Genomic DNA, 69,366 nt, shown 5'->3' on the forward strand with positions numbered 1-69,366 from the left:
TTCAATCTGTGGATAACATCGATACGGGATCCGAATGATTGAATCTGATCTTCCTGTGGCCTATCCATGGTTTCGATTGTTCCAAGCTCCTGTGGCCTTCTCTATAAATGGAATGTTTCAGGTCAGGTCAGGTCAGGTACCACCATACCTATCCCAGCATCTCCTCACTGACACTAGTAAACCCAAAAATGAGTTCGAGCCATTTCTGTTCAGTCACCTTCCCTGCCATCTTGATCCTGGAGCTGGTGATCGCGAGCTTCGCTTCCTGTAGCGCTCCAGGGAACGAGACCGATAAAATTGCTCTGCAAGAATTCAGGTCCCTCTTAACAGATGATTCTGCAGGAACCTTGGCCTCCTGGAATGATTCCCTCCATTTCTGCCGATGGACTGGAGTCACTTGTGGTATCAGACACCAACGAGTCACTGCCTTGAACCTAGATGGACGAGGTCTGGCCGGGACCATGTTATATCGGAAACCTTTCGTTCCTCCGATACCTGAACCTCGCAAACAACTCTTTCCATGGTTTCATTCCTCCTGAAATCGGGCGCTTGTTTAGGCTTGTAAACCTGCTCTTGAGCCACAACGCCTTAGGAGGTGGAATTCCTAGAAATCTCTCCCTGTGTCTTAGCCTCGTGACTCTCGAGCTCGACTATAATCGTCTCCACAATCCCATTCCTTCCGAATTTGGGTCACTGTCGAAACTCCAGACGCTCTCCCTTCCGTTCAACAATCTCATAGGGCCAATCCCCGCTTCCATAGGAAACCTTTCCAACCTCGAAACGCTTGATCTATTGAGCAACAACCTGACAGGAGGAGTTCCCATTTCTATAAGCCAAACGAGGCTTAAATTTTTTCAGGCAGGTCAAAACCAGCTGACAGGTGGCTTCCCCTCTGCCCTTTACAACTTGTCATCCCTCAATACCATAAGTTTGACCCTAGGCCTGTTCTCTGGTAGTATCAGGAGAGACATAGGCCTTCTGCTTCCAAATCTGCAAATGCTGCTTCTGGGAGCTAATCAGTTCACAGGTCCCATTCCCGATTCACTCTCCAACGTCACCAACTTAGCAAAAATTGATATCCCCTCTAATAACTTCACCGGATATGTCCCGGCCAGCTTCGGAGGGCTTCGAAACTTGAGCTGGCTTGGCCTTGGGTCTAATTTTCTCGGAAGCGGCGCAACCGACGGTCTAAGTTTCCTTGCTGATTTGGCCAACTGCAGCAACCTTAAAATGCTGGATTTACAACATAACCAGTTCGAAGGCGAGCTGCCTGTTTCTGTCAGTAACTTCTCAACCCAGCTGGAGTGGCTACAAATGCCGACAAACAGAATTCGTGGGAGAATTCCTGAAGCAATTGCAAACCTCGTTAGTCTACAGGTATTATTTATGGACGATAACATGCTAACAGGCAACATTCCAATGTCTATTGGGAGGCTATCAAACTTGAAATCTCTGAATTTGGCCCAAAACAAGTTGACTGGACACACACCTTCGACCATAGGTAACATCACCGGTCTGATACGTCTGTATTTGTACAACAACAGCTTAGAAGGAAGCATACCTTTGAGCCTCGGCGACTGCAAGTCCCTGCTAGATCTGCGCCTCTGTCATAACAAATTTACTGGGACCATTCCTAGCCACATGATCAGACCGTCCTCCCTCATAATACTTTTGAATGTATCTCACAACTCTTTGTCTGGGCCCCTGCCACCCGATGTTGGAAACTTAAAGAACCTCATTTCTCTTGACGTTTCATACAATCAAATTTCAGGTGAGATTCCTACAACTTTGGGCAACTGTTTGGGACTTGAAGAGCTGTATATGCAGTCGAACCATTTTCAAGGACCCATTCCTCAGTTCAAGGGGTTAAAAGGCATCCGTTTTCTCGACCTTTCCAATAACAACCTGTCAGGGCAAATCCCAGAGTTTTTAGCTAACTTGTCGTCATCGCTGCAATTCTTGAATCTGTCTTTCAACGATCTCGAAGGCGAAGTACCTGTACGTGGGATATTTGGAAACACTAGTGCCTTCGAAGTTGATGGCAACCCAGAGCTATGTGGGGGCATACCTGAACTGCGTTTGCCTTCATGTCCAGCAAAATCGTTCCCGAGATCGATAAAGCATAGACCTTCGAGGTGGGTGGTGGACATAATCATTTGCGCTTCTTGTGCAGTGGCATTACTGTCCTTAATATCTCTTTTCTGGTTGAGAAACTCGAAGAAGGAACATCTGCCTACCCACTCCTTCGGCCATTTTCACAAGAGAATTTCCTATGATGCTCTATTCAAAGCTACCGACGGATTCTGTTCAAGCAAATTGATTGGTTCAGGTAATTTTTATATGTAGATGAACATTTAACTACAACAAATGAGTGAACACACTTCATAGTTCGTACAGTAGTACCACGTCGCATGACTGCAATAATTTTTAACTCTTGTTCAGGTAGTTTTGGCAATGTGTACAGAGGAACTCTTGGTCCCGATGGAAAAATCGTGGCCATCAAAGTTTTGAATCTCCAGCAGAAAGGAGCTTTCAAGGGCTTCTTGGCCGAATGCAAAGCACTCAGCAGCATTTGGCATCGTAACCTTGTTAAGATCTTGACTGCTTGTTCGAGCATTGACTCCCATTGTAATGACTTCAAAGCCTTGGTATACGAGTTCATGGTAAACGGCAACTTGGACATTTGGTTGCACCCAAACGACGAACACATGCAATTCAAACCTTTGAGCTTCCTGCAAAGATTGAACATCACGATCGATGTGGCCTCTGCTTTGGATTATCTTCACCACCAGTGCCGAACTCCAATCATCCACTGTGATCTGAAGCCAAGCAACATTCTTCTCGACGATGATTTCACGGCTCACATCAGTGATTTTGGATTGTCGAGGCTCATTTTCAATTCTAACAAAGACATCTTTTCGGGTCATCCTAGCTCCTCTGCTTTTCAGGGAACCATGGGTTACATTGCTCCAGGTACGGCTCTAAAGATCACAATTACATTTACATCCACACAATCAAAAGATTTTCAATGACCTTGTAGAGTAATCGAGCTAACAGGAACTTTTTCTGGACTGGCAGAATATGGAATGGGCGTTCGTCCATCAACAAGTGGGGATGTGTACAGTTTCGGAATTCTCTTGTTAGAGATGTTCACGGGAAGACGACCAACAGACAACATATTTAAAGAGAATTTTAACCTTCAGAAGTTCGTCAAGTCAGTGTTGTCAAAGCGAACAATGGGGATTTTGGATCAGTCGATTTTCTGTGGGGAAGTAGGCGAAAGCATGGACAAGGAGGGGATATGGAGAGACTGTGGAATTGACCAAGCCGAATGTCTGATATTGGTTTTTGAGATCGGATTAATTTGCTCAGCAGAATCACCGAAAGACAGGAAGGACATGAATGGAGTTGCACGGGACTTGCTCTCAATCAGAGACAAGTTTCTCAAAACCGGCATCCATGAGGATAGAATACAGAGCCCTGCACCGAGTAAAGCACCTTTTTAAGTCGCCATATGCTTGTAATTTTGTATCCTTAGCATGCTCCGCTGTTCCACAATATCTTTGGGTTTAGTAAATCGGCTCATATGATAACAAGTATCGGGACAATTGCTGAGAGCCTGATCGATATATCCTCCTTTCTCTTTTCATATTTTGCAGGGGACAGGTGCGAGGTGGCGGCCTGTTCCACCTCCGGTTTTTGAGTGGGACGGGGGGAAACTGTAAATAGAGGCGGGCACGACATAGCTTGTTAGAGCCAGGCGGCTCTTTCCATGTCAATGGCGGGCTAGCTTGGGCATCCGCGAAGTCCTTCGTCCATAACTGAGCTACCAGGGAGGGCCTTGGACTTTGAGGGGTTTCAGCTTGATAGCTGGTGAGCCTCGGAACCAGCAGCTTCTGGTTGGTCAGCAAGCAAAACCAGCACGCTCTGCATAATAAATAAAACATGGACTTGGACTATTCCTATGGTTATTTTCCTGTTATGAGACATCTATATGTACTTGGGTCCGGTCACGCTGTTGTGAGATCCTATGAAACCATCCGTCGAGAACGAGAGCCTTCCGAGAGTCCTTGAGGCTGTGATGGAAGGGTCTCCATGCACTCCTGTAGTGTATGGATGGATTTCCTTCTTATGTCCTTCAGCCAACTTGTCTGTCTTCTTTTCTGGGAAAGTAGAGACAGCAACGTCGATACTGATACTGTCCAATCGGTTCCGCAACGGCTCAGTTTTCTGCTTATTCCATGATCTGTCTTGAGAATCCAGGAATGGAATCCTAGTTCCATAATTGAGAACAGCTTTTACTTCTATCCTTTCCAATTTAGTGGGTCAATTCCTTTTAAGGGGTTAGTCTATGGAAGTTTATGAGCAAATTTGGGTAGTAAATAATTGCCGGTTATTCTTTTCGATCTATAGAAAAGGATTAGAGATTGCATGCCTCGTGTCACCAGTTAAACGAGTTTATTCAAAAAAAGAAAATTTTACTAATAGGGATTGCGGCAAAGTATTTGAATTTTTATTTTTTAAAATGATATATTCGACAACACCGGACATATTCGATAATGAACATATAAATGTAATCAATTTGACCAAAATATGTGAATAGGAGATATGAATAGAATATCAATATAGCCAGAATTATTGATTGGAAAAGAAAAATAAATATTATGTTGGAACATGATAGATACTCTCATACTCATCCATTCACATTTTGAAATTAGAGGTGATAATTTTTAACAAGACAGGTAAACACGACTCAAACATCGAGATAACTCGTTTGGGTTTGCAATTAACCAATTCTTTATGACACAGAGTCTATCCCTCGTAATCAAGAACACAAAGAAAGACCAGAGCAAAGTTTTTGTACCCCCTAAACTAGTGCAAATTTAGCTCTCCAAATTATTCAAAATTGCACCAATTAATCCTAATCTGCTATTGATCCGGGAGCTTTGATTTCCCAATTTTAGACTTGGGAGCTTTTCTCTCCAATCTAATTCTAGATTTATGAGTATTTATGTATAAGTACTTTGTATCAAGTTTCAATGCAAATACTCACAGGTGTCAAATCTGAGTTTGTTCAATGTTTCTATAATGACTAATTGTAGTAATCCCTCGGAACTCTCTTGAAAGCGAAGTCTGCGACGCCATTGCTCACGAGAATTGCCAAGAGGTAAGATTCGGTGCTAGTATCGGTAGCTACGATGCCGAGCGACGATGAGGGCCATCCGGCAGCTGCCTGCAACGGGAGGCGGAGAGATGGAGAAGGGGGAGGAAGAGAAGGCCCTGGAGAGGAGAGAGAGCTCGAGGTCATCCCCCGCCTCCATTGTTCTCTGGTACTCGCCCATCTGCTTGACTTGAGAGCTCGCTTCCACCGTGTTTTTTTTTTCGGTTAACGAGGGGCTTTTCCAAAAATAGTTTATTCTTGAAGGACCTAAACTAAATTCGAAAGGAGCTACATTTTCCTTTTTTTTTAATAAAAAAAACATGTTAAGTGAAAATCTTAAAACTTATCACGAAATTATAATTAAGTACTAAAACATACAAAAATTATTTTAAAAAATCCTAAAATTTATCAAATTGGTGCAATCGAAACTCCACCTAACTTGACTAACATAAATTGAAGCCCTCGCTGCCTGGCTATTCTTCTTCTTGTCTTTAAAAAAAAAAAAAAAAAATTCTTTTTGTTAATTTTAAATTAATTCTCATTTAATTTAAACAAAAAATTTATTAAAATCAGATTTTGGAATAGTGCTGTTTTAGCCACATCATCATCAAGTATGTGAGGGAAAATATTTAAAATGTCGCATTAGTATTTTTCTTTAGCCAAGTTGAACAATATTAATAGGATGACTCGATTGCATTAATAATAATGAACAAGGTGGGGAGAGACTATCAATACCGGTAGTTCTCTTTGGGCCCCATCATAATGATTCTACATGCACTAAAAGACATTTGGTTTGGGCCATAATTACTATCCTGATCCGAAGATTGAAAATTAGCGAGCTCGTGGATGTAGCCCGATCAACATGATATAATCAAGAAGTCCTTCTACACCAGATATGCAGCAGTTAGGTATCGTAGCATGAGCCGTTCAAAGGCTCACTCGTGTCGTAAATCAAAGATCTCTTAAGAGATATGTGATCCTTTCACCAATAGACTAATTACCCAAATATAGAAGAAGTTTATTAAATTAACCACATTGGATTGCATTTTTTTAAAAATATAAATGCAAGACATGTAAATTAGAGGTGTGTAAAAGAATTGGAAACTACCCAAAACTAAACCATATCTACCTGAATCGGCGAACAGATGTGAAATTGCCCACCCAAAACCATACGGGTACATATATATATAACATTAAAAAAAATTATATAGACCATCTATGTGCTATATTAGAGCCTAGAGATGACTAAAGTGAGTTCAATTTCAGTTTTTGAGAGCTCTTTTTAGTGAGTTGGATTCTGTGGGCTAGATGAAAAATAGGGGAACCTCCAAAGGGTGTGTCCCATGACCGAGCAAATAACTTGGGTGCTAGAGGCGTCTTTGGTCTAACATTCTACAACTCCGAAAGGAGATGATGGGCCAGGGAATTGTTTACCATAGGTGTTGAGGAGGATTGGCTTGTGGTCCAAAGCAATTCCAGTGAGGTGAGTCACAATGGCTTTCAAAAGCTAATGATGCCAATTTGGATTGAAGTTGCACTTGTCAACTATTCAAAACACCTGGGAATGAATTTGTTAAGGACATTTCGACTGGTTCTATGGATCAATTCGGAAATCGGATAGGTCTTGTTCCCGGGTGAGTCCATGAAACTAATAGACGATTCCCAATTTCAATTTTTTTGGAATAGTCCTTAGTGGCAATTTCCGATTACCGATCATTTCCCATGTAAATGTATGGTTTCGTGTTATATTCATTCATCCGCTAGGGGAAGGTATAAGCACCAAGGCAAGAACGCCTATCTGGATTGGCTTTTTAATTTTCATTTAATACAAAACAAATGGTTCAAGCACTTCATTTTTTTTTTTAAAGTTTTCACAATATTTAAATGTTGATACATGAATTCACATATAAATTTCTCATAATTTTCTAAAATAGAACGACATTCTAAACTCTAAGAAAAATTTCATATAAGGGCTCGAAGTCAAATCATTTTCTTATAAAATGACTAAACGTGGCTTTTGTTTCAAATAAGGTCTTTAAGTGATCAAGTTAATCTTAAATAAGGGTCTATAGTCACCGGCAAACATTTTTCCGATGATTAGTACTGGGGCAATTTTATCGGAAATTTAAGATTAGGTAAAAAAATGAAGAAAATCACCAAATTGAATTGGCATATGGTTCTTCCTTCAATTTTTCACGTTTTCTTTCTTCTCCGCTGCTCAAGCAAATGGCTTTCACCCTCTCCTCGCCCGGTCCTAGCCGCTACTCGCCTGTTCCTCGCAAGCTTCAGTCTGTCATCATGTCTTCTTTCTTAGTTCCCATCATCCACAAGCTTCAAGTCCATCGCACGCGAGCTTCGAGTCCGTTGTCCGCAAGCTTCCGAGTCCTTCAGCGTCTCTTTCGCTCTAGTGCATATTTTTCTTCTTTCAGTGCCGGACAACTGGAGAAAATTTGGTGGTTGGTTTCATTAACTCCATCAGTGATGGGAGGCATGGGCCCTGAGCTCGAGCTCTGGTCAGAGCAAACTGATGAAGAGCAGGCACGAGTGACGAGAACTCGAGCTTTAGCTTCATATGGTAATAGCTGTATAAAGGTCTGCTTTCTTGCAATTGTCTGAATATTTTAAAGCCTAGTCTAGTTATGGTGATTAGAGTAAGTACTGATTAATGTTGTTTACTCTCTAAATCGTCTGTAGGCTCTTGTAAAGAACAAGATCAATCGAAGCCGACATTTTAACAGAGTAGAAAGAGCGAAGATTCTATCGAATGTTTTAATTATGCTTTTTTCAATCATGCACTCGAAAGATCAACATCCTCTGCCTTATGGGAATCATCTTCACGTATGAATCATCTTTCATTCATTGCCTCGTGACCAGAGGTCGGTTGAAAGTGAGTGAAGCTGGCGGACGACAGATTAAGGGGAAAAGGACACCACAGATATTATAACTTCACAATAAGTGAATATAACGCAATCCAAGATCAAAATTTCACCAAGAATCGACCCAATCCAAGATTAGTATCTCCCCAAAAACTAAACCGATAGAAATCGACTTAACTTTAGCAACAACCAGTTGATACAATTGTGCAATAAGTAAATGTAATGCTGAATTATAAATGAGACAAAACCAACAATAACACCGAGTTTTATGTGGAAAACCTAAAGAGGGAAAAACCATGGCCGGCCCACAAACTTTCACTAATTATCAAGAATAGTAGGATACATAAAGTTCTTCTCTAGATACACACTAGAGACACAACATCAACAGCACAACGGTGTTTCCATCACTACAAAGGTGAATTAATACCAATGGAGGATGAAGACAGTTCTCAAAGGACGAAACTGATCAACTCATGGGCCCTCTGTCTCACAAACAACATACTCAAATTTGGGTCAATTCCAATAACATTCAGCCTTCGAATTCGGGACTACCAAGTTGCAACCCTTTTTTCCTTTCCTTCTCCCCTGTTCGCTCGGTCTCACACCCTCTCTCTGTTTTTTTTCATCTCCTCTCAGGCTCCACGCTCGAAGCAGTAGTTCAACACTTTCATGATTGCTTCTTAAGATTCACGCACTCCGACACTTTCTATACTCTAAACATTCAGGTCAAGTCAAGTGCCAGTAGATGTCTCAGCGTGTCCTCCCCGAAATGATTCAATCTGTGGATAACATCGGCAAGGGATCCGATTGATTGAATCTGATCTTCCTGCGGCCTATTCAAGGTTTCGATGGTTCCAAGCTCCTGTGGCCTTCTCTATAAAGGAATGTTTCAGATCAAGTCAGGTACCACCATACTTATCCCAGCATCTCCTCACCGACACTAGTAAACCCAAAAATGAGTTTGAGCCATTTCTGTTCAGTCACCTTCCCTGCCATCTTGATCCTGGAGCTGGTGATCGCAAGCTTCGCTTCCTGTAGCGCTCCAGGGAACGAGACCGATAAAATTGCTCTGCAGGAATTCAGGTCCCTCTTGACAACGTTGGCCTCCTGGAATGATTCCTTCCATTTCTGCCAATGGACTGGAGTCACTTGTGGTATCAGACACCAACGTGTCACCGCCTTGAACCTAGATGGACGATACTTGGCGGGGACCATGTCCCCGTATGTCGGAAACCTTTCGTTCCTCTGATACCCGAACCTCGCAAACAACTCTTTTTTTCAGTCGTGCACTCGAAAGAACAACATCCTCTTGCCTATATGGGAATCATCTTTAAGTATGAATATCTTTTATTCACAGCCTCATGATCGGAGGTCGATTGAATATGAGTGAAACTTGCAGATGACGGACTTGAGAGAAAATGACATTACAAATATCATAACTTCACAATAAGTAAATATAACGCAATCCCAAATCAACATTTCACCAAGAACCAACCCAATCTAAGATCAATATCTCTCTCAAAACTAAACTGATCGAAATTGACTTAACCCTGACAATGACCGGCTGATACAATCTCGCAATAAGTAAATATAATGCCGAATTGTAAAGGAGACAAAAAGTCAACAACATCACCAATATTTTACGTGGAAAATCAAAAATGGGAAAAATGAGAAATGGCCCAAAAAATTCCACCGATCACCAAGAATGGTAGGATACACAAAGTTCTTCTCTAGTCACACATTAAAGACACAACATCAAGAACACAACGGTATTTCCATCACTACGAAGGTGAATTTAATACATGTCGCGACCAAATTTCGGGTGCACATAGGTTTGGCTTATGGATTACTAAGCCTAAACTTAGCTCGGGCTCTTTCAAGCCCATACCAATTCGCGACTTAAATTCAAGCTCTTAATATGCAATTGATTTTTAATTAGGAGTAACCACTAATCTATTTTTAGTGGGTCGATTAGAATCCGAAGTTAGTACTGCGAGCCAGAGTTTAGAGACTTGATTACGCTAGCTTTCACTAACGCTCTTTTGGTACATTTTTCTTCTTATTTAAAAAAAAAGGTTTTGCAGGCAGCTTGAATTAATTTTAATTTACTTCCCTAACATGTGACGATCATGCAGCTTCGTAAACCACCAATTTAACACCCAAGAAAGCAATGAACAAATCACGGAACTTACCTCGTAGCAACGAAAACATATGCAATGTTAGCTCAAAATTTACATCAAAAGCCCTAGATGTGATTCGCAATCACTCAATCTTTTTTAGGATTTTTTTTTTTAATGAAATCTAATTTATGTGCAATGCAATTTAATCAAATGACCTAATTCTAATGACAGGCAATTTCTAATTAAATGGACCTTGCAACAATCACTAAATGACATGCATTTCATGAACCTAGTTCTATATGACATGCGCATGATTTTTTTTTTTTTTTTTTTTTTTTTTTGGTAAAAGTAAGCAATATATTGGGGAAGCCAAACTGTACAAACGAGATGGCTACAAAACTTGCACTCATGAAGAACATGCTCTAAATGAGTGAAAGGAAGTCGCAAGAAAAGCCAAACGGCTACAACAAGAACAACAAAGAAAGGCCAGGCGGCAAGCACAGTGGGCAGCCAAAGGCAACCAAACCGGCCAAAAAACTCTAAGTCTGATCCCTAGAGAAGATTATGGGGTCAACATCCCAAGAGCGTTGCAACCTTCTATTTTTGATGAAGTCCTCCACGTTCTTGAAGGTGACCGCCTTGTCTTTAACAACTTGAAGGAGATGCTTCTTCATGGCCAGAATAGAAACCTGCTCCCCCCCTGAAGAGAATGCCGTTTTTGTTCTTCCAAATAATATGGCACATCGCACCAAAAGAATAGCGAGCAACACACTTATAAAACTCCTTGCCTGAAAGCATAGTTATGGCCCAACGTAGATTATCAAGCCAAGGTCTAATCCGCCAAGGAAGGTTACACCTAGCCGCCCAAAAGAAAGCAACACTAGCCGTAATGCGACATCCAAAAAAGAGATGATCTATAGAGTCAGGCATAACATTGCAAAAAGGGCAGGAAGTATCATCAATCCTACCACAAGTCATAAGGAAAGACTGGGTAGGAAGCCTACACTAGGTGATGAGCCAAAGGTGATATTGGTACCGTGGTAGGATATCATTATTCCAAATGAAAGAATACCAACTGACACGTGTCTTCTTCCGCCTTAAAGCCTCCCAAGCCGAGCCGACCGAGAACATGCCGGACGAACTCTCTCTTCAGCAAAAACAATCTTGGTCTCCAGACAAGAAAGGAAGCGGCAAACCCCAAGACTCCAACACTGTCTTGACAACCTGGCCATCTTCAGAGAAAAGGTCAGCCACCAAGGCCTGTCTAGAGAGACCAGAGCTGTAGATGAGCGGATCTGAGAAATATAAGTTCAAGGGGCCCCTAGGGTGCCAGTTGTCGAACTGGAGTGACACTGATAGGCCAACACCTATCATCCAAAAGAAGCTAAGCCGAAATTCTGTCCTGATTTGAAGAATCTTCTTCCAAGCCCAAGAACAAGAAGTCAGCTTTGTAGTGACCCAGGAATTCTTTCTTTTTAAGAAGGTGGAATGGATCCACTTGCACCACAATGACTCATTGTCTGAAAACAAGATCCAGATATATTTGAGCATGGCTGCCTTGTTGCACTCATGCAATCTGCGGATGCCAAGACCGCCCTCCGCCTCAGGAAGGCATACATCATCCCAAGAGACCTTAGCACCCCCTCTGCCCAACTCGGGGCCTCTCCAAAGGAATTGTCTAATAATACGCTCAATCTAGTCCAGCACTGCCACAGGAAGAATAAAGACACTTGCCCAGAAGGCCTGAATAGCATGAAGAACTGACCTGATCAGTTGAAGATGGCCGGCAAAAGACAAAAACCTATGAGTCCAAGACTTCACCCTCGAGGTGATGTGCCTAACTAGAACAACGCAATCTATCTTCCTTAGCCTCGAAGTAATAATTGGGACTCCTAGGTACCGAACTGGTAAGCTCCCTTCTGAGAATCCAAGAACCTACAAGATTTAATTCCTTAAGGAAGGCGAGCCTCCTGACAGGAACACCTCACTATTCCTTGGATTCGGTAATAGGCCACTCCAAGCAGAGAACGTTTGTAGACCTTCCTTGAGGAGTGTCACAGACGGCACATGTCCTTTACAGAAAAGGAAAACATCATCTGCAAAGAACAAGTGTGAGAGGGATGTAGACCTACATCTCCAAAGGAAACTAAAGTCCGGCTGTAGCGAACACCTCCTGAGAATCCCCGAGAGAACCTCCATAACCAGAGTGAATAAATAAGGAGATATGGGATCGCCCTGGCGCAGGCCATGCCTACTAGGGAAGAAGCCATGGAGCTCCCTTAACGCAATAGAAAATCGAGGAGTCAGCACACAAGTCTTGATGAACTGAACCAAACAATCAGGGAAACGAAAAGTAAGGAGGACACTCTCAAGGAACCGCCAATCTACAGTATCATAGGCCTTCCTAAAGTCAACTTTAACAGCACACTTCGGTGAGTAAGGCTCCAAATGGAAGTTAGAAAATAATTCTTGAGCCAAGAGGATGTTATCCCTGATCCTGCGTCCCTTAACGAAAGCACTTTGACACGAGCTCACTAGATCCTTCAGCACAGAAGCAACCCTGTTCGCCAATAATTTTGTAATTATTTTGTAAATAGTATTATAACACACAATAGGCCTAAAGTCGTCGAGAGTAGTTGCATTCGGCACCTTCAGCACCAAGACCAAAATGGTATTGTTGATTTCCTTAAGGATTCTTCCCGAGGTGAAGAAGTCCATAACGACTGTCGTGACTATCTGACCAACCGTCCCCCATTTTCCTTAAAAAACTCAACCGTGAAACCATATGGACCTGGGGCCTTACCTCGAGCAAGAGAGAACAAAGTGTCCCGAATCTCCAAGTCGGTGAACGACCAAGCAAGAAAGGTGATCTAGTCATCATTAAGCTGAGAGCTGATGATTTGCCGAATCTCCGAAACCTGAGGAGTAACGTGCTCCACCCGAGGCATAAGGAGGTCTTGGTAGTACTCCATAAAATGCTGCTGGACAAGCTGCGAGTCACTGATTTGGTTGCCGAGAGAATCTACCACAGAAAGAATTCTGTTTCTCAATTGTCTCTTACTGACATAATGGTGGAAGAACTTCGTATTCCGGTCTCCCTCCTTCAACCATATGATTCTAGCTTTTTGTCTAAAGAAAGACTCCTCCTAAGAGCGAAGTTCCAAGAAGGCTCGGCGTTGAATCCTCTCCACGTCCGCAAGCGTGATACTAGACGGATCTTGAAAGAGGCCAAGCTGAGTCTGACTTAAAACCTCCCTAGCTTCTGCAGTCCTTACGAAAATATTAGAAAATGAATCTCTATTAAGCTGTTTAAGCCGACACTTCAGGGCCTTCAGCTTGCAAACAAGCCTGTACATAGGAGTCACATCTCCTGGCGAGTCCCAAACTTGCTTCACAATTGTCTCAAAGTCTAGGTGCTTCATCCAAAAATCAAAGAATTTGAATGGCCTCGTTCTCGACCTTGACCACCATAGGAGAGTGGTCGGAAATCCCAGGAGCGAGAAAAGAAGCCTCCGAGAAGGAAAACATCTGGCTCCAACAGGGATTCATCAGGACCCTATCAATCGTCCTAGTCTTGCGAGAAGGGCCCATAAAATAGACCAAGTGTAATGGAACCCCACATACACGCACAAAATGGGGGACGTAAAAAAATCCTACAGGCGCCTGCAAGAAGATTTCCTTGCTGAAGAGCGGAGTGGTGGCCGAAAGAAAGGTCTGGAGAAGAAGATAAAAAATGGCAAAGTTCAGCTTAAATTCAGGAAAAGTTCCGGCTGCATCTTGTCACAATAAAGTTGGCAATGGACGGCCTATAAATAAGACCACAAGAAGCCGCGTCAAAGGGAAAGAAAAAAAAATTCATTCCAGAGGTCTGTGAGGGGAGGAAAAGAGAAAAATTTTCATTGTGAAAGGCTTCTCTTTCGGTCAGACGAGTAAAGGAAAGGAGCGTGTGGAGAGAACTTGCAAAAGAAAATATGAAGTCAGGGGGAGGAGATTAAAAAAGAAGGGAAAAAGCAGAGAGTGAGACGTGAGAGGGAGGAGATTAAAAAGAGCAAAAACAGAGAGAGGGACGGCGAGAGACTAAAGACAGGAAAGAGAGAGAAGGGAAAAAAAGAAAAAAAAAAAAAGCAAAGACAAGACCCCTACTGTTCATCTTCTCTAGGAGTTCTTCGCTGCTGGATTCCCACCGCCACTGCTCTCCACCGCCGCTCAATCCCTCGCAAAACCAGCAGTCGAGCCACCGCACCGCCGGCCGCCCCCGTGCGAGCACCACCCACGAGCTCGCACCGCCCCTCGTCGCCCCTGTTGTGGTCGCGACAACCGCACCAGCAACCCCCCGAAGGCTCCTGCATCGACCCAAGCTACCACAGCCCGCACCTCTGCTCACCCACGAGATCTGCAGCCGAGCTCCTGCTTCTGCCCCGCTCGCCATCTCCGAGTATCACCGCTGCTGCGATAGGACGCCGGAAGCCGCAGCACCCGCCGAAGTTCCGAGCTCCTCGCCGAGCCCCCGCTGCCGAGGTGCCTCGCTCGCCGACTCCGCCCACACCACGCGACGACCCCGACGCCGCTTCGGTCCGCTCGTTGCCCACCGACTCGGCCGCCGCGCCCGCACCAGTGGGCCGTACGCCCCGAACTCCGACGACGGTGCTCGAAGCTCGCGCCGCCCGTCGCCGATCTGCGCAGCACCGGAGTCCCGGCCGCCCCGCTCTCCTCCGCCCCAACGCCGCCCTCGCTCAGCCCGCTCGACCCGCGACGACCAGGTGCCCCGCAGCTGCTACCGCCTCGCCTTGGCCGCTCGCCAGCCCCGCGTCCACAACGCCCAGCGCCCATGCTCCGCCGCCCGCCGCCCTTGCCGGACCCCCTCATCGGTCCACCTGCCACCGGTCCTCGCCGGAGTCCCGAACGCCGGAGCTGCCCCTCCGGACTGACGACCGGCTTCCCCTTGGAGACCCACGAGCAAGCCGTGCGTGGGAAAAGAAAAGAAGAAAAAAAAAAAAAAAGACAAAAGGGGAACATTAGGTAGTTTTTTTTATATATTATTATTATCTTATCTTTATTTTTATACAGTTTATAGTTCGTTTTTATATATATATTTTTAGTGTGATTATTCATTAATGCATGATTGAAGTTCCAATGTGAAATAACCCATCAAATTAGGGATTAGGAGTCCGATTTTCGCGCCCGAAATCCGACTCATAATCTCTTGCAAAATCGACAATTCAATCTCATGCCCGAGATTTGATTCGCGATTTAATTTAAAATTGACCAACCCGATCTCATGCGCGAGATATGGTTCGTCAATTTTGGGTATTAATCTTATCCTGATTGGATTGGATATCGGGTTATTAGAATTAACTTTTGTTTTTGCAAAAAAAAAAAATTCAAAAAAATGTGAGTCAGATTAGAGCTAGGGTTAGCATATTTAGTTATTTCGTTCTAAAAAAATAAAAAAAAAATCCAAAAAAATGCATTTAGGATATTAGTTTTTAGAATTGCACGTGTCAATCTAGAATTAGACTTTTACTTCAAATTTTTAAAACAAAAATCCCCAAAAAGAATTAATTAATTTAGGATGCTAGTTTTTAGGTTGTATGTTTAATTGTGTGCAAATTTTTTAAAATTACGAATTTTTCAAAACAAAAATCATCATGCATTTTAGAATAGAATTGCATGTCTCATTTTAAGTTTAGATCAATTTGCATCTTAGGTTAGAAATTGCTAGATTAAAATAACGTCTTAGTTTAAATTAGGATTTAGCATGACTTAATCCTAAGTTTAAATTGGAGGGAATTTTAATTTAGCTAGGTAATTTTTGCATTTGTCTTAATTTCGAATATCATGAAAAATTCAAAAACTTGTCTTTAGATAAATTAGTTTCAATTTTTAGGATAAATTGCATTTTTAGGAATATAAATATCATGTGCACGTCATGTAGAATTAGGCTCATATAATTAAAAAAATTGCCCGTCATTATAATTAGGTCATTTTGATTTGCATATTTAATTATTGCATATTCATTAAGAAAACATAAAAAAATATTTTACTCACGTCATGTAGTTTAGAAAACATCGTCATGCCATTCCATGTTAGATTAATAGCATACATTGCATATTGCATGATTCCCATCAAGTAAGTAAAAACCAAAAAAAAAAGAAGGGGGAAATTGCATGTTAATTAGAAATCATATCTAGGTCTGTTGATGTGAATTCTGATCTAACAATGCAGATGCTTTCGTTGCTATGAGGTAAGTCCTGCGATTTATTCATCGCTTTCTTGGGTGTTAAATTGATGGTTTGTGCATCTGCATGATCACCTCACATGTTAGGATGATAAATTAAAAATCAATTCAAGCTGCCTGCAAAATATTTTTTCAAATAAAAAGAAATGGTACCGAAAGGGCATTAGAGAAATCTAGTGTAACCAAGTCCCCGAACTCACAATCTCTGGTTCGTAGGAGTGAAGTAATTCTCCCATTACTTTACTTGGGTTTCTAATCGACCCACCAAAAATAGATTAGTGGCGACTCCATGATAAACATCATTTGCATATTAAGAACTTGAACCTAAGTCGCGAATTGGTATGGGCTTGGGAGAGCCCGAGTTAAGTCTAGGCTTAACAATCCATTAGCCGAACCCTTAGGTGGTCCAACCCACTTCGGGGAGGTCGCGACACTGTGCAAACTCATCAAAGCACGGCAACCATAAGTCTGAACCTCCAAGCTTGTCCAAGGGGTCCTTAATAGCATTAAAGTGCCCCATAACAAGTCACAACAGTAAAACTCCTATGCACTAGATCCTCCCAAAGAGGTCTCCGGGAGGTGAAGGAGTGCTCAGCATAAACGATAGTGACACAACAGATAGCTCCCAAATCCAACCATTTGAGATTCCCATGAATCGCCCGGTCTGAAGATGAGAAGTGTTCAAAGGAGACAATGGAAGGGTTCCAGCCAACCTAGATCCTTCCCCGATGGTAGTGCTCAAGATTAGCCACCCAACACCAGTTCGACATCAAACTACCAGAAATAACTTCAAACATATTATGGGGAACTTTAGTCTCAACTAAACCGATCAAAGCCAACCGATTCGCCAAAACAAAATTCTGAACCTCTGCTTATCTGAGAGGGGTAAAAAGACCCCTAATATTCCAGTAACCTATAAACATATTTACAAACAAAAGGAAGAAAGGAGGGTTACCTCCTTTTGTAAACACTTCACCGCATGGATGGCGAAGTAACACGGATCGCCGGAGGGGGAGGGTCAGGAGCGAGAGCAAGTAGCTTGTCTTGTAAGGTCTCAGGTGTGTTGTTAGCAGCAGATGCTTTCGAAGAGGGGCCTGGAGGGAGTAGCTCCTCATCCGAAGAACAACCCACCTCAACTGATTCACCTACCACCACTCCCAGGCTGGGCAACTCAGGATAGAGAGTCTTCGAAGGGCTGCCTATCTCATCCATAGAAGCAAGGGTAGCTTTAGCCTGATTCGGACCAATTATGGGGCCTCCGGGGGCTTTGCGAGAAGTAGAAGGCAACCCTTTCTCCATTGCCACAGCCTTAAGCTTCAGAGCATGGCCCTCATCGCTTGTATTAACCTGGGAGGTCGAGCTGAAGTCCACTGGGGGAGGGGGCTTCTTCTTCTTGCTTTTGACCTGCTTCCAAGCCTGCTCATGTATCACCAGGGCATCCGAAACAGGGGTAGGGGGTTGGACAAGGTTCGAAGAAGCAAGAGCCATATTGGCCTGCACCGGTGACGTCCTCGGGCCAAAGGGATTGGGAGAGATCTCACATTGGTGGCCAAACACACCACACTTGAGGCACTCCATCGGCCTCCACTCATACTCAACATCAATCGCACGAGATACTCCATCCACATTCACGACAACCTCCGAGACCCTAGGTTGTTTTGCTTGGATATCCACGCATACTCGGGCAAAAGAAATTCTCCTCATGCCCTCCGTATGTTGATCGACATAAAGGGGCTTATCAATGGAGCTTGCTATGGCACTAATAGCTAACGTGGACCATAGATCAAGATGAAGATTCTGGAGTCTAATCCACACCGGGATCGAAGACTGCCTATCTTTTTTAAGTTCCAACAACAGCTTCCACTGTTGCAAGATAAGAGGCACTCGTGCTACAGTTAGAGGCCCTTATTTCAAATCTTCCTGCGGAACAAAGGGTCCAGAACATGAAAGAAGAAGAACCCTTGGTCATCGGCCAATACATCAACCAGCTTAGTCCCCCAGGTATTCTTCAGCGCATCCTCTACGAGTTGAAACGGGAGCCTCTTCCCTACAAAGTAACCAACCAAGTACTCGCTCCACTTGGGGTCCGCAGCCTGCAACACCTCACTGGATAAGTTCACAACAAGTTTCTCGCCCATAGAAGAAGGTGGGACAAAAGACAGCTCATAGCCCTTTGCTGCTAGTCGCGCCACATTGGCCCACGATCGAGCTTGGGGAGGCCTTGAAGAGCTAGCCAGCTTAGCCGGGGCTTGACACCGCTTAGAAGGGGCACAAGCACGACTATGGCCCCTAGAACGCCCATCACAAGGTGGCCTCGACTGCGGTCCAAGTCTAATCCCATCATCGACCGGCAAAGACTCGACACCGGGTTGAGAGGGATGATCAGATTTCTCAGCAGGCTGACCTTCTACAGCACAAGAAGGAGGGCTAAGCCCCTTACCCCTCATAGCACCACGGTGGGCCTCAACAAGGAGGCCACTTCTCTCGGCCAAGGTAGATGCCATAACAGAAACAACCCTCCAACAGCCCAGCAACTCTCCAGCACACCCTCTACGGCAAAGGAAGAGAATCCATACCAGGGAAGGAAGCAAAGGGTCGAGGAGGGATGGTGAGAACCAACAAAACCACCGCTAGTCCTTGAATGAGCCCGAAGCCCACATGAACAGCAGAATAGGGCACCGAAATAGGTGAGAGAAAGGACTTCTTCAAGTGCGACTTGGGGGGGCAAACCAGATGAAACTGTTTGGTGGAAAGATGGAAGGCAATCAGAGGAAGAAGCCCACCAAAAATCGAGCCAAACCGACGGTAGAAGCTCACGGGACGAGCATAAGAGGAGATGGTATGAATAGTGAGCAGATCGCCCAGTAGAGAGGAAAAGGAACAGTACCCGAGAAAGAAACAAATGGCCCCCTACTCATGCTATTTTTGTATTTTTTTATTATAAAAATTTGTATTAAAAATTGCTAAAAAATAAAAATCTAACTAAAGTGAGATATTATCTATTTTAAGTTAGGATCTGCATCCTATCTTAACTTAAAAATTTATCTCGACATGCAATTTAATTCAAATATATTATACCATGCATTTTAATATAATTAGAAAAGAATCTAACTATTCTATTATGCAATTCTATCTAGGAAATCAATTCTAATCTACATGATATGCAAATGCAATCTTTTTTTGTATTTTTGGGATAAATAAAACAATTAAAAGATAAGCACCACGGTCATCAAAGATATTATCCATCGTTCGAATTTGGAAACGATATATCAAACTCGATTATTTCGTGAATAAAATCGATAAATTGATCTTACGCCTTAAAAATCAAGATATCAATTTTATTCCTACGTGATTAATTATTCCATCTAAAGTTTTATAAATGGAATAAAAAAAATTAGCGTGTGGTTGCGGATCAAAATTGGGAATACACCTAATTCGAATATGCACATAAGATATTGAAAAGCATGTATTAGGCAATAAAATATCCAAATCAAATTTAGATAAGATAATTACCTAATTTCGCAAATAATCTTACCAAATTTGAACCGAATGGAATCCGCTCAATGGGTGACGGCATGGCGGAGCTTGGGTCTTTGCGACTCACGGGTGGACAGGAACGAGATCACAGCAGGGCTTGAATCAGTGGCTTCACGGATCACGGTGATGGCAGTTGAAGATCCGGAGTTGCTGATGTTCGTTGGACCAGCTAGACGTGTTGTGGGCGACCAGCAACAATGGCAGGAGGAAATCTGGAGTGGAAGGCCTGGTTCTTACGTGACGTTGAAGCTGTTCCACGTCTGGATTTCTCTTCTTCTTTTTTTGTCGTCTTTCGTTGAATTGATGAATAATATTGGAGACGTCGGGCCAAGTCTGGGCATCTCGTTGGTGAAGCGTCGGACGTGTGCATAGACCAAGGAGAGAGAAGACTTCTCTCTTCTTTTGTTGTGCTTTTTGTCTCCTCTCTGAGCACCTACTCTCTAGTCTTTTTTTCCCTTTTGCTTATGGACGCTGGTTGCTCATCTTCGTGTCTTCATCATGTAAACTTTTAGAACCTACGAGAAGAACATAAGACTTTTCTCACTATGGTAACCACCTCGTCTCTATTGCGTCTCTCTCTGCACCCCCTTAGAAAAGCAAACCCCCCTTCCTTCCTTGTTGACTTTGACCCCAAAAATAAAAGAACTCTCCCTGCTCTCTTTTACAAATCGTGCCCCTCTACCATGTGACCCCCACAGGGAGGCCGTGAGTTCTCTCTTTTTGTGACCGTGTATCTCTCTTTTTGTGACCGTGTATCTCAATTGTGTGGCCCCCTCTTAATTTGTCTCTTAGCGAGTCCTTTTTATAGGCCAAGAATCTCCTCCCGAATTGTGATAGCCTCCTCTCTTGTCCCACATCGCCTGGGGAGAGACGTCTTGGTTAGCTTATAAGGCTTGGGTCCCTCTAATTTGTGTAACGTGTTTTAAAGCCGTGAGGGAAAAAATCGTGGCTGGGATGGCGGTTCGTCCGTGCCAAGGCGGGTGACCTAAAGCAAACAATATTACACAGTGGGGCCTGCGATGTTACAAGTGGTATGAGAGTCGACTCCCGACCGCGTGTGGGACCACGGCTTGAATGTTGTTCTGACGTGGGGCCACAACGAGGACCCTCTTCTATTAAGAGGGGGAGAGTTTGAATGTTGTTCTGACGTGGGGCCACAGCGAGGACCCTCTTATGTTAAGAGGGGGAGAGTGTGACAGCCTCCTCTCTTGTCCCACATCGCTTGGGAAGAGAGGTCTTGGTTAGCTTGGGTCCCTCTAATCTGTGTAACGCGTTTTAAAGTCGTGAGGGAAAAGACCATGGCTGAGATGGCGGTTCATCCGTGCCAGGGCGGGTGACCCAAAGCGGACAATATTACACAAGGGGGCCCGGGATATTACACGAATATTCTCCACTGATTTTATCACATATTACCAAAAATTCAAAATCATAATAAGATTTTTCTCAAATTTCAAATTTTGCAAAGATGAGCTCATAATATATTGAAAAATCCACCGTCATATCACCAAAAATATCAAATCTCCACTTCTCACAAGATAATCTTCGATCGTCAAAAAACGAGCTTGGGCTAATTTGTTCTCTTCGTGGACTTAATCCAACTCTTCAAATTAAAGGTCAGAACTACCAATTCAACCTCATCTGTCATGAGTTCGATGCAAATGCAAAAAAAAAAAAAATGCTTCTAAAACTATATGGTACGCAATTTAATTCTAATTTAATTTAATTTAATTTAATTTTAAGATGTAAAATTAATCCCTAAGTTTTATGCAATAAAAAAAATGACTGGGTTGCCAAAATTTAGATGTCAACAATATAAATGAAGGATAAACCCCAATCACAATTGGAGAATTCGGAGAAAGTTCTCAACAAATGGAACCGATCAACTCTTGCACCCTTGGCCTCACGAACTACGTATTCAAATTCGAGCCAAGTTGCAGCCCTATTTAAGATTCAAGCAAGTCAAGTCAAGTGCCGCTAGATGTACTCTCAACGTTCAGGTCAAGTCAAGTGCTAGAAGAGGTCTCAGCGACGTCCCCGGAATGATTCAAGACAGAGCCTATCCAGGGTCCCAATCGTAACCGTGTAGTCGGCTAATTAATTTTCGACGCTTTCAACTTCCAAGCTCGCTTCTGTGGCCTTCTCTATAAATGGAACGTTTCAGGTCAAGCGAGGCACCATCATAGCTATCTCAGCATCTCCTCACTGACACTAGCGAACCCGAAAATGAGTTCATTTTCGAGCCATTTCTGTTCAGTCGCCTTCCCTGCTGTCTTGATCCTGGAGCTCATGATCACGAGCTTCGCTTCTTGTAGCCCTCCGGGGAATGAGACCGATAAAATTGCTCTGCAAGAGTTCAGGTCCCTCTTAACAGATGATTCTGCAGGAACCTTGGCCTCCTGGAATGATTCCCTCCATTTCTGCCGATGGACTGGAGTCACTTGTGGTCTGAGACACCAACGAGTCACCGCCTTGAACCTAGATGGACGAGCTCTGGCTGGGACCGTGTCCCCTTATATCGGAAACCTTTCGTTCCTCCGATACCTGAACCTCGCAAACAACTCTTTCCATGGTTTCATTCCTCCTGAAATCGGGCGCTTGTTCAGGCTTAAAAACCTGATCTTGAGCCACAACACCTTAGGAGGTGGAATTCCTAGAAATCTCTCCCTGTGTCTTAGCCTCGTGACTCTCGAGCTCGACTATAATCGTCTCCACAATCCCATTCCTTCCGAATTTGGGTCACTGTCGAAACTCCAGAAGCTCTCCCTTCCGAACAACAATCTCATGGGACCAATCCCCGCTTCCATCGGAAACCTTTCCAACCTCGAAGAGCTTAATCTATGGAGCAACAACCTGACAGGAGGAGTTCCCATTTCTATAAGCCAAACAAGGCTTAAAATTTTCGAGGCTGGTGAAAACCAGCTGATAGGTGGCTTCCCCTCTGCTCTTTACAACTTGTCATCCCTCAATACCGTTATTTTGACCCAAAGCCAGTTCTCTGGTAGTATCAGAAGAGACATAGGCCTTCTGCTTCCAAATCTGCAAATTTTATATCTGGGATCTAATCAGTTCACAGGTCCCATTCCCGATTCACTCTCCAACGTCACGAACTTAGCAGAAATTGATATCCTCAGCAATAACTTCACCGGACGTGTCCCGGCCAGCTTCGGAGGACTTCAAAACTTGAGCTGGCTCAACCTTGGCTTTAATTTTCTCAGAAGCAGTGCAACCGACGGTCTAAGTTTCCTTGCTGATTTGGCCAACTGCAGCAACCTCGAAATGCTGGATTTAGAATATAACCAGTTCGAAGGCGAGCTGCCTGTTTCTGTTGGTAACTTCTCATCCCAACTCAATCAGCTACTACTGTCAGGAAACAGAATTCGTGGTAGAATTCCTGAAGTAATTGCAAACCTCTTTAGTCTATATCTATTAGCTATGGACGATAACATGATAACAGGCAATATTCCAATGTCTATTGGGAGGCTATCGAACTTGCAATCTCTGAGTTTGGGCCAAAACAAGTTGACTGGACACATACCTTCGACCATGGGTAACATCACCGGTCTGGTAAGGCTATACTTGTACAACAACAGCTTAGAAGGAAGCATACCTTTGACCCTCGGCGACTGCAAGTCCCTGCAAGATCTACGCCTTTGTCATAACAAATTTACCGGGACCATTCCTAGCCACATGATCAGACCGTCCTCCCTCATAATACTTTTGAATGTATCTCACAACTCTTTGTCTGGGCCCCTGCCACCCGATGTTGGAAACTTAAAGAACCTCATTTCTCTTGACGTTTCATACAATCAAATTTCAGGTGAGATTCCTACAACTCTGGGCAATTGTTTGGGATTTGAAGAGCTGTATATGCAGTCGAACCATTTTCGAGGACCCATTCCTCAGCTCGAGGGGTTAAAAGGCATCCGTTTTCTCGACCTTTCCAATAACAACCTGTCAGGGCAAATCCCAGAGTTTTTGGTTAACTTGTCGTCGTCGCTGCAATTCTTGAATCTGTCTCTCAACAATCTTGAAGGCGAAGTACCTGTACGTGGGATATTTGGAAACACTAGTGCCTTTGAAGTTGACGGCAACCGAGAGATATGTGGGGGCATACCTGAACTGCGTTTGCCTTCATGTCCAGCAAAATCGTTCCCGAGATCGATAAAGCATAGACCTTCGAAGTGGGTGGTGGACATAATCATTTGTGCTTCTTGTGCAGTGGCATTACTGTCCTTAATATCTCTTTTCTGGTTGAGAAACGCGAAGAAGGAACATCTGACTACCTGCTCCTTCGGCCATTTTCACGAGAGAATTTCCTATGATGCTCTATTCAAAGCTACCGACGGATTCTGTTCAAGCAAATTGGTTGGTTCAGGTAATCTTTATATGTAGATGAACATTTAACCACAACAAATGAGTACAGAGAACACACTTCATAGTTCATACAGTAGTACCACGTCGCATGACCGCAATAATTTTTAACTCTTGTTCAGGTAGTTTTGGCAATGTGTACAGAGGAACTCTTGGTCCCGACGGAAAAATCGTGGCCATCAAGGTTTTGAATCTCCAGCAGAAAGGAGCTTTCAAGGGCTTCTTGGCCGAATGCAAAGCACTCAGCAGCATTCGGCATCGTAACCTTGTTAAGATCTTGACTGCTTGTTCGAGCATCGACTCCCGTCGTAATGACTTCAAAGCCTTGGTATACGAGTTCATGGTAAACGGCAACTTGGACGTTTGGTTGCACCCAAACGATGAACACATGCAGTTCAAACCTTTGAGCTTCCTGCAAAGATTGAACATCACGATTGATGTGGCCTCTGCTTTGGATTATCTTCACCACCTGTGCCGAACTCCAATCATCCACTGTGATCTGAAGCCAAGCAACATTCTTCTCGACGATGATTTCACAGCTCACATCAGTGATTTTGGATTGTCGAGGCTCATTTTCAATTCTAACAAAGACATCTTTTCGGGTCATCCTAGCTCCTCTGCTTTTCAGGGAACCATGGGTTACATTGCTCCAGGTACGGCTCTAAAGATCACAATTACATTTACATCCACAAAATCAAAAGATTTTCAATGACCTTGTAGAGTAATCGAGCTAACAGGAACTTTTTCCGGACTGGCAGAATATGGAATGGGCGTTCGTCCATCAACAAGTGGGGATGTGTACAGTTTCGGAATTCTCTTGTTAGAGATGTTCACTGGAAGACGACCGACGGACAACATATTTAAAGAGAATTTTAACCTTCAGAAGTTCGTCAAGTCAGTGTTGTCAAAGCGAGCAACGGGGATTTTGGATCAGTCAATTTTCTGCGGGGAAGTAGGCGAAAGCATGGACAAGGAGGGGATATGGAGAGACTGTGTAATCGACCAAGCTGAATGTCTGATATCGGTTTTTGAGATCGGATTAATTTGCTCAGCAGAATCACCAAAAGACAGGAAGGACATGAATGGAGTTGCAGGGGACTTGCTCTCAATCAGAGACAAGTTTCTCAAAACCGGCATCCATGAGGATAGAATACAAAGCCCTGCACCGAGTAAAGCACCTTTTTAAGTCGCTATATGCTTGTAATTTTGTATCCCTAGCATGCTCCGCTGTTCCACAATATCTTTGGATTTAGTAAATCGGCTCATATGATAACAAGTATCGGGACAATTGCTGAGAGCCTGAAAGATACATCCTCCTTTCTCTTTTCATATTTTGCAGGGGACAGGTGCGAGGAGGTGACCTGTTCCACCTCCGGTTTTTGAGTGGGACGGGGGGAAACTGTGAATAGAGGCGGGCACAACGTAGCTTGTTAGAGCCACGCGGCTCTTTCCATGTCAATGGCGGGCTAGCTTGGGCATCTGCGAAGTCCTTCGTCCATAACTGAGCTACCAGGGAGGGCCTTGGACTTTGAGGGGCTTCAGCTTGCTAGCGGGTGAGCCTCCAAACCAGCAGCTTCTGGTTGGTCAGCAAGCAAAACTAGCACGCTCTGCATAATAAATAAAACATGGACTTCGACTATTCCTATGGTTATTTTCCTGTTATGAGACATCTATATGTACTTGGGTCCGGTCACGTTGTTGTGAGATCCTATGAAACCATCCGTCGAGAACGAGAGCCTTCCGAGAGTCCTTGAGGCGGTGATGGAAGGTCTCCATGCACTCCTGTAGTGTATGGATGGATTTCCTTCTTATGTCCTCCAGCCAACTTGTCTTTCTTCTTTTCTGGGAAAGTAGAGACAGCAACGTTGATACTGATACTGTCCAATCGGTTCCGCAACGGCTCAGTTTTCTGCTTATTCCATGATCTGTCTTGAGAATCCAGCAATGGATTCCTAGTTCCATAATTAAGAACAGCTTTTACTTCTATCCTTTCCAATTTAGTGGGTCAATTCCTTTTAAGGGATTAGTCAATGGAAGTTTATGAGCAAATTTGGGCAGTAAATAATCGCCGGTTTTTCTTTTCGATCTATAGAAAAGGATTAGAGATTGCATGCCTCGTGTCACCGGTTAAACGAGTTTATTCAAAAAAAGAAAATTTTACTAACATGGATTGCGGCAAAGTATTTGAATTTTTATTTTTTAGAAGGATATATTCGACAACACCTGACATATTTGATAATGAACATATAAATGTAATCAATTTGACCAAAATAAGTGAATAGGAGATATGAATAGAATATCAATAGCCAGAATTATTGATTGGAAAAGATTATGTTGGAACATGATAGATACTCTCATACTTATCCATTCACATTTTGAAATTATAGGTGATAATTTTTAACAAGACGGGTAAACACGACTCGAACATCGAGATAACTCGTTTTGGTTTGCAATTAACCAATTCTTTATGTGTTACCTCTGTGTCAACTGAGTCAATCCCTCGTAATCAAGAACACAAAGAAAGACCAGAGCAAAGTTTTTGTACCCCTAAACTAGTGCAAATTTAGCTCTCCAAATTATTCAAAATTGCACCAATTAATCCTAATCTGCTATTGATCTGGGAGCTTTGCTCTCCCAATTTTAGACTTGGGAGCTTTTCTCTCCAATCTAATTTTAGATTTATGAGTATTAATGTATAAGTACTTCGTCTCAAGTTTCAATGCGAATACTCATACGTGTCAAATCTGAGTTTGTTCAATATTTCTATTACAACTGATTGTAGTAATCCCTTGGAACTCTCTTGAAAGCGAAGTCCGCGACGCCATTGCTCATGAGAATCACCAAGGGGTGAGATTCGGTGCCAGTATCAGTAGCTACGATGCCGAGCGACGATGAGGGCTATCCGGAGAGGGCCAAGGTGCTGCCGCCGCTGCCTGCGACGGGAGGTGGAGAGATGGAGAAGGGGGAGGAAGAGAAGGCCCTGGAGAGGAGAGAGAGCTCGAGGTCATCCCGTGCCTCCATTGTTCTCTGGTATTCGGTGATCTTCCCCGTCTGCTTGACTTGAGAGCTCGCTTCCACCGTGTTTTTTTTTTGGTGGTTAACGGAGGGGCTTTTCCGAAAATAGTTTATTCTTGAAGGACCTAAACTAAATTCGAAAGGAGCTAAATTTCCCTTTTTTTTTTATAATAAAAAAAAACATGTTCAATGTAAATCCTAAAACTTGTCACGAAATTGTAATTAAGTACTAAAACATACAAAAATTACAAAAAATCCTAAAATTTATCAAGTGGATGCAATTGAAACTCCACATAACTTGACTGACATAAAATGAAGCCCTCGCTGCCTGGCTATTCTTCTTCTTGTCTTTTTTTTCTTTTCTTTTCTTTTTGTTAATTTTAATTTAATTCTCATTTAATTTAAACAATTTTTTTTTTATTAAAATCGGATTTTGGAAGATGTTGTTTTAACTTTATGTTTTGTGTTTTAGCCACATCATCGTCAGGTATGTGAGAGAAAATATTTAAAAAGTCGCGTTAGTATTTTTCTTTAGCTAACTTGAACAATATTAATAGGATGACTCGATTGCATTAATAATAATGAACAAGGTGGGGAGAGACTATCAATACCAGTAGTTCTCTTTGGGCCCCATCATAATGATTCTACATTTGGTTTTGGACATTTGGTTTGGGCCATAATTACTACCCCGATTTGAAGATCGAAAATTAGCGAGCTCGTGGATGCAGCCCGATCAACATGATATCAATCAAGAAGTCCTTCTACACCAGATATGCAGCAGTTAGGTATCGTAGCATGAGCCGTTCAAAGGCTCACTCGTGTCGTAAATCAAAGATCTCTTAAGAGATATGTGATCCTTTCACCAATAGACTAATCACCCAAATATAGAAGTTTATTAAATTAACCACATTGGATTGCATTTTTTTTTTAAATATAAATGCAAGACATGTAAATTAGAGGTGTGTAAAAGTATCGGAAACTACCCATAACCGAACCATATCTACCTAGAATTGGCGGATAGGTGTGAAACTGCCCACCCAAACCAAATGGATACATATATAACTTTTTTTTTTAAATAAATAAATTTTATATAGACCATCTATGTGCTATATTAGAGCCTGGAGATGACTAAAGTGAGTTCAATTTCAGTTTTTGAGAGCTCCTTTTAGCGAGTTGGATTCTATGGGCCGGATGAAAAATAGGGGAACCTCTAAAGGGTGTGTCCCATGACTGAGCAAATAACTTGGGTGCTAGAGGTGTCTTTGGTCTAACATTCTACAACTTTGAAAGAAGATGATGGGCCAAGGAATTGTTTACCATAGGCGTTGAGGAGGATTGGCTTGTGGTCCAAAGCAATTCCAGTGAGGTGAATCACGATGGCTTTCAAAAGCTAACGATGCCAATTTGGATTGAAGTTGCACCTATCAACTATTCAAAACACTCGAGAATGAATTCGTTAAGGACATTTCGACCGGTTCCATGGACCAACTTGGAAATCGAACAGGTCTTGTTCCCGGGTGGGTCCATGAAACTAATAGACAATTCCCAATTTCAATTTTTTTTGGAATAGTCCTTAGTGGGCAATTTCTGATTACCGATCACCTCCAATGTAAAGATATTGTTTCATGCTATATTCATTCATCCGCTAGGGGAAGGTATAAGCACCAAGGCAAGAACGCCTATCTGGATTGGCTTTTTAATTTTCATTTAATACAAAACAAATGGTTCAAGCACTTCAAATTTTTTTTTTAAAGTTTTCACAATATTTAAATGTCGATACGTGAATTCACATATAAATTTCTCATAGTTTTCTAAAATAGAACGACATTCTAAACTCTAAGAAAAATTTCATATAAGGGCTCGAAATCAAATCATTTTCTTATAAAATGACTAAACGTGGCTTTTGTTTCAAATAAGGTCTTTAAGTGATCAAGTTAATCTTAAATAAGGGTCTATAGTCACCGGCAGACATTTTTCCAACAATTAGTACTGGGGCAATTTTGTCAGAAATTTAAGATTAGGTAAAAAAATGAAGAAAATCACCAAATTGAATTGGCATATGGTTCTTCCTTCAATTTTTCACGTTTTCTTTCTTCTCCGCTGCTCAAGCAAATGGCTTTCACCCTCTCCTCGCCCGGTCCTAGCCGCTACTCGCCTGTTCCTCGCAAGCTTCAGTCTGTCATCATGTCTTCTTTCTTAGTTCCCATCATCCACAAGCTTCAAGTCCATCGCACGCGAGCTTCGAGTCCGTTGTCCGCAAGCTTCCGAGTCCTTCTTCAGCGTCTCTTTCGCTCTAGTGCATATTTTTCTTCTTTCAGTGCCGGACAACTGGAGAAAATTTGGTGGTTGGTTTCATTAACTCCATCAGTGATGGGAGGCATGGGCCCTGAGCTCGAGCTCTGGTCAGAGCAAACTGATGAAGAGCAGGCACGAGTGACGAGAACTCGAGCTTTAGCTTCATATGGTAATAGCTGTATAAAGGTCTGCTTTCTTGCAATTGTCTGAATATTTTAAAGCCTAGTCTAGTTATGGTGATTAGAGTAAGTACTGATTAATGTTGTTTACTCTCTAAATCGTCTGTAGGCTCTTGTAAAGAACAAGATCAATCGAAGCCGACATTTTAACAGAGTAGAAAGAGCGAAGATTCTATCGAATGTTTTAATTATGCTTTTTCAATCATGCACTCGAAAGATCAACATCCTCTGCCTTATGGGAATCATCTTCACGTATGAATCATCTTTCATTCATTGCCTCGTGACCAGAGGTCGGTTGAAAGTGAGTGAAGCTGGCGGACGACAGATTAAGGGGAAAAGGACACCACAGATATTATAACTTCACAATAAGTGAATATAACGCAATCCAAGATCAAAATTTCACCAAGAATCGACCCAATCCAAGATTAGTATCTCCCCAAAAACTAAACCGATAGAAATCGACTTAACCCCAGCAACAACCAGTTGATACAACTGCGCAATAAGTAAATGTAATGCTGAATTATAAATGAGACAAAACCAACAATACCACCGAGATTTTATGTGGAAAACTTAAAGCGGGAAAAACCATGGATGGCCCACAAACTTTCACTAATTATCAAGAATAATAGGATACATAAAGTTCTTCTCTATTTACACACTAGAGACACAACTTCAACAGCACAATGGTGTTTCCATCACTACAAAGGTGAATTAATACAAATGGATGATGAAACCCTGATCGCAAATAGAGAATATGGAGACAGTTCTTAAAGGACAAAACTGATCAACTCATGGGCCTCTGTCTCACAAACAACATACTCAAATTTGAGCCAATTCCAATAACATTCAGCCTTCCAATCGGGACTACCAAGTTGCAACCCTTTTTTGCTTTCCTTCTCCCCTGTTCGCTCGGTCTCACGCCCTCTCTCTGTTTTTTTTATCTTCTCTCAGGCTCCACGCTTGAAGCAGTAGTTCAACACTTTCATGATTGCTTCTTCAGATTCACGCACTCCGACACTTTCTATACTCTAAACATTCAGGTCAAGTCAAGTACCACTAGATGTCTCAGCGTGTCCTCCCCGAAATGATTCAATTTATGGATAACATCGGCAAGGGATCCAATTGATTGAATCTGATCTTCCTGTGGCCTATTTAAGGTTTCGATGGTTCCAAGCTCCTGTGGCCTTCTCTATAAATGGAATGTTTCAGATCAAGTCAGGTACCACCATACTTATCCCAGCTTCTCCTCACCGACACTAGTAAACCCAAAAATGAGTTTGAGCCATTTCTGTTCAGTCACCTTCCCTGTTATCTTGATCCTGGAGCTGGTGATCGCAAGCTTTGCTTCCTGCAGCGCTCCAGGAAACGAGACCAATAAAATTGCCCTCCAAGAATTCAGGTCCCTCTTGACACATGATTCTGCAGGAACGTTGGCCTCCTGGAATGATTCCTTCAATTTCTGCCAATGGACTGGAGTCACTTGTGGTATCAGACACCAACGTGTCACCGCCTTGAACCTAGATGGACGATACTTGGCCAGGACCATGTCCCCATATGTCGGAAACCTTTCGTTCCTCCGATACCTGAACCTCGCAAACAACTCTTTCCATGGTTTCATTCCTCCTGAAATCGGGCGATTGCTCAGGCTTAAAAACCTGATCTTGAGCCACAACACCTTAGAAGGCGAAATTCCTAGAAATCTCTCCTTGTGTCTTAGCCTCGTGACTCTCAAGCTCGACCACAATCATCTTCACGATCCCATCCCTTCCGAATTTGGGTCACTGTCGAAACTCAAGAAGCTCTTCCTTCTGAACAACAATCTTGCAGGACAGATCCCCGCTTCCATCGGAAACCTTTCCACCCTTGGAAGAGCTTAATATATGGAGCAACAACCTGACAGGAGGAGTTCCCATTTCTATAAGCCAAACGAGACTCAAAATTTTCAACGCTGGTGAAAACCAGCTGATAGGTGGCTTCTCCTCTGCTCTTTACAACTTGTCATCCCTCAATATCTTAAGTTTGACCCTAGGCCTGTTCTCTGGTAGTATCAGGAGAGACATAAGCCTTCTGCTTCCGAATCTGCAAATTCCATGTCTGGGATTTAATCAGTTCACAGGTCCCAATCCTGATTCACTCTCCAACGTCACGAACTTAGCAGAAATTGATATCGTCAGCAATAACTTCACTGGATGTGTCCCGGCCAGCTTTGGACGGCTTCAGAACTTGAGATGGCTTGGCCTTGGGTCTAATTTTCTCAGAAGCGGCGCAACCAACAGTCTAAGTTTCCTTGCTGATTTGGCCAACTGCAGCAACCTTGAACTGCTGGATTTACAACATAACCAGTTCGAAGGTGAGATGCCTGTTTCTGTCAGCAACCTCTCAACCCAACTGACGTGGCTACAGACGATAACATGCTAACAGGCAACATTCCAATGTCTATTGGAAGTCTATCAAACTTGCAATGTCTGAGTTGGAGCCAAAACAAGTTGACTGGACACATACCTTCGACCATGGGTAACATCACCGGTCTGATAAGGCTATACTTGTACAACAACAGCTTAGAAGGAAGCATACCTTCGAGCCTCGGAGACTGCAAGTCCCTGCTAGATCTGCTCCTCTGTTATAACAAATTTACCGGGACCATTCCTAGCCACATGATCGGACCGTCCTCCCTCATAATACTTTTGAATTATCTCACAACTCTTTGTCTGGGCCCCTGCCACCCGATGTTGGAAACTTAAAGAACCTCATTTCTCTCGACGTTTCGTACAATCAAATTTCAGGTGAAATTCCTACAACTCTGGGCAACTGTTTGGGATTCAAAGAGCCGTATATTCAGGCGAACCATTTTCGAGGACCCATTCCTCAGTTCGAGGGGCTAAAAGGCCTCCGTTTTCTCAACCTTTCCAATAACAACCTGTCAGGGCAAGTCCCAGAGTTTTTAGTTAACTTGTCATCATCACTGCAATTCTTGAATCTGTCTTTCAATAATCTTGAAGGCGAAGTACCTGTACGTGGGATATTTGGAAATAATAGTGCCTTCAAAGTTGACGGCAACCAAGAGCTGTGCGGAGGCATACCTGAACTGCATTTGCTTTCGTGTACAGCAAAATTGTTGCCGAGATCAAAAAAGCATATATCTTCGAAGTTGATGGTAATAATCATTTTTGCTTCTTGTGCAGTGGCATTACTACCCTTAGCATCCTTTTTCTGGTTGAGAAACTCGAAGAAGGAACATCTGCCTACTCGCTCCTTGGGCCATTTTCACGAGAGAATTTCTTATGATGCTCTATTCAAAGCTACCAACGGATTCTGTTCAAGCAAATTGATTGGTTCAGGTAATCTTTTATGTGGATGAACATTTAACAACAACAAATGAGTACAGCGAACACACTTCATACAAGTAGTACCATGTCGCATGACCACAATAGTTTTTAACTCTCGTTCAGGTAGTTTTGGCAATGTGTACGAAGGATGTTTATAAAAACAAACTAAGTACATTTTTTTTTGTCCCACATAGGAAAAGTGGAAGAAAGTGAGCCAATTAATAAGTGTGGGGTTTCCTTTGTTTACTTAATGGAATGATTGGGTGGGGCTAGACCCCACGCGATTATTTGGCGCACTTAGCATTATTCAAAAATAAATTATTCGAAATTTTATTTATTTAGAAAAATTATTATTCCGAATTTTTGTTTGTGTCTTTTCAAGACGACCTTTGGAAAAAATACTTATTCAATTTGCAACTTTTCCCAAAGGATTGCAATTGTTTGGTTTTCAACTTCTTCCGTATGGACGCCTTTTATATATTTTATTTTTTTGCCTTTGTTTATCTGGACAATTTTTGAAAGGACACATTTGTTCATTTTTTGCAATTTATCACAAAGAGTTGCTTGTGTTTTAAGAGTGTTTTATATATATACATGTCAATTTTCGAAAAAAATGTGAGTGATCATTGTTTATCTTCTCGAGCATTCTTTCTGAAAACTACAGCCATCCTTTCATTTGTTTTCTAGAGAAACCCTGGAGAAATACTAGAATTGCTATCTAGTATTCTCATTTGAGACTTTGTTGTATCCTAGATGATATTTGCCAGTGACTATTAAAAATGTTGTGGGGAAAATAAATCCTTAAAGAAAGTGATATCACGCCTCAATCCAACTTGAGTACTCTAAAGATCCGTTTTCATTGTTCTACCCAATTCGAAGCCATATTTTCCCAAGAGGAAGGAAAAATTGTTGCCATCAAGGTTTTGAATCTCCAATAGAAAGGAGCTTTCAAGGGCTTCTTGGCCGAATGTAAAGCACTCGGCAGCATTCGGCATCGTAACCTTGTCAAGATCTTGACTGCTTGTTCGAGCATCGACTCCCATCGTAATGACTTCAAAGCCTTGGTGTACGAGTACATGGTAAACGGCAACTTGGACATTTGGTTGCACCCCAACGACGAAAACATGCAATTCAAACTTTCAGCTTCCTGTAAAGATTGAACATTGCGATTGATGTGGCCTCTGCTTTGGATTATCTTCACCACCAGTGCCGAACTCCAATTGTCCACTGTGATCTAAAGCCAAGCAACATTCTTCTCAATGATGATTTCACAGCTCATATCAGCGATTTTGGATTATCGAGGCTCATTTTCAATTCTAACAAAGACATCTTTTCGAGTCATCCTAGCTCCTGTGCTTTTCTGGGAACCATGGGTTACATTGCTCCAGGTACGGCTCTAAAGGTCACAATTACATTTACATCCACAAAATCAAAAGATTTTCAATGACCTTGTAGAGTAATCGAGCTAACAGGAACCTTTTCTGGACTGGCAGAATATGGAATGGGCGTTCGTCCATCAACAAGTGGGGATGTGTACAGTTTTGGAATTCTCTTCTTAGAGATGTTCACTGGAAGACGACCAACGGACAGTATAGTTAAAGAGGATTTTAACCTTCAGAAGTTTGTCGAGTCAGAGTTGTCAAAGGGAGCAACAGGGATTTTGGATCAGTCGATTTTCTGTGGGGAAGTAGGCGAAAGCATGGACGAGGAGGGGATATGGAGAGTGTGGAATCGACCAAGCCGAAAGTCTGATATCGGTTTTTGAGATCGCATTAATTTGCTTAGCAGAATCACTGAAAGACAGGAAGGACATGAATGGAGTTGCAGGGGACTTGCTCTCAATCAGAGACAGGTTTCTCAAAACCGGCATCCATGAGGATAGAATACAGAGCCCTGCACCAAGTAAAGCACCTTTTTAAGTCACCATATGCTTGTGCCTTTGTGTCCCTAGCATTGCTTCACTGTTCCGCAAAGTCTTTGGATTTAGTAAATTGGCTCGTATGATAACAAGTATCGGGACAATTGCTGAGAGCCTGATCGATATATCCTCCTTTTTCTTTTCATATTTTGCAGGGTACAGGTGCGAGGAGGCGGCCCGTTCCACCTCTGGTCTTTGAATGGGACGGGGGGAAACTGTAAATAGAGGCGGGCGTGACGTAGCTTGTTAGAATCAGGAGGCTCTTTCCATGTCAATTGCAGGCTAGCTCGGGCGCCTGCGAAGTCCTTTATCCGTAACTGAGCTACCAGGGAGGGCCTTCAATACTTCGAGGGGCTTCAGCTTGCTAGCTGGTGAGCCTCCAAACCAGCAGCTTCTGGTTGGACAGAAAGCAAAACTAGCACGCTCTGCATAATAAATAAAACATGGACTTCGAATATTCCTATGGTTATTTTCCTCTTATAAGACATCTATAAGTACTTGGGTCCGGTCACGTTGTTCAATCTGGTTCTAATTTCGCTGCTAAAAGGTGAGATCCTGTGAAACCATCCGTCGAGAACAAGAACCTTCCATCAAGGCCGTCATGGAAGGTCTCCATGCACTCCTGTGACATTATGAATGGATTTCCTTCTTATGGCTGTGTTTGGCAACCACTTTGCCAAGGATCTTTGAGCCCCTAAAGATCTTTGGGGTAATGTAAGCGTGCTTGGCAAAAAAATTTTAACCACCATTTGGAGAATGCCAGCCTTGTGAAGGCTGAAAGCCCAAGGCAGGTGAGGACCTGCCTTGGGCTTTCAGCTTTTTCGGCATACCCACGCAGGCACTATTCATATATATATATATATATATATATATATATATATATATATATATTTGAAATTGTCCTTGCGAACTTTTTGTTTTTCCGTTTTTTGCCCTTATGAGGAGACATTGTTCATCTTCTCCGTCGAGGGTGGCCGGTTTGGTTCTTCCTGACTGCAAGGGGCCGACGACGGCTAGAGGGACGTTGGCGTGGTCGCGAAAACCTAGGTGATCGTTGTCGAAGAGTCGGGCGACCACCGGCTAGGTCGCACGACCGCCGTGCCATTTGGGTTGCGGCGAGGTCTAGGTCGCCGCGACCCAGATCTGGGGCGGTAGGGTTGCAGGAGGACCTTGCCGCCCCCAATCTGGGTCGTGCGACCACATCACCCCCGAATCTGGGTCGCAACGGCGTCACGTGACCTCCCAAGACCTTGCCGCCCCAGATCCAAGGGCAGCGAGGTCCTCCCGCGACCTCGATGCCCTGGATCTAGGTCGTCGGAGGTTGAGGCGGCGTTGCGTGACCTCGCCGCCCCAGATCTGGGGTCGCCGAAGGTTGTGACAGTGTCGTGTGACCTCGCCGCCCTAGATTCGGGGTCACTGGAGGTCGCCGACGACCGCCCGCCCTTACCGGTCAAATTTTTTTATTTTTCTTTTAATAATTTTTTTTATCACAAAAGTCATTTGTCCCCCAAACACTATGGGTGCGAATGGTAACGTTTGTTCTTTTTTGTTCCTGGGAACATAAACAAAAAAAAGTGTTTCTGTTCCGGGAACAATTTTTAAACAAAAGAACGCGTTTGGTAACGTTTGTCCGGGAATAAAAATGAACAGAAACACATTTGGTAAATTTTATTCTTTTTTTGTTTCTTTTAATTTTTTAAACATTTTTATTTTATTTTCATTTTTTCCTTTCTTTTTATTTTTTATTTTTCGGCCGGTCACCGGCCTCCGGCGATCGGCCGACGAGGCCGGCAGACTCGCCCAGCCACGGCAAGGCTCGCCGGCCCTCGGCGAGGCCGAGCCTCGACGGCCGGTCGCCGGCCATGGCCGAGGCCGGTGACCGGCGAAAGAGAAAAGAAGAAAAAAAAGAAGAAAAGAATAAGAGAAGAAGAAGAGAGAGAAGAAGCCGAAAATGTTCCTTCATTTTTGTTTTCTGGAACAAGAAACAACAAATTGTTGTTTCTTTTTCTGTTCTTATTTCGTTCCATAAACAAAAAAACAAAAAAAGAACAGAAACGCAACCAAACGCGTTTCTGTTCCTTTTTGTTCCCGGGAACACTTTCCGTACAGAAGTGTGCCGGAAACACTTTTTTGGAGTGTTTCCATGCACACCTTATTTTGCTCAAAGGTACTTCACAAAGGGCTTTCAAACTACAATTTACCAAACACATTTTACATTTTGAAAAACACATTTAACTCAAAGGTTTTTGCATTTTCCTAAAGACTTTCCCCAAAAGTCTTCCCAAACACATCATATGTCCTTCAGCCAACTTGTCTTTTTTCTTTTCTGGGAAAGTGGAAACAGCAACGTTGATACTGATACTGTCCAATCGGTTCCGCGACGACTTGGTTTTCTGCTTATTCCATGATCTGTCCTGAGAACTCAGCGATGGATTCCTAGTCCCATCGGTGAGAACAGCTTTTACTTCAGGCCTTTCCAATTTAGTCAGACAATTTCTTTTAAGGGTTAGTCTATGGAAGTGCATGAGCAAATTTGATAGTAAATAATCACCCGGTTATTCTTTTCGATATATAGAAAAGGATTAGAGATTCTATGTATCACGCCACCAATTACACGAGTCTATTAAAAAAGAAAGAAAAAATTATTAACATGGATTGCCGGGAAAGTATATGAAAAAAAAATTGAAAAATGATATATCCGACAACACTTGGCATATTTGATGATGAACATGTAAATGTAACCAATTTGACTAGAATATATGAAAAGGAGATATGAATAGAATATCAAAAGTCATAATTATTGATTGGAAAAGAAAAATAGAGAGTATGTCAAAAGGTGGTAAATACTCTCATACTTATCTATTCATATTTTGAAATTAGAGGTAACGATTTTTTACGCATCGGGTCAACACGACTCGAGCATAACATCAAGATAACTCGTTTAGATTTGCGATTGAACTGATTTTCTATATGTGACCTTTTGAGTCTTCAATCACTCCTGACCTAGAGCCGAAAGAAAGACGAGAGCAAAGCTTTTTTAACCCCCTAAATTAGTGCAAATTTAGTTCTCCAATGTACCTGAGATTGCTCCAACTCCCCCAAATTTACCATCACTCGGCCTGTCTTGGATCCTTTGTGTTGGTTAAAGGTTTACTTCACCAAGACAGGCGTGTTTCCACCTGTTAGCCACATCGTTGCCAAGTATGCGAGAGAAAATATTTAAAAAGCCACGTTAGCATTTTCCACTAGTTAAGTTGAACGATGTTAATAGAATGGCTCAATTGCAGCAATTTGACAAGTTCTAAGATTTAATTATACTTTTTGTAAATTTTAGAACTCGATTTCATTTTCTTGACAAATTCTAGAATTTCTACTGCACACGTCCCTTTTTTTAATATAATACCGAACAAAGTGGGAAGGGACTATTGGCACCGGTGGTTCTTTTTTGGGCTGCATCATAATGATTCTACATGCACTAATGGACATTCAGTTTGGGCCATAATTACTACTCCTAATCTGAATATCCAAAATTAGCGAGCTCGTGGATGCAGCCCAATCAACATGATATCAATCAAGAAGCCCTTCTACACTAGATATGCAGCGGTTAGGTACCGTAACACGAGCCATTCAAAGGCTTGCTCGTGTTGTGAGTCAAAGACCTCGTAAAAGATATGGGATCCTTTTACCACTAGACTAATCACCTAGATATAGAAAAAGTTTATTAGATTAACCACATTGGGTTGCATTTTTTTACGTGTGTTAAAGAACGGAGAACTGCCCAAAACTGAACTGTATCTATCTAGAACCAATAGATAAGTGTGAAACTACCCATCCAGACAAGGCCGGTACATATGTATAACTTTTTTTTTTTCAAAATTTTATATAGAGCATCTATGATTATATTTGAGCCTGGAGATGACTAAAGTGAGTTCAATTTCAGTTTTTGAGGGCACTTTTTAGCGAGTTCGATTCTATGGGCTAGATGAAAAATAGGGGAACCTCTAATGGGTGAGTCCCATGACCAAGCAAATAACTTGGGTGCAAGAGGAATCTCTGGTCCTGCATTCTGCAACTCTGAAAGGAGATGATGGGCTAAGGGATTGTTTACCATAGGCATTGAGGATGATTGGTTCATGGTCCAAAGCAATTCCAGTGAGGTGAGTCACAATGGCTTTCAAAAGCTAATGACGCCAATCTAGATTGAAGTTGCACCTGTCAATTGTTCAAAATACTTAGGAATGAATTTGTTGAGGACATGTCAACCGGTTCCATGGACCAATTCAAAAATCAAACCGGTCTTGTTCCTAGGTGGGTCCATCAAACTAATGGATGATTCCCGATTCTAATTTTTTTGGAATAGTCCTTTGTGGGCCATTTCCGACCAATCACCTCCAACATAAAATTATCGTTTCATGCTATAATCATTCATCCGCTAGGGAAGTTATAAGCACCAAAGCAAGACCGCCTATCTAGATTGGCTTTTTAATTTTAATTTAATACAAAACAAATCGTTCAAGCACTTCAATTTTTATTTTTTTTTAGTTTTTAATTCTTGAAACTTTCACGATATTTAAATGTTGATACATGAATTCACATATAAATTTCTCATAATTTTCTAAAATAGAACGATATTATAAATTTTAAGAAAAAATTCAAATAAGGGCTCGAAGTCAAAGTCATTTTCTTATAAAATGATCAAATGTGATTTTTATTTCAAATAAGGGCTTGAGTGATCAAGTTAATCTTAAATAAGAGTCTATGGTCACGGGCAGACATTTCTCGGACGATTAGTACTAGGGCAATTTTGTCAGAAATTTAAGATAAGGTAAAAAGTGAAGAAAATCACCAAATTGAATTGGCATCATGGTTCTTCCTTCAAATTTTCACGTTTTCTTTTTTCTCCGCTGCTCAAGCAAATGGCTCTCACCCTCTCCTCGCCCGGTCCCCGTCGCTACTCGCATGTTCTTCGAGATCTTCAGTCTGTCAACATGTCTTCTTTCTCAGGTTCCATCATCCACGAGCTTTAAGTCTTTCGCCAGGTCCGAGTCCGTCGTTCGCGGGCTTCTGAGTCCTTTTTCAGTGCCTCTTTTGCTCCAGTGCATATTTTTCTTCTTTCAATGCCGGTCAACTGCAGAAAATTTGGTGGCTGCCTTCATTAACTCCATCAGTGATGGGAGGCATGGGCCCTGAGCTCAATCTCTAGCTTCATAAGGTAGCAATAGCTTTATAAAGGTCTGCTTTCTTGCAATTGTCTGAATAGTTTATAGCCTAGTCTAGTTATGGTTATTAGAACAAGCACCGATTCTATCGATTGTTTTAATCATGGCATTTTTCAGTCATGCACATCCTTTGCCAGATAGAAGGTTGCTCATCCAGCCTAGCGGATCCGTTGTTTATGCGGCAGTGCGATGCAAAAAGGTAAGCTTAGTAAGGTATAAGTTAGGGAAAAATCCAAAATTAGGGTTCCAAAAAGCTTACCTTATATATATCAAGTTTTTGAAAGGGGCATCCCTACTATATATACCCCTAACCTACAAGCTAGTGTGCAACGGCTGAATGTAAAGCAATCCGCCCCTACAACCTTTGATCAGTAGATTATTTAGAACTTTGGAAGATGGTCAAGGTAGCTTGCTTCCAAGCCATTGCACTAGATGCGCATGTAGTCATAGTAGTCGGCCCAGAAGGCCAAGGAAATGAAATTGTTAATTTAATGTCCTAGTAGGGTAGGGTTTAACACGATATAAGGGCCAGGGAAAGCGAAGGTGGAAGCTGGCGGCAGGGCTTGCTTAACTGCATACACAGAATTGGGATGTCTCTTGCATGCAACTCTTTCTATCAAGAAAACCTCGTAGAGATGTCAGGGTCAAATCTAGTTGGAATTGGCTTGACTGATCATAGCAGGACCGTGTCTGTTGAATACTACTGGTCTTCCTGAGGATTTATGTGTAAGAAAGAGTGCCACCACAGGGCGGATACCCACGGAGATCCTAGTGAATACATCTATGTTAACAATGCTTCGTAGACACTGATTGGAAAATAAATATACTATCACGACAGGATAAGGCAGTAGGAGATCGGAAGCTTATGGCGAGAAGGATGGATTATAGATGGGTGGTGATAAATGAGGTAGACCCCTAACCAAGTTTTTTCACTTAACTTCACTAAGCTATTGAAGTTAAGATGTCCCAAAGAAATCTGTAATACCATAATTAGGCTCCGTACCTATTTGCACCTACGTCACTTGGCTCGCGTGCAACCCCACCCCCTTATGTTATGGAAGAATTGAACTTCTTGCTGGGTTGGTTATTCAAAGCCAGCAATTGGCTGCTGGAAGATGAGGTTCATCGCTCACTGTAGGTAACTAATGCCTTATTCAGACTGAAGGGCATGACCTGCCAGCAGAATAGTTCGTTTGTCCAACCAGCACCTGGACAAGGGAACGTTGTTTTTGCCTCATCCTCTTTGGAGATGAAAATATGGAATAATTTTTTGTAAAAAAAAAATACAATCGATAAGGATCTAATATGGAATCTGTTGGAAAAATATGGCTTTGAAATGGGTTGAACAATGAAATCGGATCGAGTAAAACAACTTGGACTTTGAGGCGTGATATCACTTTCTTTAAGGATTTATTTGCCCCACAACGTTGCTAATGGTCACCGGCAAAAATCCTCCAGGATACAAGTCTCGGATGAGAATACCAGATAGCAATTCTAGTATTTCTCCAGGGTCTCTCTAGAAAAATAATCGAAAAATTGGCTGCAGTTTTTTAGAAAGAAGACTCGAAAATTGACCACCTCCTCTTTCCGAAAAATGACAAATATATATATGAAACAGTCTTGCAACTCTTCGTGAAAATTGCCAAAGAATGAACAAACACGTCTTTTATAAAATTGTTCGGATAAACAAATGCGACTCTTCAGAAGAAGTCGAATTATTTGCCCCACAACCTTGCTAATGGTCACCGGCAAAAATCCTCCAGGATACAACAAAGTCTCGGATGAGAATACTAGATAGCAATTATAGTATTTCTCCAGGGTCTCTCTAGGAAAACAATCGAAAAATTGGCTGCAGTTTTTTAGAAAGAAGACTCGAAAATTGACCACCTTCTCTTTCCAAAAAATGACAAATATATATATGAAACAGTCTTGCAACTCTTCGTGAAAATTGCCAAAGAATGAACAAACACGTCTTTTATAAAATTGTTCGGATAAACAAATGCGACTCTTCAGAAGAAGTCAAATTATTTGCCCCACAACCTTGCTAATGGTCACCGGCAAAAATCCTCCAGGATACAACAAAGTCTCGGATGAGAATACTAGATAGCAATTCTAGTATTTCTCCAGGGTCTCTCTAGGAAAACAATCAAAAAATTGGCTGCAATTTTTCATAAAGAAGACTCGAAAATTGACCACCTTCTCTTTCCAAAAAATGACAAATATATATATAAAACAGTCTTGCAACTCTTCGTGAAAATTGCCAAAGAATGAACAAACACGTCTTTTATAAAATTGTTCGGATAAACAAATGCGACTCTTTAGAAGAAGTCGAATTATTTGCCCCACAACGTTGTTAATGGTCACCGCAAAAATTCTCCATGATACAACAAAGTCTCGGATGAGAATACTAGATAGCAATTATAGTATTTCTCCAGGGTCTCTCTAGGAAAATAATCGAAAAATTGGTTGCAGTTTTTTAGAAAGAAGACTCGAAAATTGACCACCTTCTCTTTCCGAAAAATGACAAATATATATATGAAACAGTCTTGCAACTCTTCGTGAAAATTGCCAAAGAATGAACAAACACGTCTTTTATAAAATTGTTCGGATAAACAAATGCGACTCTTCAGAAGAAGTCGAATTATTTGCCCCACAACGTTGCTAATGGTCACCGGCAAAAATCCTCCAAGATACAACAAAGTCTCGGATGAGAATACTAGATAGCAATTATAGTATTTCTTTAGGGTCTCTCTAGGAAAACAATCGAAAAATTGGCTGCAGTTTTTCAGAAAAAAGACTCGAAAATTGACCACCTTCTCTTTCCGAAAAATGACAAATATATATATATATATATATATATATATATATATATATATATATATATATATATGAAACAGTCTTGCAACTCTTCGTGAAAATTGCTAAAGAATGAACAAACACGTCTTTTATAAAATTGTTCGGATAAACAAATGAGACTCTTCAGAAGAAGTCGAAAACCAAACAATTGCAACCTTTCAAAAAAAATTGCAAAACCGAATAAGTAATTTTTTTTCAAAGGTTGTCTTGAAAAGACACAGATAAATTTCGGAATAATAGTTTTTTTTTTTTTTTAAAATAGAATTTTGAATTTCGAATTTTCGTTTTATATTTCATTTTCGAAAATTCTCAAATTAAAAGGCAACATTTGAATTAAATAATAAATAATAAATAATTAGCAAGGGATTAATGTTAATTAAACCGCGGGCGCGCAGGCGTTCTAAGTGCGCCAAATAATCGCGCACCCGCACGCGGGTATGGTGGGGTCTAGCCCCACTCAATCATTCCGTTAACTACAAAAAGGAATTCCCACATTTATAAATTGACCAACATGCTCCCACCTTTTCTATGTGGGACAAAATAAAAATCACTCATTTTGTTTTAACAAACAAAATTCCAACAAAATCTGTGACATTTTTTACCCAAAACAAGGGCGCTACATCCCTTTCAATTGGTCTACGGTGTCATTATAGAGAATCCCTGCCCTGTTTTCCACATGGTTATGTCCTAACTTGCTCTGGTAAGATGTGGGCGCAAAATGCTATTATGCTCTATTGTTGCGTAGCAATAGAAATAGAAGCCTGCTCATGCTGCTTCGGCGGCGCTTTTTGGCCTTCTCTTCGCTCTGGACAGGAGCGCTGCTGCGCTAGTGGACACGGGGAGGGAGCCGGCAAAGCGCGTCGTTCGTGAAAATCAGGTTGATCGAGATCCCTGCCAAATTTAGTCCTTTCTGGGTGGCTATTGAACTTTGAATATGGAAGGCCCGGATAAGCTTGGTATCCAGGAAAAAAAACATATAAAAAATCTATGTAGGCTTGCCATTCTTTTTCTCTCCCGCTAAAGTCCGTGAAGCGGGGCCTCCGGGTGATGAGACCGTTCGGCGTTCGCACACTTTGACCATGTCGTAAGCACTTTTTTCTTTTTTCTTTTTTAAATGTTCATGTAAACGCATTCTTTCGAGGGGAGCCAGCCATGGGATTCCAACCGTCTCCACCATCATCTCAGTCAATTCCATGACTCAAACCGCGACTGACACGCCTGCGCACTAGCAACCTCGGTGAATAGTAGTCCTTCAGTTTTGAGCCTTTGGTTGGAACTTGGAACCCTATTCGTTGTAACCCGATAAGATCGCAAACATCGAAATCCAGTGATGCCCGCTGCACCATCAGGGATGGGATTTTATCAGTTCCTTTATCGAAATGATCAGAGCATACGAGTTGACCGAAGCCGTCGTCCTTGGTTCCTGAATTCGTTACGTCGCGACCATGAGAAATTCGATACAAGCGAGGAGTGAGAACTAAGGACTTACGCAATGTGCACGGCACCAGCTCTTAATGCAAGAACATACAAATAAATTATTTGAAATTGGTCCTTTTCCCGATAAAAGAACACCTCAAGTGTCAAAACTTGGCACAATCGAATACTTAAATGCAAAAAATTACGAAAGTGACATGAGCCATTTTTTTTTTATGAAATATAGGATATTTGAATTTCATATTTAGTAAATCTTGCCGGAAACCTTACGTGGTAATTTTTTATTAATTTTCTCATTTACGTAGTTCGTCGGAAGGCTAACTCAACAAAGACACACAAAAACGATTTTGTTTGGTGCAATTCGAATTTCCAATCGCCGTTCAACACTTGCATGATTGCAACTTAAGATTCACGCACTCCGATACTTTTTATACTCTAAACCTTCAGGCAACTCAAGTCAAATCAAGTGCCTCTCTATTTTTTATCTCCTCTCAGGCTCCACGCTCAAAGCAGTAGTTCAACACTTGCATGATTGCTTCTTAAGATTCATGCACTCCGATACTTTATATACTCTAAACATTCAGGTCAAGTCAAGTCAAGTCAAGTCAAGTGCCACTAGATGTCTCAGCGAGTCGTCCCCGAAATGATTCAATCTGTGGATAACATCGATACGGGATCCGAATGATTGAATCTGATCTTCCTGTGGCCTATCCATGGTTTCGATGGTTCCAAGCTCCTGTGGCCTTCTCTATAAATGGAATGTTTCAGGTCAGGTTAGGTACCACCATAACTATCCCAGCATCTCCTCGCTGACACTAGTAAACCCAAAAATGAGTTCGAGCCATTTCTGTTCAGTCACCTTCCCTGCCATCTTGATCCTGGAGCTGGTGATTGCGAGCTTCGCTTCCTGTAGCGCTCCAGGGAACGAGACCGATAAAATTGCTCTGCAAGAATTCAGGTCCCTCTTAACAGATGATTCTGCAGGAACCTTGGCCTCCTGGAATGATTCCCTCCATTTCTGCCGATGGCCTGGAGTCACTTGTGGTCTCAGACACCAACGGGTCACCGCCTTGAACCTAGATGGACGAGATCTGGCTGGGACCGTGTCCCCTTATATTGGAAACCTTTCGTTCCTCCGATACCTGAACCTCGCAAACAACTCTTTCCATGGTTTCATTCCTCCTGAAATCGGGCGCTTGTTCAGGCTTAAAAACCTGATCTTGAGCCACAACGCCTTAGGAGGTGGAATTCCTAGAAATCTCTCCCTGTGTCTTAGCCTCGTGACTCTCGAGCTCGACTATAATCATCTCCACAATCCCATTCCTTCCGAATTTGGGTCACTGTCGAAACTCCAGAAGCTCTCCCTTCCGAACAACAATCTCATGGGACCAATCCCCGCTTCCATCGGAAACCTTTCCAACCTCGAAGAGCTTCATCTATGGAGCAACAACCTGACAGGAGGAGTTCCCATTTCTATAAGCCAAACGAGGCTTAAAATTTTCGAGGCTGGTGAAAACCAGCTGATAGGTGGCTTCCCCTCAGCTCTTTACAACTTGTCATCCCTCAATACCATAATTTTGACCCAGAGCCAGTTCTCTGGTAGTATCAGGAGAAACATAGGCCTTCTGCTTCCAAATCTGCAAATTTTATATCTGGGATTTAATCAGTTCACAGGTCCCATTCCCGATTCACTCTCCAACGTCACCAACTTAGCAGCAATTGATACCCCCTTCAATAACTTCATTGGACATGTCCCAGCCAGCTTCGGAGGGCTTCAAAACTTGAGCTGGCTCGGCCTTGGGTCTAATTTTCTCGGAAGCGGCGCAACCAACGGTCTAAGTTTCCTTGCTGATTTGGCCAACTGCAGCAACCTTGAAATGCTGGATTTAGAATATAACCAGTTCAAAGGCAAGCTGCCTGTTTCTGTTGGTAACTTCTCATCCCAACTGAATCAGCTACTACTGTCGGGAAACAGAATTCGTGGTAGAATTCCTGAAGTAATTGCAAACCTCTTTAGTCTACATCTATTATCTATGGACGATAACATGATAACAGGCAATATTCCAATGTCTATTGGGAGGCTATCAAACTTGCAATCTCTGAGTTTGGGCCAAAACAATTTGACTGGAGACATACCTTCGACCATGGGTAACATCACCGGTCTAATTTTTCTGTACTTGTACAACAACAGCTTAGAAGGAAGCATACCATCAAGCCTCGGCGACTGCAAGTCCCTGCAAGATCTACGCCTTTGTCATAACAAATTTACCGGGACCATTCCTAGCCACATGATCAGACCGTCCTCCCTCTTAACATCTGAATGTATCTCACAACTCTTTGTCTAGGCCCCTGCCACCCGATGTTGGAAACTTAAAGAACCTCATTTCTCTCGACGTTTCACACAATCAAATTTCAGGTGAGATTCCTACAACTTTGGACAACTGTTTGGGATTCGAAGAGCTGTATATGCAGTCGAACCATTTTCAAGGACCCATTCCTCAGTTCAAGGGGTTAGAAGGCATCCGTTTTCTCGACCTTTCCAATAACAACCTGTCAGGGCAAATCCCAGAGTTTTTAGTTAACTTGTCATCCTCGCTGCAATTCTTGAATCTGTCTTTCAACAATCTCGAAGGCGAAGTACCTGTACGTGGGATATTTGGAAACACTAGTGCCATTGAAGTTGACGGCAACCGAGAGCTATGTGGGGGCATACCTGAACTGCGTTTGCCTTCATGTCCAGCAAAATCGTTCCCTAGATCGATAAAGCATAGATCTTCGAAGTGGGTGGTGGACATAATCATCTGTGCTTCTTGTGCAGTGGCATTACTGTCCTTAATATCTCTTTTCTGGTTGAGAAACTCGAAGAAGGAACATCTGCCTACCCGCTCCTTCGGCCATTTTCACGAGAGAATTTCCTATGATGCTCTATTCAAAGCTACCGACGGATTCTGTTCAAGCAAATTGATTGGTTCAGGTAATCTTTATTTATAGATGAATATTTAACTACAGCAAATGAGTACAGAGAACACACTTCATAGTTCATACAGTAGTACCACATCGCATGACCGCAATAATTTTTAGCTCTTGTTCAGGTAGTTTTGGCAATGTGTACAGAGGAACTCTTGGTCCCGACGGAAAAATCGTGGCCATCAAGGTTTTGAATCTCCAGCAGAAAGGAGCTTTCAAGGGCTTCTTGGCCGAATGCAAAGCACTCAGCAGCATTCGGCATCGTAACCTTGTTAAGATCTTGACTGCTTGTTCGAGCATTGACTCCCATCGTAATGAGTTCAAAGCCTTGGTATACGAGTTCATGGTAAACGGCAACTTGGACGTTTGGTTGCACCCAAACGATGAACACCTGCAGTTCAAACCTTTGAGCTTCCTGCAAAGATTGAACATCACGATCGATGTGGCCTCTGCTTTGGATTATCTTCACCACCAGTGCCGAACTCCAATCATCCACTGTGATCTGAAGCCAAGCAACATTCTTCTCGACGATGATTTCACAGCTCACATCAGTGATTTTGGATTGTCGAGGCTCATTTTCAATTCTAGCAAAGACATCTTTTCGGGTCATCCTAGCTCCTCTGCTTTTCAGGGAACCATGGGTTACATTGCTCCAGGTACGGCTCTAAAGATCACAATTACATTTACATCCACAAAATCAAAAGATTTTCAATGACCTTGTAGAGTAATCGAGCTAACAGGAACTTTTTCTGGACTGGCAGAATATGGAATGGGCGTTCGTCCATCAACAAGTGGGGATGTGTACAGTTTCGGAATTCTCTTGTTAGAGATGTTCACTGGAAGACGACCGACGGACAACATATTTAAAGAGAATTTTGACCTTCAGAAGTTCGTCAAGTCAGTGTTGTCAAAGCGAGCAACGGGGATTTTGGATCAGTCAATTTTCTGCGGGGAAGTAGGCGAAAGCATGGACGAGGAGGGGATATGGAGAGACTGTGGAATCGACCAAGCCGAATGTCTGATATCGGTTTTCGAGATCGGATTAATTTGCTCAGCAGAATCACCAAAAGACAGGAAGGACATGAATGGTGTCGCACGGGACTTGCTCTCAATCAGAGACAAGTTTCTCAAAACCGGCATCCATGAGGATAGAATACAGAGCCCTGCACCAAGTAAAGCACCTTTTTAAGTCGCCATATGCTTGTATCCTTGTATCCCTAGCACTGCTTCACTGTTCCACAATATCTTTGGATTTAGTAAATCGGCTCGCATGATAACAAGTATCGGGACAATTGCTGAGAGCCTGATCGATGTATCCTCCTCTCTTTTCATATTTTGCAGGGGACAGGTGCGAGGAGGTGGCCTGTTCCACCTCTGGTTTTTGAGTGGGACGGGGGGAAACTGTAAATAGAGGCGGGCAACAGCATAGCTTGTTAGAGCCACGCGGCTCTTTCCATGTCAATGGCGGGCTAGCTTGGGCATCCGCGAAGTCCTTCGTCCATAACTGAGCTACCAGGGAGGGCCTTGGACTTTGAGGGGCTTCAGCTTGCTAGCTGGTGAGCCTCCAAACCAGCAGCTTCTGGTTGGTCAGCAAGCAAAACTAGCACGCTCTGCATAATAAATAAAACATGGACTTCGACTATTCCTATGGTTATTTTCCTGTAATGAGACATCTATATGTACTTGGGTCCAGTCACGTTGTTGTGAGATCCTATGAAACCATCCGTCGAGAACGAGAGCCTTCCGAGAGTCCTTGAGGCTGTGATGGAAGGTCTCCATGCACTCCTGTAGTGTATGGATGGATTTCCTTCTTATGTCCTTCAGCCAACTTGTCTGTCTTCTTTTCTGGGAAAGTAGAGACAGCTGAGAGTGCTAGTATGAACAAAATAAATGAGTTAAGGAAGAAAATAAGAACACAGAAATTATAGTGGTTCGGCTTAATCCAAGCCTACGTCCACTCTCCCACGATAACAGCCTTCTTGGCTGGATTCCACTATACAATCAACAAGAGATTACAACTCCGAGTACAAACACTTAGTAGATCACACTATCTCACTAAGTCACTCTCTTGGTATTTCTCTCACGATTACAAACGTTTAAGCTCTCAAGAGACAAGTATATGATCGAAAGTTGCTTAGACTTTGGAATTATAAATTCTACGCTCCGTCTCTTACTTGCTCATCGGTCCTTCATCTCCTTAAATACTCCTCAATTTCCAAACTACCCGTTGGACAATATCCCGGAGAATCGTCTTCCAATATACCCATTGGACAGCTCTGTATCTAGAAGATTTAGTAGCCGTTGAGTGACAAAGGTAAAATCCCAAATTGATTCCGATCGCCCATACAAACGAAATCTTGGTTTCTATAAGTAAAGCTTCTTCGTATAGAATTCTTGTCTTCAAGATCCAATCATCAATCAATTAGATTGAATCAATCAAATCAATATTGATGTGGAATCCAAACCAGATCACTAGCCGTTGTATGATTGGGCTTGAGTTACGATTCATCGTAATCTGGATGTAAAGTCTGAGTCTTTAGACTTTACGATATGAGTCTTGAGACTTTACAATCTGGAGTGCGTAGACTTTACAACCCGAGTCTTGAGTCCGGTCTTCAGACTTTGACACAGTCTTCAGACTTTGACACAGAAGTCTGGAAATCTTCAAAATATACTCTGGACATATGTTACGTTCAGTCTTCTGGCCGTCTTCTGACTTTGATAAAATCATTTACATGTTCTATCATCTGCATGGTCTATTACTCAACCATCAAACATGTTAGTAGCCTTTGATTTATTTTGTCATCTTCAAAACATCATAAGGGATTTCCCTAACAATCTCCCCATTTTTGATGATGACAAAACAATCTCTGAATATGCAGATTTGTAAACATACTTTTAAATCAAAGGATATCAGAAGATAACAAATAGATTGAGCATAATAATATTTAGAAAATAATCGCAGCTCAATATTATGCAATAAATAATATCAACCAATCAGCACATATGCATATTCATATCTTCTCCCCCTTTTTGTCATAATCAAAAAGCTATAATAATAGATTCACGTAGAGAATGATAATCAATATCTTGCATGAATCACAATTTCCAAAAATCAGCTTTTTTTTTTTCGACTATTAAAGATATGCAATATAGCTCACTTCGATTATATATATCAGCAAATATCCAATAAAAATCACGGATGCATCATAAAATTCACGTACCATTTTTGTCATAATAAAATGATAATATCAATATGAGATTTGTTAATGACAAAATGTGATAAGAGATGCACTAACCAGATTTTGTAGAATAAATTCTGACACAATTACCTTTCCTTCCATCCATAATAAGAGCACGATCAATCAAAAAAGATTTTTCCATAATTGATCAAAGCTCCCCCTCAATTTGTTGCCTTTTTGAGATGATCACGATTCTTTTCCTTTTCTTTTGGATTTGCTTTCTCCCCCAATTGTCACAGGAGATATTTTCTGATTGCACCAAAATTTGCGTAGATTCGCAATCATCCTTCCCTTAAAGAATTTCCTGCAATCAACTCATTTCCCTTTTTGGTATCCATCAATTTGGATCCTTCCTTGACGTTAGAGTAAAATAGAAAATCTCAATAATCAAATATTCTTTCTTAATTTATCGTAACAAATTATTCAAAGAAAGAATATTATGCACAATGATATTCTGAAAAATAAATTCTCACTTAGCACAATAAAATCAGGGAGAATGAAATCTTTGAATATCTAAAAATATCTTGCATCATCACGTAAAACAGATTTTCACTTTGCAAAATATGATTATATCTGAGAGTATAAAATTAGACAAAATAATCTGAATTATCTCAAATAATCACACGTACTAGATCAAATCTCAACTCACAAATCACAAAAATAAATCATACGATTCTTTCTTCCATAAAGCAAAATATGATCATTATAAAATCTCAATCAACCAAGGATATATCGAATATCAAGCATAATGAGAATTATTGCCCAAATCAAATTGAGAATAAAACATTCCTTACCAAATCCTCTTTCTTCTTTCTTCTTTATATCCTGCAAAAATAACTTATCTTTTCTTTGGTACCCATTTTTTCTTGGGTCCATGAGAGTTAGCAGAATATGTTGCTTTTATCCAATTTTTCTTAATAGGTCTCCAGACTTGAGAAAGATCTTGTTGCCTAAGTCGAGAATTCTCCTTTTTAAGTTCGAAAATCCTTTTAAGAGAAGATTTAAGATTTGAACAAAGCTCATTTATATATTTTGAAACTTTGAAAGGAATTGCTGAATGACTTACCTTGATTTCCTCATCGTATTCTGAGTCTGGTTCTGAATCAGACTCTGATTCTAAGTCTATGTCTGAGTCAGACTTTAATTCTGAGTCTATGTCTGAATCAGACTCAGATTCTGAATGTGCCATCAAGCATATATTTTCTTGATCATCATCTTCTTTCATGATTCTTTTATGGCCATTATGCTTGTATTGACTTCTTCCATCGAATTTCCTTCCTTTTCTACTCAACTTTTTGAATTTCTTGACCATAAAGGCAAGTTCTTCGCCGTCCAAGTCATTTTCTGAGTCTGTTTCATCAAAAACAACATTAGATATTAAAGCAATGGACTTTTTACCTTCAGGATCTTCATCGTTAAGTTGTTCCACTTCATAGGATTGAAGAGTGCCAATCAATTCATCAACGGAGAGTGGCATAATCCTTTGAGTCTCCCGGATTGAGGTCTTGACATGGTTCCAATCCTTGGAGAGTCCTCGCAGTAGCTTGTTCACCTTCATAGGATCATAAATTTTCTGTCCTTGATTCTCAAGGCCATTGAAAATATCTGTAAAACGGCTAAACATGTCAGTTATAGATTCTCCTTGTTTCATTTTGAAGGCTTCATATTGACCAAGGAGAATGTTAATTCTGGTCTCCTTCACTCGGTTTGTCCCTTCATAAGTGATATGTAATCTGTCCCAGACTTCTTTTGCTGTATCACAAGAAGATATTCTGTTATATTCAGTTGGTGATAAAGCACAATATAAAGAGTAAATTGCTTTTGCATCGAGTGCTTGTCTCTTGTTTATCTCTTCTTGAGACATTCCGCTGGTTTCAACAGTTTCTTTCCCTCTTTCGGATGCTGATGCAGCAGTAGGAGTAATTCCTCTTTCCACCACATCCCATTCCAGAGGATCCTTTGATCGTAGAAAAGCTTTCATCTTGTTTTCCAGATGTTGTAATCCTTTCCATCAAAGTAAGGTGGTCTTGTATTGCTTTGCCCTTCCACCAGCCCTGGTGCTAGCATACTAGCCATGGATCTTTTACTCTGAAGTAAAACACTTCAAATAAAGTAAGAACACAAGCTCTGATACCAATTGAGAGTGCTAGTATGAACAAAATAAAGGAGTTAAGGAAGAAAATAAGAACACAGAAATTATAGTGGTTCGGCTTAATCCAAGCCTACGTCCACTCTCCCATGATAACAGCCTTCTTGGCTGGATTCCACTATGCAATCAACAAGAGATTACAACTCCGAGTGCAAACACTTAGTAGATCACACTATCTCACTAAGTCACTCTCTTGGTAGTTCTCTCACGATTACAAACGTTTAAGCTCTCAAGAGACAAGTATATGATCGAAAGTTGCTTAGACTTTGGAATTATAAATTCTACGCTCCGTCTCTTACTTGCTCATCGGTCCTTCATCTCCTTAAATACTCCTCAATTTCCAAACTACCCGTTGGACAATATCCCGGAGAATCGTCTTCCAATATACCCATTGGACAGCTCTGTATCTAGAAGATTTAGTAGCCGTTGAGTGACAAAGGTAAAATCCCAAATTGATTCCGATCGCCCATACAAACGAAATCTTGGTTTCCATAAGTAAAGCTTCTTCGTATAGAATTCTTATCTTCAAGATCCAATCATCAATCAATTAGATTGAATCAATCAAATCAATATTGATGTGGAATCCAAACCAGATCACTAGCCGTTGTATGATTGGGCTTGAGTTACCATTCATCGTAATCTGGATGTAAAGTTTGAGTCTTTAGACTTTACGATATGAGTCTTGAGACTTTACAATCTGGATCTGTAGACTTTACAATCTGAGTCTTGAGTCTGACAGTCTTTAGACTTTGACACAGTCTTCAGACTTTGACACAGAAGTCTGGAAATCTTCAAAATATACTCTGGACATATGTTACGTTTAGTCTTCTGGCCGTCTTCTGACTTTGATAAAATCCTTTACATGTTCTATCATCTACATGGTCTATTACTCAACCATCAAACATGTTAGTAGCCTTTGATTTATTTTGTCATCTTCAAAACATCATAAGGGATTTCCCTAACAACAGCAACCTCAGTTTTCTGCTTATTCCATGATTTGTCTTGAGAATCCAGCAATGGATTTCTAGTTCCATATTTGAGAACAGCTTTTACTTCTATCCTTTCCAATTTAGTGGGTCAATTCCTTTTAAGGGGTTAGTCTATGGAAGTTTATGAGCAAATTCGGGTAGTAAATAATCGCCGGTTATTCTTTTTGATCTATAGAAAAGGATTAGAGATTGCATGCCTCGTGTCACCAGTTAAACGAGTTTATTCAAAAAAATAAAATTTTACTAACATGGATTGCGGCAAAGTATTAGAATTTTTATTTTTTAGAATGATATATTGGACAGCACCCGACATATTCGATAATGAACATATAAAATCCTAAAATTTATAAAATTGGAGCAATCGAAACTCCACCTAACTTGACTAACATAAAATGAAGCCCTCGCTGCCCGACTATTCTTCTTCTTGTCTTTTTTTTTTTTTTTTTTTGTTAATTTTAACTTAATTCTTGTTTAATTTTAACAAAAATTTTATTAAAATCAGATTTTGGAACCTCTAAAGGCCCAATACCACATATAACACTAGTATTGGAGCTGGAGATCCTAAGTTCGAATTTTTTCAGGCCCCATATGCCTCCCTAAGTAAATTTCCAAGCTTGGTACTAGGCAAAAGAAGAGGAAGTGTTAGAATATTTAAATAATAAATCACGCCTTCATCAAATAACTTAAGTTTTTAGAATAGTTGGTTGATTTCCACAAAATCTCACAATGCCTAAACACACTAAAGCTACAAACCAACAGGGCATAGAAATAATCCAGGTTAAATACATAGGGACTATGCACTTTTGTGTTCATACATCGCCCACAAAAATAGAGACAAAAGAATAGGTAGCCCAAAAAATTGGTGTAAAGAATAGAACCACAAATAGTTAATGTTTCACCAACCATGGCTCCTTTTCCCTTCTATTTTCCCCTATTTTGGGTCATTTTTATCGGGAAAGCTGAGTATTATATTTACATTCAGATTGATTATACTTGAAGAAACCAACATTCCCCATCAAGTGTGTATAAGCATTTGTCCACACGGGCAGGTTGCTTACATGAATGCATGTGGCCAAGGCCCTACATGTTAACCTTCCTCAGTTCTCAAATGCCATAATTCTTCTCCGGATTACCTTAGCACTACAATATCATCCATAGGGTGTCTTAAACAGCACCATCATGTTTTATATCGCTTCTGAAAAGGGCCGGAGATGCAATCTCTAGGTCTCATTCTCCCTTTTTTTTGCAAATCCCTGTGCTCATCATCGCAACTTATACACAAACTACTTATTCTGGCAAATTTATGTGGTAGCATGCCCATTGACTGCCAATGGAGAACCAGGAAACGAAGAATCTAAGTTTCCATCGAAACAAAGACCACGGCTGCAAATGCTTTCTTCAGTCATTCAATATCAACTCCGAAACCTCCTCTAGCCACCCCGTAGTCACCTCCACCTTACAAATTTATTTTGAAATGTCTACATTACTAATCGAAAAATCAAATTCAGCTCAGTTTTCTTATCCATTACCACCATCCATCTTAAACTTCCTCAATTCCTTAAATGAAAATCAAAATTAAAGACAATAGCCGTCATCCAAGGATTCAATTGCAGGCCAGAAAGCCGAAACGATCGACAGCAAGATGCTAGAACGAGCCGACTAGCCCCCTACGCAATTCTCCTCCACTCGCCTACGCAATCAAAATCGCGAGCGACCTAGCGCCGACTTCCGACAAGCTCAAGCAACACGTAAAGCGCCACTCACCATGACGATGCTCTTGCAGAGATGATCGATCGAGTGCGCGCCGAGGATCCTCCGCCTCTCCTCGTACGACCGATCTTAGTAGTCCCCCGGGACTCTCTTGAAAGCAAAGTCCGCGACGCCGTTGCTCCTGAGAATCGCCGAGAGGCGGGCTTCGGTGCCTGAGCCGGAGCCGGAATCCGAGTCCGGGACGCCGAGCGACGGCGACGGCTGTCCGGAGACGGAGAAGGGGGAGGGACAGAAGCTCCGGTCGAGGAGAGCGAGCTCGAGGTTGGAAATGCGCTCCAGTACTCGGGACTGTACTCGCTCGAGCTTGTCCCACGCCTCCATTGTTCTCTGGTATTCGGCGATCCTCCCCGGCTGCTTGAATTCAGAGCTCGCTTCTGAGATAGCTAGTACGAGTACCTAGAGGGGGGTGAATAGGTATACACAAAAAATTTCTCGATGTTTGCACGATATTTAAACAATTAGAGAATTTGCAACAGTTGAAAATTCAATCGCAAGACTGAGTAAGGGAAAGAGAGAATTGAACACTCAGTTTATAGTGGTTCGACTTGATTCAAGCCTACGTCCACTCTTACCGACAGCCGATTGGCTGGATTCCACTATGATCAAAGAGTTGTTACGGTGTTGATCTTCCTTGATTTCTAGGTGTAGATGATCTACCACACTCGCTCAAGGCGTCACCAAGTATAAACACTCTCGGTATACAATTTCGCTCGAGTCTCAACTAACAATCAAAGGATCTTGGACTACGGAATTTTTCTATCGATCACACTCTTAAAACAACTAGAACGTCTTCCTTTTATACTCCTTCATGCCATCATAGCCGTTGGCACTTACCAAAGGAATTCCTCCAATCTACCCGTTGGACGGAATCAATCAAGAAGATCATCCGAGCTATATAAGGAATCGATGATAGCCCATCAATCTGTTCGCCCATACAATCGGGATCTCGGTTTCCAAGAATAGAATAATCCAAGATTATTTCGTCGACCATCGGATCTTCAATCGTTCTTAGATAAGATTTAAAGAATCCGAAATGATTATCCAACCAAAGAATCTATCCCAGAGGATAGGATCAAATCCTCAATCATAAACCTCGACTTTGGATTTCCTTCAACATTGGATTAGAAAGGCGTCGGTGAGAATAACTTTGAGTCTTGAGTCTTGAGTCTTGAGTCTTGAGTCTTGAGATAACAAAGTCTTGAGACTATAAAATCTTGAGACTTTAACTATCGATATCCAGACTTAGACTGATAGAAATGTTTTGTCAGCTTCAAAATATTCTGGAAAGATTTCTCCAACAGCTTCCGCCGCCGTTTGGTTTCTTGAGTTAACGGGAGGGGCTTTTCTGAAAATAGTTTATTCTTAAGGGACCTATACTAAAGGGAAAATTCCAAATAAATGCATGAAGTCTCATTATTTTCTCGAGTAAGAGCTCAAAATGAACTTTATTTTAAATAATGGCTTGAAGTGATCGAATCTTTTTGAATATTTTTAAATAAAGACTTGAAGTGGAATTTATTTTAAATAAAAATATGAAGTGGCCATATTTCTTTCAAAAAATGATCTAACTTCTCGTACCAAAGGGTGTTTTTATGTTTAATTTTTTTTTTCCTTTCTTCTTTATTCCCCTTCCATTCGTTGGACTCAAGCACCCTTGCCCAAGTTGGGTTGGGCGAAGGTCACTCAAGCTAGATCTGGCAACAAGTGGCTCTCGCACAATATTAGCGAGGGTAATCCTCACTAGTCTAGGCGAGGGCGACTCTCGCCAAATTTGGCAAGGGCAACCTTTGCCCTCGCTTGAGGTGGGCAACTTCCATCGGCCATCAATGGCGATGGCCATGGGAGAGGGAAGAGGAAAAAAGAAAAAGGAACAAAAGGAAAAAAAATATATGATTATAATTTTTTTTACCAAAATACCCTTTCTTCAATGATTGGAATAATTATTAGCTAGCGAAATATTCTTATTTGAGACGATTTGACCACCTGAGGCCCTTACTTGAAATGATTTGGCCATTTCATACATTTATTTGAAATAAAGTCCACTTTGAATCTTCATTTGAAGAACGATGACACTTCAGTTTTTTATTTGAAATTTTCCCTAAACAAAATTTGAAAGGAGCTACTTTTCCCTTCTTTTTTTGGATATATTCATTGGAAATCTTAAAACTTATCATGAATGTAAAAATGAATATCCAAACTTACAAAAAATGTAATAAATTCTAGAACTTGTCCAATTGGTGTAATTAAATATTTCCATTAAATCTATCCAATTTTTTTTTTGTCAGTCTTTCTCTAACTTTCAACTCACTTTCAGATTTTTACCCCGAATATTTGCAAAGCGTGAGAATCGAAATTCACAGCTGAAGCTAATTGTCTCATCCCAACCCCCATCTCCCCCTTCCCATGTAGGTCAGATAAACCGCTCTAACAAGTTTTAGAACTTGATTCGAGTTTTAGAACTGAATTATACTTTTGTGACAAATTTTAAAACTTTTTACACATATCTTTTTTTTTTTTAATAGTTAACAAGATGGGGGGCGACTATCGGTATCGACAATTCACATTAGGTCATATCATAATGATTCTGCATGCAGTACAGGGCGCTTAGTTTTAGCTATAATTATTGCCCATGCTCCGAAGATCCAAAATTAGCGAGCTCGTCCGATTAACATGATGTTAATCAAGAAGTCCTTTTGCATGAGATATGCCGCAGTTAGGCATCGCGCCATGAGCCGTTCAAAGGCTTACTTGTGTCGTAAATTAATTAGTGATCTCATGAGAGATGTGATCCTTTTACCACTAGAACAATCATCCCGATATGGAAGGAAGTTTATTAGATTGACCACGTTGAATTGCATTTATTTATATACATGCAAGACACACACACACAAAACTTTTTTTTTGGAAATTTTTAGAGCTTATATGTGCTCTTGAATTTGACATATTTGAGCCTAGAGATGACCAAAGTGAGTTCAATTTCAATTTTGGGGGGCTCTTCTAGCGAGTTAAATTCTATGGACTAGATGAAGAACGGAGAACCTCTAATTGGTGTTTCCCATGACTAGGCAAATAACTTGGGTGCTAGAGACGTCTTGGATCCAAAATTCTACAAACTTGAAAAGAGTTGATGATCCAAGGGATTGTTCACCATCTGTGTTGAGGAGGATTGGTTTGTGGTCCAAAACAATTGCAGTGAGGTGAGTGACGATGGCTTATGAAAGCTAATGACGCTAATCTAAGTTGGAGTTGCACCTGTCAATTGTCTAAGACATCCATGAATGAATTTGTTGGAGACCTTTCAACTAATTCCATGGATTCATCGGGAATCGGATCAAGTGGGTCCATGAAACCAATGAACGATTTCCGGTTCTGATTTTTTTGAAAATGGTCTTGATTGTGCTGTTTCTGGTTTTAGGATAGGAACTGCCTACCCTAAATTTGATCATAAGGTAGATGTATTGTTTCATGCAATAATCAATTCATCCACTAGGGGAAGTTATGAGCACCAAAGCAAGAACGCCTATTTGGATTGGCTTTTTAATTTTTATTTAATACAAAACAAATGGTTGAAAATTTTCAATTTTTTAAAGTTTTTAATTCTTGAAACTTTCACAATAGTTAAATGTTGATATATGAATTCACATACAAATTTCTCATAATTTTCTAAAACTAGAATGACATTCTAAACTCTAGGAAAAAAATTTAAATAAGGACTTGAAGTCGGATCATTACCTTTAAAAATGACCAAATATGATTCTGTTTTAAATAAGAGTTTAAAGTGATCAAATTAATCTTAAATAAGGCTCTATTGTCACCGGCAGACATTTTTGGGCGAGGACAATTTTGTCAGAAAATTAAGATTAGGTAAAAAATGAAGAAAATCACCGAATTGAATTGGCATTATGGTTCTCATTATGGTTCTTCCTTCAATTTTTTTGCGTTACCTTCTTCTTCTCCTCGGCTGCTCAAGCAAATGGTTCTCACCCTCTCCTTGCCTGGTCCTAGCCGCGACTCGCCTGTTCCTCGCGAGCTTCAGTCCGTCGTCATGGCTTCTCTCTCAGGTCCCATCCTCCACGAGCTTTTAAGTCCTTCACCAGCTTCTGGTCCGTCGTACACCAGATTTGACTCCGTCGTTCGCGAGCTTCCGAGTCCTTTTCAGTCTCTTTCGCCCTAGTGCTTACTTTTCTTCTCTTAGTGCCGGTCAACTGGAGATAATTTGGTGGTTGCCTTCATTAACTCCATCAATGATGGGAGGGCATGGGCCATGAGCGCAAGCTCTGGTCAACAAATTGTTGAAGAATAGGGCACGAGTGATGAGAACTCGAGCTCTAGCTTCATATGGTAATAGCTGCATAAAGGTCTGCTTTCTTGCAATTGTCTGAATATCTTGAAGCCTTCTTTTCTTCTTTTTAGTGCCGGTCAACTGGAGATAATTTGGTGGTTGCCTTCATTAACTCCATCAGTGATGGGAGGTCATGGGCCCTGAGCTCAAGCTCTGGTCAACAAATTGTTGAAGAATAGGGCAAGAGTGATGAGAACTCGAGCTCTAGTTTCATATGGTAATAGGCTATAGCTGCATAAAGGTCTGCTTTCTTGCAGTTGTCTGAATATCTTGAAGCCTAGTCTAGTTATGGTGATTAAAACAAGCACTGATTAATGTTGTTTACTCTAAGATTGCAGCAAGGAAATTGCGGCTTCTTCGATTGAATTGATCCCCCCACCAGCGATGAGAACTCTTGCTGAATCGTCGTCTAGGCTCTTGCAAAAAAGAACGAGATCAATTGAAGCTGATGTGTTTTAACGGAGTACAAAGAGGGAAGATTCTATTGGGTGTTTTAATTATGGCTTTTTTTCAGTCGTGCACTCGAAAGAACAACATCCTCTTGCCTTATATGGGAATCATCTTTTATTCATTCACGGCCTCATGATCGGAGGTCGGTTGAATATGAGTGAAGCTTGCAGATGACGGACTTGAGGGAAAATGACATCACAAATATCATAACTTCGCAATAAGTTAATATAACGCAATCCCAGATCAACATTTCACCAAGAACCAACCCAATCTAAGATCAATATCTCCCTCAAAATTAAACTGATCAAAATTGACTTAACCCCGACAATGACCAGCTGATACAATCTCGCAATAAGTAAATATAATGCCGAATTGTAAAGGAGACAAAAAGTCAACAACATCACCAATATTTTACGTGGAAACACCAAAACAGAAAACAATGAGAAATGGCCCAAAACTTCCACCAATCATCAAGAATGGTATAATACACAAAGTTCTTCCCTAGTCACACATTAAAGACACAACATCAAGAACACAATGGTATTTCCATCACTACGAAAGTGAATTTAATACAAATGGAGGATGAAATCCTAATCGCGATTGGAGAATTCGGAGAAGGTGAGATAGCTAGTACGAGTACCTAGAGGGGGGTGAATAGGTATACAAAAAAATTTCTCGAAGCTTGCACGATATTTAAACAATTAGAGAATTTGCAACAGTTAAAAATTCAATCGCAAGACTGAGTAAGGGAAAGGGAGAATTGAACACTCGGTTTATAGTGGTTCGGCTTGATTCAAGCCTACGTCCACTCTTCTGCACTGACAGCCGATTGGCTGGATTCCACTATAATCAAAGAGTTGTTACGGTGTTGATCTTCCTTGATTTCTAGGTGTAGATGATCTACCACACTCACTCAAGGCGTCACCAAGTATAAACACTCTCGGTATACAATTTCGCTCGTCTCAACTAACAATCAAGGATCTTCGAGACTCTGGAATTTTTCTATCGATCACACACTTAAAACAACTAGAACGTCTTCCTTTTATACTCCTTCATGCCATCATAGCCGTTGGCACTTACCAAAGGAATTCCTCCAATCTACCCGTTGGATGGAATCAATCAAGAAGATCATCCGAGCTATTTAAGGAATCGATGATAGCCCATCAATCTGTTCGCCCATACAATCGGGATCTCGGTTTCCAAGAATAGAATAATCCAAGATTATTTCGTTGACCATCGGATCTTCAATCGATCTTAGATAAGAATTAAAGAATCCGAAATGATTATCCAACCAAAAAATCTATTCCAGAGGATAGGATCAAATCCTCAACCATAAACCTCGACTTTGGATTTCCTTCAACACCGGATTAGAAAGACGTCGGTGAGAATAATTTTGAGTCTTGAGTCTTGAGTCTTGAGTCTTGAGTCTTGAGATAACAAAGTCTTGAGACTATAAATTCTTGAGACTTTAACTATCGATATCCAGACTTAGACTGATAGAAATGTTTTGTCAGCTTCAAAATATTCTGGAAAGATTTCTCCAACAGAAGGTTCTCAATGAATGGAACCGATCAACTCGTGCGCCCCTGGCTGAGCCAATTTTGACAACATTTGGCCTTCGAATTGGGACTGCCAAGTTGCAGCCCTATTTAAGATTCAAGCAGTTCAAGTCAAAGTGCTAGAAGAGGTCTCAGCCTCGTCCCCGGAATGATTCAAGACAGCGCCTATCCAGGGTTCCCAATCGTAACCGTGTAGTTGGCTAATTAAGTTTCGATGCTTTCAACTTCCAAGCTCGCTTCTCTGGCCTTCTCTATAAATGGAACGTTTCAGGTCAAGCGAGGCACCATCATAGCTATCTCAGCATCTCCTCACCGACACTAGTGAACCCGAAAATGAGTTCGAGCCATTTCTGTTCACTCGCCTTCCCTGCTGTCTTGATCCTGGAGCTCATGATCACGAGCTTCGCTTCTTGTAGCGCTCCAGGAAATGAGACTGATAAAATTGCTCTGCAAGAGTTCAGGTCCCTCTTAACAGATGATTCTGCAGGAACCTTGGCCTCCTGGAATGATTCCCTCCATTTCTGCCGATGGACTGGAGTCACTTGTGGTCTCAGACACCAACGAGTCACCGCCTTGAACCTAGATGGACGAGATCTGGCTGGGACCGTGTCCCCTTATATCGGAAACCTTTCGTTCCTCCGATACCTGAACCTCGCAAACAACTCTTTCCATGGTTTCATTCCTTCTGAAATCGGGCGCTTGTTCAGGCTTGAAAACCTGATCTTGAGCCACAACGCCTTAGGAGGTGGAATTCCTAGAAATCTCTCCATGTGTCTTAGCCTCGTGACTCTCGAGCTCGACTATAATCGTCTCCACAATTCCATTCCTTCCGAATTTGGGTCACTGTCAAAACTCCAGACGCTCTCCCTTCCGTTCAACAATCTCATAGGACGAATCCCCGCTTCCATCGGAAACCTTTCCAACCTCGAAGAGCTTGATCTATTGAGCAACAACCTGACAGGAGGAGTTCCCATTTCTATAAGCCAAACGAGGCTTAAATTTTTTCAGGCAGGTCAAAACCAGCTGACAGGTGGCTTCCCCCCTGCCCTTTACAACTTGTCATCCCTCAATACCATAAGTTTGACCCTAGGCCTGTTCTCTGGTAGTATCAGGAGAGACATAGGCCTTCTGCTTCCAAATCTGCAAATTTTATATCTGGCAGTTAATCAGTTCACAGGTCCCATTCCCGATTCACTCTCCAACGTCACGAACTTAGCAGAAATTGATTTCTATGGCAATAACTTCACTGGACATGTCCCGGCCAGCTTTGGAGGGCTTCAAAACTTGAGCTGGCTCGGCCTTGGGTTTAATTTTCTCGGAAGCGGCGCAACCGACAGTCTAAGTTTCCTTGCTGATTTGGCCAACTGCAGCAACCTTGAAATGCTAGATTTACAACATAACCAGTTCAAAGGCGAGCTGCCTGTTTCTGTTGGTAACTTCTCAACCCAACTGGAGAGGCTACAATTGTCGACAAACAGAATTCATGGGAGAATTCCTGAAGCAATTGCAAACCTCTTTAGTCTACATCTATTATATATGAACGATAACATGCTGACAGGCAACATTCCAATGTCTATTGGGAGGCTATCAAACTTGAAATCTCTGAATTTGGCCCAAAACAAGTTGACTGGACACACACCTTCGACCATAGGTAACATCACCGGTCTGATACGTCTGTACTTGTACAACAACAGCTTAGAAGGAAGCATACCTTTGAGCCTCGGCGACTGCAAGTCCCTGCTAGATCTGCGCCTCTGTCATAACAAATTTACTGGGACCATTCCTAGCCACATGATCAGACCGTCCTCCCTCATAATACTTTTGAATGTATCTCACAACTCTTTGTCTGGGCCCCTGCCACCCGATGTTGGAAACTTAAAGAACCTCATTTCTCTTGACGTTTCATACAATCAAATTTCAGGTGAGATTCCTACAACTTTGGGCAACTGTTTGGGACTCGAAGAGCTGTATATGCAGTCGAACCATTTTCGAGGACCCATTCCTCAGTTCAAGGGGTTAAAAGGCATCCGTTTTCTCGACCTTTCCAATAACAACCTGTCAGGGCAAATCCCAGAGTTTTTAGCTAACTTGTCGTCATCGCTGCAATTCTTGAATCTGTCTTTCAACAATCTCAAAGGCGAAGTACCTGTACGTGTGATATTTGGAAACACTAGTGCCTTCGAAGTTGACAGCAACCCGAGCTATGTGGGGGCATACCTGAACTGCGTTTGCCTTCATGTCCAGCAAAATCGTTCCCGAGATCGATGAAGCATAGACCTTCGAAGTGGGTGGTGGACATAATCATTTGTGCTTCTTGTGCAGTGGCATTACTGTCCTTAATATCTCTTTTCTGGTTGAGAAACTCGAAGAAGGAACATCTGCCTGCCCGCTCCCTCGGCCATTTTCACGAGAGAATTTCGTATGATGCTCTATTCAAAGCTACCGACGGGTTCTGTTCAAGCAAATTGATTGGTTCAGGTAATCTTTATATGTAGACGAACATTTAACCACAACAAATGAGTACAGAGAACACCCTTCATAGTTCATACAGTAGTACCACATTGCATGACCACAATAATTTTTAACTCTTGTTCAGGTAGTTTTGGCAATGTGTACAGAGGAACTCTTGGTCCCGACGGAAAAATCGTGGCCATCAAGGTTTTGAATCTCCAGCAGAAAGGAGCTTTCAAGGGCTTCTTGGCCGAATGCAAAGCACTCAGCAGCATTCGGCATCGTAACCTTGTTAAGATCTTGACTGCTTGTTCGAGCATCGACTCCCATCGTAATGAGTTCAAAGCCTTGGTATACGAGTTCATGGTAAACGGCAACTTGGACATTTGGTTGCACCCAAACGACGAACACATGCAATTCAAACCTTTGAGCTTCCTGCAAAGATTGAACATCACAATCGATGTGGCCTTTCCTTTGGATTATCTTCTGAAATAGCTAGTACGAGTACCTAGAGGGGGGGTGAATAGGTATACAAAAAATTTCTCGAAGCTTGCACGATATTTAAACAATTAGAGAATTTGCAACAGTTAAAAATTCAATCGCAAGACTGAGTAAGGGAAAGAGAGAATTGAACACTCGGTTTATAGTGGTTCGGCTTAATCCAAGCCTACGTCCACTCTTCTGCACTGACAGCCGATTGGCTGGATTCCACTATGATCAAAGAGTTGTTACAGTGTTGATCTTCCTTGATTTCTAGGTGTAGATGATCTACCACACTCACTCAAGGCGTCACCAAGAATAAACACTCTCGTATACAATTTCGCTCGGTCTCAACTAACAATCAAGGATCTTCGGACTCTGGAATTTTTCTATCGATCACACACTTAAGACAACTAGAACGTCTTCCTTTATACTCCTTCATGCCATCATAGCCGTTGGCACTTACCAAAGGAATTCCTCCAATCTACCCGTTGGACGGAATCAATCAAGAAGATCATCCGAGCTATTTAAGGAATCGATGATAGCCCATCAATCTGTTCGCCCATACAATCAGGATCTCGGTTTCCAAGAATAGAATAATCCAAGATTATTTCGTCGACCATCGGATCTTCAATCGATCTTAGATAAGAATTAAAGAATCCGAAATGATTATCCAACCAAAGAATCTATTCCAGAGGATAGGATCAAATCCTCAACCATAAACCTCGGCTTTGGATTTCCTTCAACACTGGATTAGAAAGACTATCAGTGAGAATAATTTTGAGTCTTGAGTCTTGAGTCTTGAGATTACAAAGTCTTGAGACTATAAAGTCTTGAGACTTTAACTATCGATATCCAGACTTAGACTGATAGAAATGTTTTTTCAGCTTCAAAATATTCTGGAAAGATTTCTCCAACAATCTCCCCATTTTTGATGGTGACAAAACTTTCTTGAAGATTTGAACATCTTTGACCTGCAAAAACATTTCTCAAGCAATATGGCTAACTCATAAAGATTAATTAACAACCAGACTCTGCATCCACAGCAAATTGGTTAGTCTTTCATGAGTAATACCATGTAACAATACTTGATATAAATGCAACTAGTCAAGCATCAAAATCCACAGCCAATTCAGTCTAACACTCAAGTTCAAGTTCTCAAGTCATACTCAAAAATAAACATAAACACAAAAGTCAAATAAAATTTTAAAATAATGTTTGTTCAAATTGGTTCTCCCCCTTTTTGTCATCATTAAAAAGAGGGTGAGAAAGGAGTCATGTCTCGCTTGGGAATGCGCACGATCCGGAAATCCCCAATGGATCGGACTACTCCTTCGAGCTTCTTCGGATCTTCTCGCAGATGAGCTACCTCTTCTCTCTTGGCATTGGCTTGAAGTTGCGGAGCGAGGTCTTTGAATTTATCTTCCAGAGATCGAAGATGCTTGTCCAAAGATGCTTCAAGCTTGGATTTCACAATCCAGAATATATATTTGGTTACGCATTTCCAGAAGAATATTCATGATACTACGAAGATCTGCAGAATCATCCGTCTGTGTACTGGCATTGGCTTTCTCAGATGGTGTGTATGCAGACGATGGCGCTTCTGTACGGTCTGGCAGATTTGGAATCGACGTATCACCTTCTTCAGGCAATTGAGAGACCTGAACTTCTTCTAGGTCTTCTGGAGATTGTCTTGGATCTTCAGCAGCATGAGGTGGAGACCTCTCTTGCTCGCTAACTCCCCTGTCTCTAGGACATCGAAAGGGGAAGAGTGATGATCATGCTCTTGATTTCCCTTCTCTCGCATTTATCAGACTGTTCTTTTTCTTCTTCTCCTTCTTCCTCAACTTCTTTCTCCTTTTCTCTCTGTTCTTCTTCTTCTCTCTGGTTCTTCTGAAATTCTCTCGGCTGAGACACAGAACGTCTGGTTCTTATCAGTGCATGGATCGTAGGATCTTCATCCTCTTCATCTTCATCCTCCGGGATGAGAGTTCTTCTCTTCTTTTCGATGAGGCTCTAATGGCCTCCTTTCCTTTTCTCTTTGAAGCAGACTGAACAGGAGATTTCACTTTGAATTTCTCCATTGCCTTGGAAAGTTCTTGCAGACGCATCTTCATCAACATTTTCAACCCTACCACCATCTTATCACACGTTCGAACACAAAAAGTATGTGGCAGTTCAATATTCAGATGTCTGAAGATCTTGGTCACCAGACCAGGATAAGGCAATTGTCCTTTGTCTTTTGACACTGCTCTCGTACATATGGAAAAGAATAGTGTGCGGGAGAGAAAACTTCCGTCCCGAGTTGATCGCATACATCAATTTTGCTTTGAAAGAGACACGAAGTCTTTGAAGTAGACTTAGGTCCGAGACAATTGATCACAATCTTGTGAAGCACAATGTTGATGGCATTCATCCTGGAATAGATAATTTTCTTATCTACATCCCTATCTTTGACAAGATCCGAGTAGTTCGAGCAGGTGAGACTTTGATTGGGAGATAGCGTCCCCGTTCAACTCCAACTATGTCCGCCAACATATTCACATCTACCACATAGACTTTGTCTCAAACATCGAATGAAATTCTATTCGCATCCAAAAGCTAAGATTTGAATAGAAATAAGCGGTCGATGATCATACCCGTCTCAGAGTCGAGCGGAAAGTCTCAAGTTGAAGCAAATTCAACTTCTCTCTTAGGTTCAATTTGATGGAATCCAGGAAGTCAAAATCGACACTTCTAGGGTTGATTACCCCTCTTTTCAACAAACTGAAATACACTTTTTCTTGATCCTTGGATTTAAACAAATCCATCCGATTTCCTTTCACCTTTGCTGCCACACCCATTTTAGGTTTAAATTCAAGGAACATTTTGTCATCATCGTTCCCGTCAATCAGATTTTGTCCCGGCATACGAGGATCTCTTGGAATGTTCGCAAGTGCTTCCTCTCGCTTTTCCTTTCGGGGCAATTCCCCATTCCTCCATTTTCTTCAGAAAAAGATACTCATTCCCATAATTTTTGTCCTTAAGGAAGTCATCTATATAGTTCAATGGAGTACCTGTGCTTTTCAATGCACGATAAAGATTATACAAAAAGGAGGGCTTTTGAACTCTTACTGGGTCGGCATCCTCGATTATCTCTTCTTCCAGATTATGACTTGCACTTTGTGGGGCAGGAGATGCTGAATGACGTGGAGGAGAGCGAATCGGACTTTGTCGCTGACTTGGTAAGTCTTCTTCCTCAGTGAGATCGAAATGAGTCGGTCCCTTCTTCATTCTTTGTGGTCCCCCGTTTGCGATTCTTGATGATTTCCTCGAAGACGACATCTTTCTTTGTCTATTGGAGGATTCCTTCACTTGCTTTCCCAAGAAAAATGACCACTTTCTCGACGATGAACAAAGAGTAGAAACAGTATCGAGAGGAGAGTGCCTTTTAGGGTTTTGAAGATTGTGGAAAGGAAAAAACTGTATATATATAACTCAGTTTTGAAAAAGGAAGTTCAATTGGTGCAAGGAAAGTGAACGATCACTTCTTTTCAAAATCAATAACTGCCAAAATTATTAAACAAAAGATCGTACCTTTTCGAGTTAATATGACAATTAGTACTTTTTAGATCAAATACAACTTACAGTCTATAGCCATGAATGATTGAGTCTCGGGATTCGAGTCTAAGAGATCGAGTCTTAGAGTTGGTGAGTCTCTAGACTTTAACTTCTTCAAGCTTCAAAATGTTGAGTCTCGAGCGGATAAAGTCGAACTGATTCTTCTCCAAAGGCTTTGTGAATATGTCCGCTAGTTGACTTTTTGAATCAACAAATTGAATCGAGATTTCTCCATTTTGAATATGATCTCTAATAAAGTGATGTCGAATCTCAATATGCTTTGCTCTTGAATGAAGGATTGGATTTTTGGTGAGATTGATAGCGCTGGTGTTGTCACATCGATTTCGTGCATGAGTCTTCAATGCCAAAGTCTTGTAGCTGTTGTTTTATCCATAGAATTTGCGAACAGCAGCTCCCAAGAGCTACATACTCTGCTTCTGTTGTTGAGAGAGCTACAGTGCTTTGCTTCCTTGAAAACCAAGACACCGTTCTGTTTCCAAGTAGTTGACAAGTTCCAGAGGTGCTTTTTCTATTGATTCTGCAACCGGCCAGATCTGCATCTGAGTATCCTAGAAGATTAAAGTCTCCCCTTTTGGATACCAAAGACCGATGCTTGAAGATGAAGCAACGTATTTGATAATTCGTTTCACGGCAATGAGATGTGATTCTCTAGGATCTGATTGAAACCTAGCACGAGATACAAACACTAAACAAAATATTAGGTCTAGAAGCGTAAGATAAAGAAGTGAACCGATCATGCTCCCGTACAGCTTTTGATCTACTTTCTTCCCTTCTTCATCCTTGTCTATCTTCGAGAACATG

At 41.6% G+C, this 69,366-nt stretch overlaps 10 protein-coding genes across 10 annotated transcripts; 8 read left to right on the forward strand and 2 right to left on the reverse strand.

Moving 5' to 3' along the window:
* Positions 1–438: 438 nt before the first annotated feature.
* On the forward strand, positions 439–1,870 carry LOC120293557 (putative receptor-like protein kinase At3g47110). The gene is made up of 2 exons (XM_039313232.1): positions 439–1,677; positions 1,772–1,870. The coding sequence occupies exons 1-2, from the start codon at positions 439–441 to the stop codon at positions 1,868–1,870; spliced, it is 1,338 nt and encodes a 445-aa protein (XP_039169166.1).
* A 746-nt stretch (positions 1,871–2,616) lies between these two features.
* LOC120293558 (probable LRR receptor-like serine/threonine-protein kinase At3g47570) lies at positions 2,617–3,506 on the forward strand. Its single transcript, XM_039313233.1, has 2 exons — positions 2,617–2,973; positions 3,079–3,506. The coding sequence occupies exons 1-2, from the start codon at positions 2,661–2,663 to the stop codon at positions 3,504–3,506; spliced, it is 741 nt and encodes a 246-aa protein (XP_039169167.1). The 5' UTR covers positions 2,617–2,660.
* A 7,800-nt stretch (positions 3,507–11,306) lies between these two features.
* LOC120293559 lies at positions 11,307–12,875 on the reverse strand. The gene is made up of 3 exons (XM_039313234.1): positions 12,197–12,875; positions 11,923–12,076; positions 11,307–11,835 (listed from the first exon to the last, which is right to left on the reverse strand). Exons 1-3 carry the CDS (start codon positions 12,873–12,875, stop codon positions 11,307–11,309), a joined length of 1,362 nt encoding a protein of 453 aa, XP_039169168.1.
* Positions 12,876–14,537: 1,662 nt separating this feature from the next.
* LOC120293560 (spidroin-1-like) lies at positions 14,538–15,023 on the reverse strand. The gene has a single exon (XM_039313235.1). It carries the CDS (start codon positions 15,021–15,023, stop codon positions 14,538–14,540), a length of 486 nt encoding a protein of 161 aa, XP_039169169.1.
* A 7,132-nt stretch (positions 15,024–22,155) lies between these two features.
* Positions 22,156–24,324, forward strand: LOC104443697 (putative receptor-like protein kinase At3g47110). Its single transcript, XM_010057206.3, has one exon. The coding sequence runs from the start codon at positions 22,156–22,158 to the stop codon at positions 24,322–24,324; it is 2,169 nt and encodes a 722-aa protein (XP_010055508.3).
* A 70-nt stretch (positions 24,325–24,394) lies between these two features.
* LOC104445973 (probable LRR receptor-like serine/threonine-protein kinase At3g47570) lies at positions 24,395–26,272 on the forward strand. The gene is made up of 3 exons (XM_039314140.1): positions 24,395–24,956; positions 25,062–25,472; positions 25,643–26,272. The coding sequence occupies exons 1-3, from the start codon at positions 24,395–24,397 to the stop codon at positions 25,684–25,686; spliced, it is 1,017 nt and encodes a 338-aa protein (XP_039170074.1). The 3' UTR covers positions 25,687–26,272.
* A 5,064-nt stretch (positions 26,273–31,336) lies between these two features.
* Positions 31,337–34,883, forward strand: LOC108959421 (probable LRR receptor-like serine/threonine-protein kinase At3g47570). Its single transcript, XM_039313236.1, has 6 exons — positions 31,337–31,513; positions 31,620–32,142; positions 32,576–32,946; positions 34,057–34,197; positions 34,326–34,506; positions 34,612–34,883. Exons 1-6 carry the CDS (start codon positions 31,337–31,339, stop codon positions 34,881–34,883), a joined length of 1,665 nt encoding a protein of 554 aa, XP_039169170.1.
* Positions 34,884–45,375: 10,492 nt separating this feature from the next.
* LOC104445970 (putative receptor-like protein kinase At3g47110) lies at positions 45,376–48,932 on the forward strand. Its single transcript, XM_039313237.1, has 5 exons — positions 45,376–46,775; positions 46,891–47,519; positions 47,638–48,168; positions 48,274–48,684; positions 48,854–48,932. Exons 1-5 carry the CDS (start codon positions 45,376–45,378, stop codon positions 48,895–48,897), a joined length of 3,015 nt encoding a protein of 1,004 aa, XP_039169171.1. The 3' UTR covers positions 48,898–48,932.
* Positions 48,933–62,346: 13,414 nt separating this feature from the next.
* On the forward strand, positions 62,347–64,033 carry LOC120293562 (putative receptor-like protein kinase At3g47110). Its single transcript, XM_039313238.1, has 2 exons — positions 62,347–63,840; positions 63,935–64,033. The coding sequence occupies exons 1-2, from the start codon at positions 62,347–62,349 to the stop codon at positions 64,031–64,033; spliced, it is 1,593 nt and encodes a 530-aa protein (XP_039169172.1).
* Positions 64,034–64,143: 110 nt separating this feature from the next.
* LOC120293563 (probable LRR receptor-like serine/threonine-protein kinase At3g47570) lies at positions 64,144–64,959 on the forward strand. The gene is made up of 2 exons (XM_039313239.1): positions 64,144–64,491; positions 64,610–64,959. The coding sequence occupies exons 1-2, from the start codon at positions 64,278–64,280 to the stop codon at positions 64,957–64,959; spliced, it is 564 nt and encodes a 187-aa protein (XP_039169173.1). The 5' UTR covers positions 64,144–64,277.
* Positions 64,960–69,366: the final 4,407 nt, after the last annotated feature.

Source organism: Eucalyptus grandis, chromosome 5 (genome assembly GCF_016545825.1).
Source record: "Eucalyptus grandis isolate ANBG69807.140 chromosome 5, ASM1654582v1, whole genome shotgun sequence".
Classification (NCBI taxonomy): Eukaryota; Viridiplantae; Streptophyta; class Magnoliopsida; order Myrtales; family Myrtaceae; genus Eucalyptus; species Eucalyptus grandis.

Excerpts from the sequence above, each read along its gene's own strand:
- LOC104445973 (XM_039314140.1), top strand. The coding sequence starts at position 24,395 with ATGACCGCAATAATTTTTAACTCTTGTTCAGGTAGTTTTGGCAATGTG. Across the intron at positions 24,957-25,061 it reads CATGGGTTACATTGCTCCAG|AATATGGAATGGGCGTTCGT; the intron begins GTACGGCTCTAA and ends CCGGACTGGCAG. Across the intron at positions 25,473-25,642 it reads AATACAAAGCCCTGCACCGA|GGGACAGGTGCGAGGAGGTG; the intron begins GTAAAGCACCTT and ends CATATTTTGCAG.
- LOC120293562 (XM_039313238.1), top strand. The coding sequence starts at position 62,347 with ATGAGTTCGAGCCATTTCTGTTCACTCGCCTTCCCTGCTGTCTTGATC. Across the intron at positions 63,841-63,934 it reads CCCTCATAATACTTTTGAAT|GTGAGATTCCTACAACTTTG; the intron begins GTATCTCACAAC and ends ATCAAATTTCAG.
- LOC120293560 (XM_039313235.1), bottom strand. The coding sequence starts at position 15,023 with ATGAGGGGGTCCGGCAAGGGCGGCGGGCGGCGGAGCATGGGCGCTGGG.
- LOC120293563 (XM_039313239.1), top strand. The coding sequence starts at position 64,278 with ATGAAGCATAGACCTTCGAAGTGGGTGGTGGACATAATCATTTGTGCT. Across the intron at positions 64,492-64,609 it reads AAGCAAATTGATTGGTTCAG|GTAGTTTTGGCAATGTGTAC; the intron begins GTAATCTTTATA and ends ACTCTTGTTCAG.
- LOC108959421 (XM_039313236.1), top strand. The coding sequence starts at position 31,337 with ATGTCCCCATATGTCGGAAACCTTTCGTTCCTCCGATACCTGAACCTC. Across the intron at positions 32,947-34,056 it reads ATATATCTTCGAAGTTGATG|AAAGGAGCTTTCAAGGGCTT; the intron begins GTAATAATCATT and ends AATCTCCAATAG. Across the intron at positions 34,507-34,611 it reads CATGGGTTACATTGCTCCAG|AATATGGAATGGGCGTTCGT; the intron begins GTACGGCTCTAA and ends CTGGACTGGCAG.
- LOC120293557 (XM_039313232.1), top strand. The coding sequence starts at position 439 with ATGGACGAGGTCTGGCCGGGACCATGTTATATCGGAAACCTTTCGTTC. Across the intron at positions 1,678-1,771 it reads CCCTCATAATACTTTTGAAT|GTGAGATTCCTACAACTTTG; the intron begins GTATCTCACAAC and ends ATCAAATTTCAG.
- LOC120293558 (XM_039313233.1), top strand. The coding sequence starts at position 2,661 with ATGGTAAACGGCAACTTGGACATTTGGTTGCACCCAAACGACGAACAC. Across the intron at positions 2,974-3,078 it reads CATGGGTTACATTGCTCCAG|AATATGGAATGGGCGTTCGT; the intron begins GTACGGCTCTAA and ends CTGGACTGGCAG.
- LOC120293559 (XM_039313234.1), bottom strand. The coding sequence starts at position 12,875 with ATGGACTTCTTCACCTCGGGAAGAATCCTTAAGGAAATCAACAATACC. Across the intron at positions 12,077-12,196 it reads TGTGACACTCCTCAAGGAAG|AAGGGAGCTTACCAGTTCGG; the intron begins GTCTACAAACGT and ends TTGGATTCTCAG. Across the intron at positions 11,836-11,922 it reads GGCCATCTTCAACTGATCAG|ACAATTCCTTTGGAGAGGCC; the intron begins GTCAGTTCTTCA and ends GCGTATTATTAG.
- LOC104445970 (XM_039313237.1), top strand. The coding sequence starts at position 45,376 with ATGAGTTCGAGCCATTTCTGTTCAGTCACCTTCCCTGCCATCTTGATC. Across the intron at positions 46,776-46,890 it reads TCAAGCCTCGGCGACTGCAA|GCCCCTGCCACCCGATGTTG; the intron begins GTCCCTGCAAGA and ends CTCTTTGTCTAG. Across the intron at positions 48,169-48,273 it reads CATGGGTTACATTGCTCCAG|AATATGGAATGGGCGTTCGT; the intron begins GTACGGCTCTAA and ends CTGGACTGGCAG.
- LOC104443697 (XM_010057206.3), top strand. The coding sequence starts at position 22,156 with ATGAGTTCATTTTCGAGCCATTTCTGTTCAGTCGCCTTCCCTGCTGTC.